General features: G+C 39.7%; 1 long non-coding RNA gene across 3 annotated transcripts; it reads left to right on the top strand.

Annotated features, from left to right (window-relative positions):
* Positions 1–39,744: 39,744 nt before the first annotated feature.
* Positions 39,745–60,009, top strand: LOC103102874 (uncharacterized). Of its 3 annotated transcripts, none has more exons than XR_008917939.1 (4): positions 39,745–40,224; positions 45,844–46,104; positions 58,601–59,262; positions 59,659–60,009. It is a non-coding gene; the product is annotated as an uncharacterized LOC103102874 (long non-coding RNA). The 3 variants fall into 3 exon arrangements; XR_008917937.1 differs by lacking the exon at positions 45,844–46,104 and adding an exon at positions 57,765–57,881 and having other exon boundaries at positions 39,748–40,224; XR_008917938.1 differs by lacking the exon at positions 45,844–46,104 and having other exon boundaries at positions 39,752–40,224.
* The last annotated feature ends 12,080 nt before the right edge of the window (positions 60,010–72,089 follow it).

Raw genomic sequence — 72,089 nt, 5'->3', positions numbered from 1 at the left:
GGTGGCTTTGAAAAGTTCAGAGGTAAAATGGAAAAGAAGTGATGATATTTCCTATGTCAACCCTGAAAATGCTCACAAAATTTGGAAACGATTCAAATGAGGGTATGTGAATCTTGGCAGCTGAAGACTGGCAGTTTCTCAGAAATCTAAAGCTATGCAAACAAATACAAGATGTGAGCTGATCTATAGTGTTCAGTTACAGGATAGAAAATAAGAAAATCATAATACTTTCAATTGACAGATGATTTATTTCTTCTAACCAAAGCATAGGCTGCCTGATAAATATCATTTTGGGAGGTTAAATCTTGGTAAGACACAGCTGTTTCCTATATGGTCCACTGGGTCCTTCCCACCTTTAGTCTCCAACAGGGTAATATATTTAATGTCTTAAATGAGACTTGTTTTAACTGGCCCACTCTGTTTTTCTCTCCATTGAAACAGCTGAAAGCCTATTTTATCAGCAATGACAAGGGACCTATTGGGGCCCACTGACACATCAAGAAATAGCCCACCTGCTGAAATGATAACAGAGAGCTTGTCAGTAGTTCTCCATCCCCAAAGCCAAAAACATAGGCTTGTGCCATGGTCAGTAATTTAGAAGTCACCTGTCGCAGCTACTCCTTATATTCCAGACTTCATCCTTGGCAATCAACTTTAGTAGCAGCCAGAGAACATTTACTAATATTAACTTGTCAGTGAGAAAGGCAATAAATTGCCACAAGTTTGAAGCACTTGATAGACAATAGTTCACAAAGTCCTGATGGCATCCCTTAGGAACCAGTTATATTCGTGTAAATCTTACATTAAGGAACCTGAAGCTATGAGGAACTTTCATCGTATCCCACTCAATACACTCATGAGATTTGTTTAGCATGGAAGAGAGAAGGCTTACAGGATACACAATAAAAGCCTTCAAGGATCTCGCAGCCTGTCACATTTGGAGGTTTGATCCTCTTGTATCACCTCTTTCTACTTCTCCCAGACACAAGTCTAAGCATGGGGTGGAAGTCACAGAATGAATAATAAAGGCTTCTTGTCAGGAAAAGCTCCCTATCAACTACACATTGCCTTCTGAGGTAACGACCGACTCATCCCAAGAGTTCATTTTAACTAGGGATGGCCTTCTGAGGTAATGGCACCCATCTCAGGAAGTCTGAGTGACTGCTTGTCAAGGATGTTGCAGAGAAAATTCCTGCTCTGGAATGTATTTCTAGAGAGTCCTTATTTCTATAGAAAATTTATAAGATGCTTTCCTCAAAAAACTTTGATATAAGAGTAATAAAAGTGATTTATTAGTAATAAAAGAATGCACGAATAATAGAAGTATATCATATATAAGTATATCACATGTAACTATCATGTGCAATTATGTAAGTATTGTATGTTATATGTTACATTATTATATATAAATATCCTATTATATATGTGTGTAGATATAGATATTGTAAAAACTGAGGCTCAGAGAATGAGTTGCTTACCTAAGATCACACAATTAATAAGTGACAAAGTTACTACACCTGAAGTTCCTTTTGTTTTTAACCCCTTACCTTCTGCCTTAGAACTGATGTGAAGTATCAGTTCTAAGGCAGAAGAGCAGCAATTGGGAAGTGATTTTCCCAGGGTCACATAGCTAGGAAGTGTCTGAGACCAGATGTGAACCCAGATCCTCCTGACTTGAGACCCAAAGCTCAGTGCACTGATCCATCTAGTTGTCCTCAACTCTTCCAATTCTTAAGATTCATGGTGCAGTTTCCCTCTCTGCTTAAATTCATCCATGACCTGGCTACCAGAATTTGGTCACTTTCTTTTTCTTTTTCTAAAGTGGCTCCCATAACATCTGTGATCTGAATTTCAGACATGGGCCACTCTATCTGGAACCTAGAGTTGGGAAACAATTGTCTGAGGTAGGAATCATGGGATCATAGATCTAAAGCTAGAAGGTGACCTCAAAAGCCGCCTTAACCCAATTCTCTCATTTTATAGATGAGAAAAATGGAACACGGGAGATTCATCAACTCCCTGAGTCCTGTAAGACCACAAATGTCAACAGAAAGCAGTTGAACCTAGGACCTCTGACTCCAAGAGTCAGTATTCTTTCCATTTTACCAGAAGGAGAAACATATTTGCTCTTTAGAGGTTCTTCTGGTTATTGTCATTTTTCCCCATAGCTGATCATTTTCAGTGCCAGACAGAAACTCTGCCAACAGATAATGGTGTTTATGAGATCAGCGTTTATCTATTTTGGTGTCATGTAGGAGTACACCCAACAGTTCTCTGTGATCTTACACTCTGTTCCCCTTCCAACAGGCCTAAATTTAACCAATACCTGGCAGAGAAGAACTGAGCACAGTTCTGTCCAGAAGTACCTCAGAATGAGCCAGTTCTAGTTCACGTAAAGCTCCTAAATCCCTCCTTCTCCATGGTGTACATCTGGCTGCCTTTCCCCTCAGTCAGATAATCACCTTCCCCTTGGTTTCCAATAGGTCAGAAGGTTGAGCAAGTACTGAACTACTCCAGGGTACCAGCTTCAATGTACCAAGTCTTTTGCCACCACTTCCCCACACACTTGGATTCCAAGTATAATGCCAATCTCGGTCCCCCAAAATTGGCTGTCCTCTAAGATGCCTGCTTAGAGTTCCTGGAACTCCATGCAAAAGGAGAGCCTGTCAAAATCTTATCTAACCTCGGCTCTTCCTTGAGGTTTAAAGGCACTCCTCTTTTTTCTCTCTCAGATCCTGCCACGCTCTGGCCCAAATTATTTGCTCTGAGTACAGATTTTTCTTTTCCTGTCTCCTCAGTCCAGAAAATACTTTCTTTTTTGCTGCTGAGTCATCCCTTACAAGGTATAATCCCAAAAGGAAACATTTGTTCTGGAGCTGTATGGACAACATGGAGGAATGTGATACTGTATATTCCCAATGTGACATTATGTGTGTGTGTACACACACATGACATTGACACATGCATGCCGGTATCTTCAAAGAAGTACCAATGCCCTTCCAAAAAAAACCCTACATTTAAATCCATTTCCACTGAAAGAGGAAAGAAAAGGCAAGACTGACTGTCAATACCTATGGTAGACACAGGAAATAATTTTTAAAATCACAGAACTTAGAGCTAAAGGGGGTCTTAGTAGTCACCCCCTTTAACAAATGAAGAAAATGAGGCCCACAGAGGGAAGGGGACATTGCCAAGTTCTCACAGGTATGACACTGAAGGTGCTATTTATTGGTGGGCCAGGTCCTCTATAAAGCTAGTCCTCCTGTGTTAATGCTTCCTTTATCTTCTCCACTCTGCATTTTCACTCCTCATTCTCCTATGAAATCACCTCCCGACAAAAACAGTCTTTTCTGACTTGTATCTCCCTTGATGTTCTGCCATCCAGAAAGATAAGAGAGAATTCAATAGAGAGTGGGGAGAGAAAAACCTTGGACAGCCTTTATTTCTGATCATTTCCAACTTATAAGACTCAAAAGTTCATGGCAAGTAAGTAAAGCTAAGATTCATTCATTCATTTATTCCTTCAACAAATAATTTAAGTGCCTCCTATTTTGCAAGGCTCTATGCTAAGTACTAAGAAAAGGACAAAGATAAATGAGACACATCCCTTCCTTAGTGGCATTTACAGTCTAGAAAATCAGCTTAGAGAATAACAAGAAAGGCTTCTGTTCAAAGAATTCAGCCATTAGGTAAATATGACCAGTACCAGTCTGCTTAAGAGTTAGGGTAGAGGTACTTGAGGGATGAGATCAGAATGGGTGAGTATTTATTAAACATCTGCTACATGCCAGGCTCTATACTAAGCATTGGGGACACAAATGCAAAAATTATTCACCTGGAGCTTACATTTTACTATGGAGAAGACTATCTAGGGGAGTGGCAAGTAGATGGCAAAATACCCAGGATGTGTGGATGAAGATGGATGGATGGATGGATGGATGGATGGATGGATGGATGGATGGAAGGAAGGATGGAAGGATAGAAGGATGAGCAATGAAGCATGGTCTGGAGCCATCCATATATAGTGGACCAGATGAGTTCGTACTTCTTTACTAACCAAGCTAAGAATAGCTCCACCCCCAGAGAGAATTCTGAAGCGAAACAGATTAACTCTCTCAGAGAGGGGACCATGATATCTGAAGGTCCATTCTAGAAGGTAATAATGCAAATAAGAAAAGAAAGGAAATAGCCAGTCAATGACAGACAATAAGATGCCTTGGGTGGATATACAGCACGTTGCTATACAAGAAGTACCAAGAGAAACCAACTCAAATAAAAACAGAAAATCATTTAATGAGCTTCCCCAGTTGTAGTTACCTGTGTTGTATCATAATGATAGAAAGTACTTCTCACTAAATTATTCAAAAAAATTTTCAAATATCTCTACAAACTTGCTATACAGTGCCTGAAATTCCATCACTTGTTCATCCTTTGTATTGGTTTTTCTTTGTATTGGTTTTTTTCACTTCCACCTCTTCACCAGCTCTCTCTAGCTGATAATAATTCAGGGGAATAAGATGTCCCTTTCAGGATAAATTCATCACTTCTAAACTCACCAGCAGACTATCTTCAGGTAGGTAGATGTCTTTTAAATCTTGAGGCAGAATAGTAGTAGGTAAAATGAATGAGTTGGAATCAAGAAGACCTAACTTCAGGTCCTGAGCAAGTCACTTAGTCTAACTAGACTTCAATTTCTTTATCTGAGAAATAAGAGAGATAGACTTGATAACCTTTAAAATGTCCTTCAGCTCCAAATCTATAATTTTTTAGATGCCTAACTGTATGACGCTGGGCAAGTCAACTTAACCCCTTTCCCACTCTTCTGCCTTGAAACCAGCACACCCCTTGATAGTTTTGGGTTTTCAATATCACAGGATGAATTTATTTACCAGATACCTTTTTATTCAGGAACAGCTACTTAAAATCAGGGTGCTGAAAATCATTGAAATTTTGGTGAAGAGGTGGGTATAATTTTGGACCATGAGGTACTGCAGGCCCTTCACACTTGTAAATGAATGAGTATCATGTAATCACATTCATTCTCTACAATTTGTATAATTCAGCCAGAAGATTGCATCGAAGATTAAAAAATACAAAAAAAACAAACAAACAAATACCTACTTCATAATCCATTATGGACCTAGTCCTGTCACCAGAAATAGCTTGGTTTCTCTTCTGTCCCTCTTCATACAATATTTGTTCTTGAAGGGAATCCCTTCTCTCATACCCTTGAAGCAGCAATATGTCTCTTGGAAATTTATCTTTTAAAAGATAAATGATGAATGAAAAGAACTCAACAGAAAAGTTTATGTGACCTGATGGAAAGTGAAGTAAGTGGAAGAAAAAAAAATATTATTGATTGAAATGGGGGGAAACCCTCTACCATTGAACACCATATAAGTGGAATGACTAAATGTGGCTCTTGGAGAAAAGAGAAAGCATGCCTTCCTTCCTTTGTTGCAAAGGTGCAGGGCTAAGGGTGGGGAACACTGTGCATACAGTCAGACTTCACTGGTGTGTTCATTTTGCTGAACTGCTTTTCCCCCCTCATTTTATAAAATATTTATTAAAAGGGATGGGAAAGAAAGAAGAAATATTTAGAAATGAAGGTCCTTTCCTTCAAAACCCCCCCAAAAAATCTGATTTTTTAAATTTCCCTCAAAGAAAATAAAGAAAACAAATCCAAATCATCAAACATAGGAAATAAAATAATTGTCAATCACAACAAAAAAGTGTGAAAGTTTGGGTCTTAATTTTCATACTTTTCTTTTCCTATCCTAACTTTTACCATCTTCTTGGGTTTCACCTTCTGATACCTGGGATGTTGTCTTAAGATGGAAGACCTCAATTCTCAGTAGAGTATAAAGAATATTGGGTTTTTGATCAGAGAAGTTTGCTATACAAATCCTAGATGTGCAAGTTTAGGCAAACCACAATCACCCTGAGCCTCATTTTCTTCATCTGTAAAATTGGGGAAAGGGAGAGAGAATCAAAATAGATGATTTGTAAGATCCATTTCACTCTATAATGCTATGAATGTTAGGTCCTTAAATTCTAGCAATGAATGTATGGTAGTCACTACCCAATGTGTTTCTGGTGGAGAGGAGAATCTGTCTCATGCTTTGAGTGTCCACTGGATGCAGAGCCCTGTGATCATCTTTCTCTCTTCTCTGGGAGTTATTAAAAGATGTTACTTTGTATGCTTGGATTCCCTTAGCATAAACTCTGGGGTGGGAGAGAAGATATAAGTCCAACAGAGGGAACAGGATCAAAGCCATTTTTTATTTTAGTCTAATGGCTTTTTAAAAAATGATTAGCAAGTCTGGGTCATCCTTGAGAATGTTTAGCAAAATCTTCTTGGGCTCTTCAAAGTCCGGAAGGAGAAAGTGCTTTCTTAATTGATTCATCATTTCCCCTGTTTCATATCCACATTAAGATATTCTTTCCAAAAAAAAAAGGTGAAGTTAGGAGGCAGCTGAGAGGCTAACTTGATTGAGAGCCAGGTCTAGAGAAAGGAGGTCCCAGGTTCAAATCTGACCTCAGATACTTCCCAGCTAGGCGACCCTGGGCAAGTCATTTAACCCTCATTGCCTAGTTCTTACTGCTCTTATGCCTTGGAACCAGTATGTAGTATTATTGATTCTAAGCTGGAAGGCAAGGGTTTATTTTTTTTAACTGAAGCTAAAATGAACCTGACCCTAGTGGCACTAAAAGCGCATTGTCCTTATTGGAATGGATTTGGAATCAGGAAGACTTGAGCTGTAATTCTGATTCAGATTCTTGCTAACTATGTGACCCTGGAAAATCATTTAAAGGTTCTGTGCCTCAGTTTGCTCATCTCTAAAAAGAGAGAGTCACTTCCAGTTTTAAGTCTATGATTATATGACTTGCATTAGAATCACTAGTTTGCTCAAGGATGAAATAGATAGAAAAACTATACTAGTGGGAGACCTGAACCTTCCTCCATCCAAACTAGATAAATCAAACCAAAAAATAAATGAGAAAGAGATAAAAGAAGTGAATTAAATCTTGGAAAAATTAGAATTAGTAGATATATGGAGAAAAATAAATATGGAAAAAAGGAATACACCTTCTTTTCAACCACACATGGTACATTCACAAAAACTGACCATGTATTATGGCATAAAAACATTGAAAAGTGCAAAAGAGCAGAAATAATAAATTTAACCTTCTCAGATCACAATGCAATGAAAATAATAATTACTAAGGGTACATGGAGAGGTAAATAAAAAATTAATTGGAAATTAAAGAATAAGATTCTCCAAAACCAGTTAGTTAAAAAACAAATCATAGAAACAATTAATAACTTCATTGAAGAAAATTACAACAATGAGACATCCTTTCAAAACCTATGGGATGCAGCCAAAGCAGGACTCAGGGGGAAATTTATATCCTTTAGTTCATATATTAACAAATTAGGGAGGGCAGAGGTCAATGAATTGGGCATGCAAATTAAAAAACTAGAAAGTGAACAAATTAAAAATGCTCAGATGAAGACTAAATTAGAGATCCTAGAACTCAAAGGAGAAATTAAATAAAATTGAAAGTCAAAGAACTATTGATTTAATAAATAAGACTAGAAACTGGTACTTTGAAAAAACAAATAAAATAGACAATGTACTGATCAGTCTAATTAAAAAAGGAAAAAAGAAAACCAAATTGACAGTATCCAAGATGAAAAGGGAGACCTCACCTCCAATGAAGAGGAAATTAAAGCACTCATTAAAAACTATTTTGCCCAATTATATGGATGAATACTTACAAAAATATAAATTACCTAGACGAACAGAGGAAGAAATAGATTACCTAAACAACCCCATATCAGAAAAAGAAATTGAACAAGTCATCAAACAACTCCCTAAGAAAAAAATCCCCAGGTCCAGATGGATTCACAAATGAATTCTATCAAACATTCAAAGAACAACTAATCCCAATATTATACAAACTATTTGACAGAATAAGCAAAGAAGGAGTTCTACCAAATTCATTTTACGACATAAATATGGTACTGATCCCAAAGCCAGGCAGGTCAAAAACAGAGAAAGAAAACTATAGACCAATCTCTTTAATGAATATAGATGCAAAAAATCGTAAATAGGATACTAGCAAAAAGACTCCAGCAAGTCATCACAAGGGTTATTCACTATAACCAGGTAGGACTCATACCAGGAATGCAAGGATGGTTCAATATTAGAAGAACCATTCTCATAATTGACCATATTAACAAGCAAAGTGACAAAAATCACATGGTTATCTCAATAGATGCAGAAAAAGCCTTTGATAAAATACAACACCCATTCCTACTGAAAACACTAGAAAGTACAGGAATAGAATGGCCTTTCCTAAAAATAATAAACAGCATATATCTAAAACCATCAACAAATATCATCTGCAATGGGGATAAACTAGAAGCCTTCTCAATAAGATTAGGAGTGAAACAAGAATGCCCATTTCCACCTCTATTATTTAACATTGTACTAGAAACACTAGTAGTAGCAATTAGAGAAGAAAAAGAAATTGAAGGAATTAAAATTGGCAATGAGGAGACCAAGCTATCACTCTTTGCAGATGATATGATGGTCTACTTAAAGAATCCTAGAGAATCCACCAAAAAGCTAGTCAAAATAATCAACAACTTTAGCAAAGTTGCAGGATACAAAATAAACCCGCATAAGTCATCAGCATTTCTATATATCTCCAACCCATTTCAGCAGCAAGAATTAGAAAGAGAAATTCCATTTAAAATCACCCTAGACAATATAAAATGCTTAGGAGTCTATCTGCTGAGACAAACACAAGACGTATGTGAGCACAACTACAAAACACTCTCCACACAATTAAAACTAGATCTAAACAACTGGAAAAACATTGATTGCTCATGGGTAGAATGAGCTAACATAATAATAATGACAATCCTGCCCAAATTAATTTACTTATTTAGTGCCATACCATTGAACTACCAAAAAACTTTTTTACTGAATTAGAAAAAAATAACGAAGTTCATTTGGAAGAACAAAAGATCAAGGATATCCAGGGAAATCATGAAAAAAAAATGCAAAGGAAGGAGGACTTGCAGTCCCAGATCTCAAACTATACTATAAAGCAGTGGTCATCAAAACAATTTGGCACTGGCCAAGAGACAGAAAGGAAGATCAATGGGATAGACTTAGGGTAAGTGACCTCAGCAAGACAGTCTATGATAAGCCCAAAGATCCCAGTTTTGGGGACCAAAACCCACTTTTTGATAAAAACTACTGGGAAAATTGGAAGACAGGATGGGAGAGATTAGGTTGGGATCAACACCTCACACATTACACCAAGATAAACTTGAGTGAATGACCTGAATATAAAGAAGGAAACTATAAGCAAATTAGGTGAACACAGAATAGTATACTTGTCAGATCTTTGGTAAAGGAAAGATTTTAAAACCAAGCAAGAGGTAGAAAAAATCACAAAATGTAAAATTGATCATTTTGATTACATCAAATTAAAAAGGTTTTGTACAAACAAAACTAATGCATCCAAAATTAGAAGGGAAGCAACAAATTGGGAAACAATCTTCATTTAAGAAAAACCTCTGACAAAGGTTTAATTACTCAAACTTATAAAGAACTAAATCAATTGTACAAAAAATCAAGCCATTCTCCAATTGATAAATGGTCAAGGGACATGAATAGGCAATTTTAGTTAAAGAAATCAAAACTATTAATAAGCACATGAAAAAGTGTTCTAAATCTCTTATAACCAGAGAAATGCAAATCAAAACAACTCTGAGGCATTATCTCACAACTAGCAGATTGACTAATATGACAGTAAAGGAAAGTAATGAATGCTGGAGGGGATGTGGCAAAGTCAGGACATTAGTGCATTGCTGGTGGAGTTGTGAATTGATCCAACCATTCTAGAGGACAATTTGGAACTAAAAGACTGTCTGCCCTTCGATCCAGCCATAGCACTGTTGGTTTTGTACCCCAAAGAGATAATAAGGAAAAAGACATGTACAAAAATATTCATAGCTGCGCTCTTAGTTGTGGCAAAAAAATGGAAAATGAGGGGATGCCCATCAATTGGGGAATGGCTGAACAAATTGTGGTATATGTTGGTGATGGAATACTATTGTGCTAAAAGGAATAATAAAGTGGAAGAATTCAATAGGGACTGGCACAACCTTCACGAATTGATGCAGAATGAGAGGAGCAGAACCAGGAGAACATTGTACACAGAGACTGATACACTGTGGTACAATCGAATGCAATGGACTTCTCCCTTAGTGGCAATGCAGTGACCCCTAACAACTTAGAGGAATCTATGAGAAAAATCACTATTCCACATTCAGAGGAAACACTGTGGGAGTAAAAACACGGAAGGAAAACAACTGCTTTAATACATGGATTGAAAGGATATGTTTGGGGATGTAGACTCTAAATGAACATCCTAGTGCAAACAACAACATGGAAATTGGTTCTGATCAAGGACACAAGTAATACCCAAAGAAATTGCACATCGGCTACGGGAATGGTGGATGGAGGGGAGGGAGGGAAATAATATGATTATTGTAACCAAAAAATAATGTTCTAAATTGACTAAATAAACGAATTCAAATGGGAAAAAAATCACTAGTTGGAGCTATGATCAGGGCTTAAATGAGTACTTGCTATTACCACTCTAGCTCCCAAGGCCAGGTTAACAACCCAACCCTGGTAATCTGGAGAGAAGTTCTTATTTCTTGAATTCATGGATTCCAGATTAAGAACTCTCTCTTAGAGGTCACAAAGAGGGGAAAGGTTACTGGACTTGAAGTCAAGAAAATCTAGATTGGAATCCATCCTCAGGCATTTGCTAGCTTTATGACCCAGAATAAATCAGTTAGCATCTGTCTTCCTCAGTATCCTCCACTACAAAATGGAAATAATGGATGTAAACAATATAAATGTGAGTCAAGATTGTTTTCTAATGCATTTTTTCTTTGGGCAGTTTGGGTAAACCAACTCCAAAATAACTGTCTGCCAAATTCCACATCAAGAAAAAGATCCCAGTTGAAATTCCCTTTTTAGTCAAACTTTCTTTCTCTTCTCTCTCTCTGAGAACTTTTTTTAAACCCTTATCCTATACCTTAGAATCAATATTGCCTATTGATTTCAAGGCAGAAGAGTGGTAAGGGCTAGCAATGGGTGTTAAGTCATTTCTCCAGCATCACACAGCTAGGAAGGGTCTGAGGTGAGGAAGTATCATCCCTAGCAGACAAATCTGTTGGAATTTAGAACCTCCCATCCCTAGCTGCTCCCTCTCTAGGAATCTTCAAAAGGTGTTACCTTGCTATGTGGCCCTGGGCAAGTCATTTAACCTCTATTGCCTAGATCACTCTTCTGTCTTGGAGCCAATACTTAATATGGTAAGGGTTTAAACAAAATGTTACTTTGGATTGTGAGTTCCCTAGCATAAACTCTGGGACGAGAAAGGAAAAATAAATCAAAACATTCCCAAGATAACTAGCTACTTTAAAATACTATATTATATCATACTACATATATTAGGTCTATATTACTATACAATAGTAATTAATAGTCTATGTTACTATATACTATACTATATGTCTACTTATTACAACTGTTTAGCTTCAGCAGAGTGCTAGGAAGAGTTTCGAGACCTTGAAACCTTGGAGTCTTCTCAATGGTAATCAACACTTCTCATTTTCTCAGAAACTGCAGTGGGGAAAAACAAAAACAGAAAAGAACTGGTAACATGGCCTATGTCCTGAATGACATTGCCTGTGTTCAAAGAGTGGTAGAACAAGACATTTCCCACCAAAGCACTGAAATATTCTTATGGTAGAGGATAAACCCCATCACATATCCTTTCCACGGACACCCCTCAGCTTGGCATCCATGCCCTTGATTTCCTTACATGTACAGGATCCAAAAAGTGCTGATAATAACTTTTATTAAGACGTAGCAGGCAAAGTATTTTCTTTCCTGTAGCAGGCAAGCATGGAGGAGTTTCCATTATCCATTATGCACACTGACAGTTTTTCCTGATCCAAAACATCTGAAGTTCTGAAAAGACCAAGGACTGTGTTTTGATCCTGTTTTGCTGCCAACTAAGAGACTACTAGCCTTTGTGATGCCAATGTTGGCACCTTCTTCCATGTCCCACATTGGCACCTTCTCTTGTGTCCTTTTTCTGTTTATTTATGTATATCCTCCTGACAACAGAAGAGGCCTGAAGGCGGAAAATTAATTCAAATGGTCTTGGGAACCGAACACTAGCTTAGCAGCTCAGCAACCCCTGGCTTTAGTTAATGTACTATTCCATTAGGGTCTTCAGAACTAACTCTCTCTCTCCTCTCTCTCTCTCTCTCAGTCTCTCTCTCCCCGTCTCTCTTCTCTCTTCTCTCTTCTCTCTCTCTCTCTCTCTCTCTCTCTCTCTCTCTCTCTCTCTCTCTCTCTCTCTCTCTCTCTCTCTCTCTCTTCTCTCTCTCTCTCTCTCTCTCTCTCTCTCTCTCTCTCTATGTGTGTATGTGTGTGTGTTTCTGTCTCTTTGTCTCTCTCTCTCCCCCCACCCTCTCTTCTCCTCTCCTCTCCTCTTTTCTTCTTTTCTGTTCTCTTCTATCTCTGTCTGTCTGTCTGTCTCTCTCTCCCTCTCTCTCATTTTATCTATGTGGGACACTCCCAATGTGGAACTCCTCTTCACCATTGTAGAGCAGCAAATGATCTGTAACTTTTAGTCTAAGACAGCTTCCTGGAGCCTTATTTTCAAGATTAGTTGCCTTGCACATGGCCAGAGAGCTAGTAATAGTGAGGAGTTAGAGGTAGAACTTAATTAAAGGTCATCCTGCTTCCAAAAGTGGACTCTAATTGGTCTCCCTTAATGGATAATGATGGACTGCCTTTTGAGCACCCAGTAACTTTTAAGGTGCTCTCCAGAATACACCTGAAACATAGCCCCATTGATAATCTTTCTTAAAGACCCTTGTAACATTAACATACAATGAATCTGTGAAAGGCAACAACAGAATCAGGAGGACATAAGAGAAAGGACCAGAAGATACCTGTCATCAAATCTCAGCTCAAACTACATGCCCTTAGACAATTTAACCTTTCTAGGCCTCCGTTCCTTCATCTATAAAATGGGGACCAGATGACCTCTAAGGACCCTTTCCTATGATCTTATCTTTTTTTTCAAATATTATCTCATTTTGCCCTCACAATAGTCCTGAGAGATAGAAGCTATTGTTATCCCCATTTTACAGGAGAGAAAACTGAAGCAGACAACATTTAAGGGACTTGCTCAGGGATACAGAATTATTAAGTGTCTGAGGATGGATTTGAACTCAGGTCAGCTAGGTAGTGCAGTGGATAGAATGCCAGGATAGAAGACCCATCATCCTGAATTAAAATCCAACAGTAGACAATAGCTATATCACCCTGGGCAAGTCACTTAATCCCATTTAACTCATCTATAAAATGAGCTGGAGAAGGAAATGGCAAACTATTCTAGTAGCTTTGCCAAGAAAACCCCCCAAAAGGAGTCAGACACACAACAGAAAATACTCAACAACAACTTCATGAGTCTAGATTCTCTATCTGCTGTGCCACCTAGCTGCTTCCCCATCTTATAATCTTAGGACAGGCTTATATAGCATAAACATACTATAGAGAGGGAGAACAGGATTGGGAGACAAGGAAAGAACCAGTGCTTTGGGAAGGAGGGAAGTTGAATAAAAGTAGTACCTATCATACCACACTGCAAACAGGGCACACTCAATCAAAGTCATCCGATAAATAAGCAAAGGGGATGAAGTCTCAGTGGCCAGGTTCCTAAATACTTTTTTAAACTCTTACCTTCCATCTTAGAATCAATACTGCATATTGGCTCCAAAGCAGAAGAGTGGTAAGGGCTAGGCAATGGGAGTCAAGTGAATTGCCCAGGGTCACACAGCTGGGAAGTGTTTGAGAACATTTGAACCCAGGACTTCCAATCTCTGGGTCTGGCTCTCAGTTCACTGAGCCACCTAACTACCCCCAATGTTTCTAAATACTTGTGGAATGAATTCATGAAGGGAGAAACCCAAATGATAATGGGTAAACCCATTATTCCCCCCAACATACTCTTCGGTGTCTGGGTTATAGTAGACACTTAATAAATGTTGGTTAAATGATTGGTTGATTCTCTACCTCAAAGGAGCACCATGGGTTTCAAAAGATGGTCTAGGAGTTCTCCAATGTCTTCCTTCAACAGCATTGCTCCCAAGGTTGAGCCCTAAGAAAATCACCCCAGGACAAATAGAGTAAAATGTTGATGGAAACAGCTATGAGGAGCAAAGTCACTCTCTTGGTGTAGCATCTTGATGATGACAAAGTCCAGTTTCTAAGCCTGTTTATTTGCATCTGTCCTTCGTGGCACTCTTTTCATTTTTACAAATCCTAATTCCTCTGCATTAATCTCCCTCTGGTCTCTGCTACAGAATGGCATTTGGCACCAGAAGACAGAAGAAGAGATATTGTCTTCCCCACTTTTCCTAATCAGCACCCTGAGCAAGTACACTCGGCAGCCTCTCTGCCAAGAGATGCAGGTAGAGAATGTTTCAACAATGAGCACTGTTCATCTGCAGACGTCTTGGAGCTTTCTAAATGACAAGACTGTCCTCTCTCCGTGTAAATCCTTCGCTTTAATTAAGTAGTGAGGCTGCATTCATAATTTATCCCAAAGCCCCAAGACTTGCTTTTTGGCTAACATTGCCAGCACTCTAGCATCTGTATTCCAAAGCACCTCGTGTACTAAACAGCATGTCTCTAATAAAGACCCGGCTTAGAATAGCACAGCTACAATTATAAGAGAGAAGCAAGGACGTTAAGGTAAATACCTGGGTTTGAAAGATTGAAGCCAACTGATCGCCACTCTGGTATGGATTTATACTTGGGCTTTCAACACCCATTACCAACACTGATGCATTTGTCCTCTGCATACCCCCGTAAAGGAGGATGATCAAATGATGGTTTCCAGCAGGCGCCAAGAAAACCAAATTCCACTATGAGACCAATACTGAAGTGATCAAATGAAAACAGCCAGGTTAAACAAGCCCCAGCTTTGTGTTTTTCAAGATCTATTTATCCACTCTTATTTGGAAAAGGGATGGATTCCAAGTCAAGGAAATTCCAGAAGGCCCTGTTGGAGGAGCCAAGCCTTTGATATGACTTTCTGTCGTTCCTTGCTTCCCCCATGCAAGTCTTTCATCCCCTCCATCCAAATAACCTTTCAAACCACAACTTCCTCTATGTCTTGCAATATGGAAAGTGGTGCACTTGTGCTAGGATAAATAAAACATTAAGTACCTGCATTTGTTCCCCACCTCTAGTTGGAAGGAAAGAGAGTTGCCCCCTCCCGTAGCCTGCTTCAGGGTCTTTCTTGAACTGGAGGGGAGAGAAGGATCAAAGCATCAGCACTATTCATCTATAAAAGGGGAGAGTAAAAAAAATTTAATACATAGGACTTGGCCAACTGGCATTTGAAGAGGCATATAAATACTCATGAGCATGTGAAGGGTGGAACTAAATTCCACAAAGAAGGATTTTTTTTTAGGGTGGCTCTATAAGAAGTGGTAACTAGGAGGGATTGGATGAAAGTAAAGGAAAATCCAGGCCAACGATTAGGAAAATTTTACCAAGAGCCAGAGAGGGGTTTTTTTTGTTTGTTTTAAACCAAAGAACTGATCTCCTGGGGAGGGAGGGGGTAGCAATGTCACTTGTCAAGTAGAACTAAGCTAAATAACCCAAATCTCTAGTATGTCCTTGATGTTCTGAGGCCTAGCCAAAGATTTGCTTAGATGCATTGGTTGGGTGTTGGAGAAGCAGGTTTGATTCCTACCTCTTGGGTCCATAGTTCCTATGCTTTTGTTTGCATTCAGTCTCATGGGGCTAATTTTGTTATAGCCCCATTATGGTGATTTAATCAACTACAACATGTACAGATTTTAATTTTTTAACCCTTCCCTTCCATCTTAGAATCAATACTGTATATTGGTTCCAAGACAGAAGAGCGGTAAGGGCTAGGCAATGGGGGTTAAGTGCCTTGCCCCAGGGTCACACAGCTAGGAAGTGTCTGAGGAGAGATTTGAACACAGAACCTCCCGTCTCTAGGCCTGGCTCTCAATCCACTAAACCACCCAGCTGTCCCCCATGTATAGGTTTTATTAGCATTCAGCTAATAAACTTCTTTCTAATATAACTCTAAATTCAGAACACCCTCCATCCTAAAGGCTCAAACCTTTAAAAGAATCCAAAAGTCAGCCCCAAGAAAGAACTTGATGTTTCTCCATCTTTCCCAAACTGTCTAGAGGGAAAAGGAAAATGGAGTTACATGATGAGCTGGGAAGTCACATATCAATAGTTGTCTCTTGAGATATAGCATACAGACAAGCCTTCTGGAGTTTGTAATTAGTTAAGGAGTATGCATAGGGAAAAGAGGTTTTTTCTGAGAACTGAGCCACACATTTATTCCCAGCAGGATTCAGTGTAAAACTGAAAATGATATTCTTATGAAACTAAGCAAACTATCCAAAAGTTTGAGTTGAATTTAGGCTTGAGTTGGAAGCTCTTTTCATATCATACTGGGATTTGAACCCCTAAACAGCTGCTTTCTTCCCACTTGCAAAAGACCTCAGAGGTCAGTTAGCCCAAGTTGTACCTATTTGGGGTTTCTCTTTTAAGATATCTCCAGCAAGTGGTCATTCAGACTTCTCAAGATCTCTTTTAAAAAGGAACCTAGTATTTACCAAAGGGAGGCGACCCATTTTTGAATGACTCATTGCATGGAGGTCTTTTTTTCTTACATCAAGCCAAAATCTGCCTCTTGAAAAGTTCTGTCCATTACTTTGATTCTGCTCTTTAGGATCAAACATAATCATTCGAATGTCCCTACAAATAACCCAAGGCAGCTATCATATTCTACCTAAGCAAAGATTAGATGACAACTTGTTGGCCAAATTATAGTATGAAGTACGATCTCTATGGACTAGATGACCCCTGACATCTCCTAAAACTAAATTCTCTGAATCTGTGATTCTTCTCTTCCCTAGACTATTCATCCCCAATTCTTGCAATCATTCCTCTCATGTTTTGGACATTATGCATCTATCTCAAGGGAGCACAGGACTGCATTAGCTTTTTTGATTGCAATGTCACACCATTGACTCTTAATGAGTATACATTTCACTAAACCCCCTAGGTTTTTTTTCCTGATAAACTGTGTTCTAGCTTGGGCTATTCTAACATATAATTGAGGAGATAATTTTGGAATCTAATAGAAAACTTTCCATTTGTCCCCATTCAAAAGAAAAGTTCAGTGCCATACCTAACAAAGTACCAAGAAACTTTTTGCCCTTTCTTTTTAAAATTAAAACCCTCACCTTCTTTCTTAGAATTAATTCTAAGTATTAGTTTCAAGGTAGAAGAGCAGTAATGGTTCGGCAATTTGGGATTAAGTGCCTTTCCCAAGGTCATACAGCTAGGAAGTGTCTGAGGTCAAATTTGGACCCAGGACCTCCCATCTCTAAGCCTGACTCTCTAACCATTGAGCAACCTAGCTGCCCCTCTCATTCGCCCTTTATATCATCTGCCAATTTTGCAAAGATACTATTTATTCTTTCATCCAAGCCCATTTAAAATCCCCACACTTAGCTTATCACTATACTTGCTACATCATTGCAAAGGAAGGAAGAGAGCCTGGGAGACTCTACTGCCAGATCACCAATTGTGATCTCACCAACATGGAGACTCAGGAGAGATTATAGGGAATTCTGGGAAATACCAAGGACTTCTGGGAATTGAAGTCTAGGGTTCAAAATCTCCATTTATACAGTACATGTTGCTTTCCAACTCTCCCACCAGCAGATCATTTACTTGAGGGCGAGTTGTTTTCATTTTTTCCTTTGTATATCAAGCACTTTAGCCCAGAGTTTGATACAAATTAGTTGCTTAATAAAAACCTCTTGCTTTGAATTAATGACTTCACTCCAAGAGATCAGCAAGTAAAGCAATCAATTGTAGTAAAAAGTTATAATGACAGACTCTTCATCTTCATCATTCACCTGGTAAAATTACCCAGGAAATCAGTTGGTCCCACTTTTCTCTCAAATTTTTCCTTGTAAAGTAAATCTATCCAAAAAGAAACATGGAAAGCAAAAACAAGGAAAGTCAGGATAACTCCCTTCTGCTTCAAAGAAAAGCAAAACAAATCAATATAAGTGGACTACGAGAAAGAGAACCGTCCATCATCTGAGGGAGGGTCAATTAAGCCATGAGAAGAACAGATGCAAAGGTAAAATCTGCCTCTCCATTAGTCATTGTCAAGTTCTAGGAAGAAAAGTTCTAGTAAGAAAAAAATCAGTCACTTTGTTCCATTTTAATCAAACTAGATTTTCAGCAGTGAGATTGGCTGTATAGGCTAGTAAGGTATTTTATAGCAAACCTATTTGCCAGTTGGTAGAAGGACCCAGAATTATAGCTTAAGGGGATGTTTTCACCTGAGGCAAAAAAAAAAAGTTAGAGAATGGAAGGTCTGGTGACTTTGGACTGTTCGCCAGGAGATAAAGTGAAGAGGGGAATGAGAGTGATGATGTTAATAGTGGTGGTAGTAGTAATGGAAGTACTAGCAGTAGTAATCATAGTGGTAGAAGTAGTACTAGTAGTAGTAGTGATAGTAGTAGCAGCAGCTGCAACAGTAGTTAGGTAGTTAGTATTATATGCTATTTTATAGAACATAGTGTTTATACTATTATGTAGTGCTTTAAGACTTGCAAAGAATTTTACAAATATTATTTCATTTGTATACACATAACAACCCTGGAATATAAGTGCTATTATTATCCCATCTTACAAATGAGGAAACTGAGACACAGAAATTGTGACTTGCCCATGGTCATGCAGTGAATGTCTAAGGCCAGATTTGAATTCAGAATTTCTTAACTTCAAGTCCAGCACTCTAGCCACTGTGTCACCTAGCTGCCTCAAAGAAAAGAGGACAATCTGGTAGGAAAAGTGATGGTGGCGAGTCACTACCTGACACTGGAGTAGTGGTGACAACACAGAACAATATGATGTGCAGAAGAGTATAAAGAAGGTACAGAGGTCAGTGAAATATTGCCTAGAAAAGTGATGGTCCACCTACCAATCCTCACCCCTGTGTGGATAATTGTAAGAGGAGGCTGGTCTGAGAAAGAAGCACAATACTAATTTGCCCCTGGGAAACGAGAGTTAAGCTTGTGATCCCAGGAAGGATAGGTACTCCCCACCATGTCAGTGCCCTAGTACAACTCCCCATTTCCCATGATAGTCATGAGTCTGGAAATAACACTGGATGAAACATCACAAAGACCAGGGCTGTAGTTCTAGCTCTGCCCTTTATTCTCTAGGGTAAAGCACAGTCCTTCTAAGTCTCAGTTATCCCTCTGCTAAAATGAAGAGAAAGGCAGAAGACAATCCATAAGGTCCTTCCTCATTCCAACTCTCTAGAGCACTGATTTTCCCTTCCTGTTTGGTGCTACAAAGTGATCACCTGGCACATAGTAGGTTCTTAATAAATGCTTGTTGATTAATTGGTAGGTTGATTATACCAAACTGAGTACATGTACAAAACTACATATATACTTAATCCTCCTTTTGCGAATGTTACCTAAAAAATTCTAGAATCTGACAATTCATTAATTCCTCTATAACACATTCACACATCATGTCCCCCTCCAGGAAACCCTTGGAAGAGTTTTCCAGTAGGCAGAAGACCAATCTCAAGCCATAAGGCAAAAGACCCAATGTTTTCTTTAATCTTGAAACAGCATAGTTCAATTCAATGGAAGAAGCATTTATTAAATGCCTACTGTGTGCAAGCCCCTGGGTTTGGTGAAAGGTTTCAGAAGCAAAAAGGAAATTGTCTTGGCCCCCAAAGATTCTACTCTCTGTTAGGGAACCATAATGCAAGTGGAAATAAATGAGACACCAAATGGTAGTGGACAAAAGGAGAAGCCACAAGAAGCCCTACAGGAGTATTTGAGGAAAAAAGAAAATGCCATTAGGTAGGAAGGAATCACAGATGGCTAAACAGAGGAGGTTGCAACTGAGCTAATCCATAAAGAAAAAGAGTCTTCATGCCTGTAAAGGATCGTTGGATTTGGAGTTTGAGGACCTGAATTCAAGTCCCAATTCTGCCATCCTATAAACTAAGTCGAGATTTCTCTGGACCTCATTTTCTTCATCTGTCAAGTGTGGGGGTCAAAATAAAGAGTCTCTCAGTTCCCTGAAAGGAGGGAAATACTCTCAGCCTTCCTCTGTGAGCTAGGTGGCACAGTGGATAGAGTGCCAGGTCTGGAGTCAGAAAGACCTGAATTTAAATTTGACTTTAGACACTTGTTAGCTGGGTAATCCTGAACAAGTCACTTAAGCACAGTCTGCTTCAGTTTCCTCAGTTGTAAAATGGAGATGATAAAAGTAATTTCTTCCCAAGGTTATTATGAGAAGCCAATGAGACAATGTTTATAAAGCACTTAGTACAGTGCCTGGCATACATTAGGCAATTAAAACCTGTTTATTCCAGCCAGTTATGATGGAATAGTGGCAAAGTACCAGTTGTCCTGTGCATCTCCTCCATGAGTGGTAGGAAATGGTTAAATGAAAGACTTCCCATGCATTTGAGAAGGAAACTGGGTCCATTGGGAAAATGTATAAATCTAAGCACCTGATTAATTGCTCACTGTGCTGCCATTCTTGAGGTTGTGTAAAGTTTATGCCCATTACTTACATCACATCAGTCGTGTTTTTGTTGTTGAGTTATTTGGTATTTGTAAAGTTACTGACCACAAATGGCCCATAAGAAATACAAGCCGGAGTGAATAATTTCTTTGTTTTAGATATGGGCACCAGGGTTGATGAGGAGGGAAGTCTTTTTAGATTGAGAACTCGGAAGACAGAAAGTTGTAAACATACTCTTATTGGCTAGCCGCATCATTCCAAGCCAGTATTGGGTGACACTGCTCTCAGGGGAACAAAATACAGCATAAGCCAGCACCTATTATTGATTAACTAATCACATGTCCCAGGGAAGGAGGTTTGGGGGCCTGTGCTTATAAACATTAAGCTAGAAATAGGCTCAGCCTTTTACTCTACACAATAGATTGGCCAAGGAACCCAAACAGCAGGTGGGTCACCTGTAAACACACAGAGCTGGCTTCTACCAAGGAAGAGGCCACTCCTTTGGACCAGGGCTGTATCTTATCAAAACAGCCAAAGAAGCCAGTCACTTCAGTCACAACTCAAGTCATTTCAGTCTCTAAAAGAACCGAACAAGTCATTCATATCTTGTAGAGACAAAACAACACATTGGAAAAGTCCATTTTTCACATTTCAGTCCGTTTTGACATCATGTCAACATAGGCTAAGGCTGGGTCTATGCCAGTGGAGCCAAACTCAAATAGAAAAAGGGCCACAAAACCATACATAAGGATCCCTGTGGGCTGCATGCTGATTTAGGAAACCACATATTGTCATTATTTATGTTCTATTGTATTTTTATTTATTGGGCATTTCCCAATTACATTTTAATCTGGTTCAGGCCTCAATTAGAAGTGCTATGGTGTAATATGCTTAACACTTCTGGTCTACACATATAAATCTTCCAACTAATTCAGATTAAAAACCACACATGTGCTACCCAGAGGCTAAAAATGTCCTGGGCCTCAAGAGGGGGGAAAAAAGAGAGAAAAGGTGTCCTTCATGGTAATATCAAATAAGGGCAAGAAAGAAATTAGCCCCAGGTCAAGAATTTCTTTGTCATATAAAAGATCATGGACACTGTATGGGTATGTTATTCAACTAAGCCCTAAAAGTAAATATCCACAGCAGCAATACAGCCTATATATATGGGAGGGGGGATATATACTTATACATATGTATTTATTGATGTGCATGTATATGTATATATGTGTGTGTTTTGTATATATGAAATAGAGATATAGACTGGTAGATGGATATACAGATGGATAAATAGAAAGATAAATAGACAGACAGGCAGATAGATAAATAGATAGACACACATGCAGACAGATGGACAGACAGACAGAGACATCCAGTCTTTTAATGAAGACTTCAGATAGGGGGAATGGGAACATGAGAGCACACACACACACACACACACACACACACACACACACACACACACACACATCTTCTAAAACAGACCATTCCACTATTGGGTAGTTCTATTTCCTAGGTTCTTTGTAGTGTAAAAATAAATTCGGTGAGTTACATAAATATAGATAGAAAAACTATAAAAATAAATTGGCAAGTCATAAAAATAAAATATCTAGGTGGAAAAACTGTTCAATATAGATTCAAAACTTTTCAAAACTGTCCCAAAAACTGTTTAACTCACCAATCAGGTTCAAACTGTTCAGACAGATACTTTTGATACAGGTAATCAAAAGTATCCTCAGTGATGAAATGAAGCTCAAATGTGAACTTCCCTACAGGGCCAGGTGCAAGGATGCTAAAGAGACTCTTATTATAAACATAAAATATTTATTGAAATATGTAAGGATAAATAAAGGATTTCTAATTCTAAGGGATTCTAAATCCACCCAAATAAATTCCCAGGTTCTGCAAGGAATTGCTCTCCTGTGTTTCACAAGCTACACTACTCCTCCCTGATCTGACTAACCCAAATTTATACTATCTAAATAAAAACTACCACTATTATCCTTATAAATCTTAAGTTTCCCTTCAAATTATAAAATAGCAAAGGCTAGCTGGTTGAGTCTCAACAAAAATCCAGTTAGGAGTTTGAGTCTTAACAGACTCAGAGTCCAAACCAAAGACCAGGTTTTTCTTTCATCTTCTCAGAGTTAAACAATCAATAAAGACCACAATAGATACTCAACGGTGTTTCCCAAGTTTGGAAAGGAAAACACTGAGCTCCTTCAGATCTTTCCCTCAGACAGAGAGAAAGGCAAAGATGTTAGCTCCTCCAGCCCTGAGAGTCTCTGAGAGTGTCTCTGCCAACTGCCAGAGAGTGTAATTGACATAGAAAAATGGTTATAACTGTCAACATCTGAAATTAACATGCTCTCAGCTCTGCTTCAAACTCCAGTTCTTTTCTCAAGCAACCACTTTACTTCTTATCCCTAAACTAATAAAGCAATGCTTATTTTCTAATATCAGCCTTACAGTAGCTTCCCCTCATCACACACTCAGTTCTGCCATCTAAGATAAAAAAGAAGAAGACTGATCTCTATTCCACATAACATCCTTTTGAATGCTTAAAGTAGCTCCCAGGTCTCCCTTGGACCCTCTCTTCTAAATGTTCCCAATTCCTTCAACCATTCCTCATGCATCATAATGGCCTGACCCTTACACCTTCTTGCTGTTTTCTTTTGGATTCTCTCTAGTTTCTGTGTCCTTCCTAAACTTTGGTATCCATAACTGATCTTTCTTCAAATTTTTATTATTGAAGAAACTAAGAACCAGAAGAAGGGTTGGAGGGAAAGGGGGAAACTTGCCCAGTATTGCATAGTTACAGAGTCTGAGCTAAAATTCATTGCTCCTCCTTCAATGTTGTCTTTAGCCCAATACCCTTTATACAGTGAAGAAAAGGAGAAGGTGATGAAGATATTGTGACTGGGATAGCTAAGTGACTCAGTGGATTAAGAGCCAGGCCTGGAGTTGGGAAGACCTGGGTTCAAATATGGTCTCATACACTTCCTAGCTATGAGACCCCAATTGCCTAGCCCCTTATCATTCTTCTTCCTTGGAACCAATACCTAGTATCAATTTTAAGACAGAAATTAAGGGGGTTTATACATACACATGCATGTGCACACACACATAATGGCTTCTTTCAGTCAGTGTCCCTAGCTTTTTCTAACTTTGCCCATGATACAAGAAGAGAGGTCCTGCATTTGAAGGGGAAAAAAATCAGAGTTTGTTTGGGGTTTCCAGACGGAGCTAAGAGGAGAGACAGACAGGCAATCAAACAGATAGAAATAAGGGATGGATGCAGGAAATAGACACAAACAGATGGAAAGATGGAGAGAGGGAGGAAGGGAAATAAAGAGAGAGAGGGAAGGAGGAGGGAAGAAAAGAAAGAGGAAGGAAGGGAGACAAGGAGAAAGAGGGAGATAGAAGAGGGATTAGGGAAGCCTAACAAAGAATACACGACCTTGGTGGTAAAACCCATTGTCAAGAGAAAGGCTAAAATCCCACAGCTCCAGGAAAACCCAGCACAGAACGTACTGTGACCAGAACACAAAGCTAGACAACATCCCGAATGAGAACAAGGTTGGGATGCTCTTGGTAAGGAGGAATTATATGTGGCCAACTTCGAAATCCTCCTTTTTCCTCTCCCCACCTCCTGGCCATGGTACAGTACAAATTGTCATTTTATAGTAGTCTTTGAAGTATAGACTGTTTTCTGCTACTTGAATTTCAAGAGTTGCATAAGACAGCAGTTTCCAGAAGGGTTTTTGCAGCAGTAAAGTCTATTAAACTCTTTCCTGCTTACCAGCATTCAACACTCATTGAGTTTCAAATGATAGTATTCCTTTAAAGCTGAATAGTAATAACAAGAGAACTCCCAGTGCCAAAGCTCCTTCTACCAGTGCTGATTTATCTCACTGAGAAATTCAGTGAGACTTGCCCATGGTCACACAACCTATATGTCTTAGAGGAAAGATTTGAATCTTGGTCTTCTTGACTCCAAGTCCAGTGCCCTATCCACCAGGCCACACCACTTACATGGAAAAACTCCCTTCCCGTCCTTCTGAAGGAAACACAGGATGGAAAAGTGATCACAAATAGCAATAGGGACACGCTTAGGGGCTTCAGTAGAATGATGCAAATGTGTGTAGGATAGGGGGACTCATAGGGCCATATATAACTGGGAATTTCACCACCTGGGACAAGTTCAGTAAATCAGGAGTGGTGGGGTGAGGATGGTAAAGTATCAACACTCTACTACATGGTGGGGATGAATAGAGAGACAGAGGTCAAGGGAGTTGAGGAGACTTAAGAGCTGGAAAGCCAGGGTAATACCTGAGGGCAGGGGCTGGAAAGAAAACTGAGCTAGATACTGAATGTACTAGGGCAGCTAGGTGGCATAGTCAGTAAGAGCACCAGACCTGGACACAGTAAGATTCATCTTCCTGCGTTCACATCTGGCCCCAGATACTTATTTCCTCTGTGACCCCGGGCAAGCCACTTAACCCTTTTAACCTCAGTTTCCTCATCTGCAAAATGAGCTGGAGAAGGAAATGGCAAAAACCTCTCTAGCATCTCTGCCAAAATGTCTTAGAGGAAAGATGTGAAACCTGGTCTTCTTGACTCCAAGCCCAGTGCCCTATCCATCAGGCCATGCCACTTACATGGGGAAACTCCCTTCCCATCTTTCTGTAGGAAACAAAGGAAAAATGGACCAAATGGAGTCACAAAGAGTCAGATAGACTCAAAAACAACTAAAAACAACTGAATTTACTGGGGCGGGAGAGGGGGGACAAAGTGACTGCTGGCCACACAGCAACAAGGATTCAGTCAGAGAGGAATGAACTTTAAAGATAAAGTACTTGTTGAGTAAAGGTGGCAGAGGCAAGATCAGATGGTGTCATTAAAGACCAAGGAGGAGGCCATATCTGCCTTTTGGTCTTGTATATATATCCTGTGTATGAAGGAATAAACAGAGAGGCTGCTGGGAGGTATGGTGTCTCAGAAGGAAAGTAGATCCCCAACAAGCACCCAAAGATGAAAGGAATCTGAGCAGAAAAAGTCTAGGTTCTTATATTTGGAGCCAGAAAAAACTTGGGAGGTCATCTACTCTAACCAAGATAAAGTTACTTGCCAAGAGTCACAATGGCAGAACCAGGGGTTCTGACTTGGGATCTTATGATTATAAATCCAAAGATCATTCCATTAAACCACATTAGAGAAAGATTTCAGAGGGAACAGAGGAAAGGAGGTCATAGTAGAAAGTAGACACTAGAAGGGCTAAGTCTGAGTTTACTGTGTGCTAAGGGAGAAGGAGGTAGGCAGACCCTGAAACCAAACATCAAGGGCAATATGGCACAATGTAATGAGCACTGGCTCTGGAGTCAGAAGACCTGGGTTCAAATCTCATCTCTATCACATACTACTACATGACGTTATACATTGGACTTCAATTTAGTCATCTGTAAAATGAAGGAGTTTGACTACATGGTTTCTAGGGTCCCTTCTAGCTCTAAATCTATAAACATATGCCATGGGAACCGTGGTGTGATAGGTTGGAATCAGGTAGCCTGCCATGCTCTAGTGGAAGATTGATCCCAGAAGAGGAGCCTTACAGCCACTTGTCAGTAGCTAGTTCTTAATCTTTCCCCTGTCGTGGACCCCTTCTACACCCACACATAGCTCATACGCTTCTCTCCACTCAGGACCACTACCCACCTTCAAGCCCTCATCCCCTCTACCCTGGCTGTTATTGCAGCAGCTTCCTAACAGGATACCTGCCTTCTCCCTTCCAATCCATTCTCTATACATATGCCAATAGATTCTTCCTAATCTTCCATAGGGTGTAACCTTGAAATAATGTTTTTAAATGAATAAAAGAAAATACCAAAATAAAAAGGAATGATATTGAAATACAGCTATCAAAAAAAAAAAACTTTAGGGGAAAAAAAAGGTTTAGACCTTTAACTTCCCAGGTTAAGAACTTCTAAGCTAGCCAGGCCTAGAGACAGAAGGTCCTGGGTTCAAATATGGCCTTAAACACTTCTTAACTGTGTAACTCTAGGCAAGACACTTAACCCTGGTTGCCTAGCCCTTGCCCTTCTGTCTTGGAAAGTAAGGGTTATAAAAAATAAATAAAGGGACTTATGGGTTCCCAGAATTATAGACAGAGTTGGATACTCAATATTTGATCTCCCACCTTGGTGCCTTTGACCCTGGCTCTTCCTCTTGTCTGAAATTTACTCCTTCCTTCTTGGAACCCCAAACATCTTCCAAACTACTACCACCTCCTATGGAAAGTCTTTCCCAGTCCCACAAATTCTCCAGGACCTCTCCTTCCTCAAATTGTCACCTACATACTTATTTGTTTAATCTTTCTAGTAAAATATAAGTCCCTTCAGTACAGAGATTGTTTTCATTTTATCGTTGCAATCCTAGTACTTCACCCAGTGGCTTACACTTATTAGATGCCCAACAAATGCTTGTTGAATTAGATTAGATATACAAATTTGAGCTCTTCTCATCATTAAAACTTACTGCACCACATATGTATGTGTTACTATTACCAAGTCACTGATGCTATGTCCTTACTAGTCAGAAATATACCTTTAATCCTAAAGGAGGAAACCAAAGAAAACCTTGATTATGGAATAAAATAACCAGTTAGACTTCCATGCCCTCAGCAGAAGTAGCTGTTTGATGGCTGCCTCTGGACACTAGATCTGCCAAAGCACCTCATCCTTGCTACATAGGAAGTCTTCACAAAGCCTCGCCTTACTCTTAGGACTGCTATGATTGATGGAGCCCCCAGGGGTATCTAACTGGTTATGGCATGTGCTATGTGCCAATCTGGCAGCTGTTACAGCCATCTCTCCTCAAGTCTGTTCTTCTGCTTTCACTTGGAGGATGTTTTAGGGTATTTTCTTTTTTTTGCTAGGGAGTGAGGGGTGGAAAGCCACCAGGCAGAGCCAAGGGGCAGAAGCACAATACTATACAGTAACATTAACATAAGATTTTTTGGGGGGAATGTGGATTTCTTTTAAAATTCTTTGTGTAAAATCAAATTTGCAAAGAGTGCATTTATATGAGATGAGAACTGTCTCTATGTAAATATGTGTACATGGGCAACAGCACATAGACTATTTTGGCCACAGTCTAGGATATGTAATGGGTAATGATAAGAAATTAGTCTGGGGACAGCTAGATGGCTCAATGGGTTGAGATCCAGGTCTGGAGTTGGGAGGTCCTGGGTTCAAATGTGGCCTCAGACAGGTCCTAGCTGTGTGACTCTGGGCAAGTCGCTCAACACCCCCTTGCCTAGTCCTTACCACTTTTCTGCCTTGGGACCAATATACAGTATTGATTCTAAAACAAAAGGTAAGAATTGTTTTTAAAAAAGAAAAATTGAGGAAGGAGAAACCATTAGCAACTGAGAAAGGAAGGTGATAGAAGACTTTCTGAAGGAAGTACCAACTAAGGCAATCCTTGAAGGAAGACCAAGTCTCTAGGAGGCAGAGGTGAGGCAGACATGAGGAAAGCATTCACCAAAATGGAGACACTTTCTGGAATGGCAAGGGTTTACCGGTTTTTGCTTTGGGTATAGCCATGACACTTCACCTTATGTCCTTAGAACTGCCCTGCATTCTGAAAAGCCAGGCAGCACAGAGTAGCCTTGCTACTAACGTAATGCCCAGTTACAGAAGGGAGCTAACCATGAAGGTACAAAGAATGGCATGCTGTCAAGTAATTCTACCATCACTTTTATAGCTAAGCCTAGTACTCATCACCAGCCTCTTAAGGGATTGTTCAAAGAATAATTGTTGTTTTCACTGATGTTCGATTCTTCATGATTCCATCTGGGGTTTTCTTGGCAAAGATAATAGAGTGGTTTGCCATTTACTCATGCAGCTCATTTTACAGAATGAGAAACTGAGGCATCCTCCACCCTTAATTCTGTAACCATGTGTACAATAGAATAGGGAAACTAGGTGGCACAGTGGATAGAGGGGTCAGATGTGGAATCAAGAAGATCAAATCTGGCCTCAAATACTTCCTAACTGTGTGACCTTGGGCAAGTCACTTAACTGTGTTTGCCTTTGTTACTCATTTATATAATGAGCTGGAGAAGGAAATGGCAAACCATTTCAGTATTTTTGCTAAGAAAACCCCAAATAGGGTCACAGTCAGACACAACTGAAAAATGACTAAACAACAACAGTTGTATAGAGAGAGGTATGTTTAATGATTATGCCATTATATGAATACCTGCCTGCTCACAAAAACTAGATCAAATGCCAACACCCTAAGTAATCTCCTCCCTTAGGCACCACATTATATTGTGACATCTCCACTGGAATTTAAACAGTTCTATGACTTCCCTGACCCACATCCTCAAATTAATCATATCACACAATTGATTGTGGGCATTCTTAGACTGCATCTATTGAATTAAGTAAAGAAAGCAATAATGGTGGAAAATACTGAGAAATTTAAACCATCTATTAGTTGCCTACTTGAGTCATTGGTCCATAAAGGGTCACATATAGAGAACTTTCTTTATTATTCTCAAAGACTATAGTCATATTATCGTAGTTACTCCGCACATCATACTCAGGAACTGTTCACATCAAAAGCATTGAGTATTTTGATACATGAGTATTTTCTCCTAGGTTAGAACTAAATTGATATCTGAAAAATAATCTGCCAAAAGAATCCACTTTCCAATAGGAAATGGCCAAGAAACCTGAATCAAAAGTCCAGACTTATTTTGGAGGAAGATTCTGAGTTCAAATCCAACTTCAAATACTTACAGGGTGATCCTGGGTGAGTCACAGCCTCTGTCTGCCTCAGTTCCCTGACAGGATTGTGAAGATCAAAGGAAACAATAATCGTAAATCATTTAGCACAGTGCCCGGTACTTAAATATTGTTATGATAGCATTTTGGTGAGGAATGAACAAGAGGGAAACATATAAAAATTCAGATTTATTGGTTGGGAAGGGGAGAAAGGAAGAGGGATTAGGAGAATTTCTACAAGTTATCTTACACTCTAATTTCTATAAATCCATCTAAAACTACCTTATTAAGCTAAGCAATAATTTCCCCCAATAACCAAGTCTCACAAATGGAGACCAATCAAATGGGCCAGGATCTTCAGTTGATTACTGTCCAAACAGGTCCAGAGGTGAAGTGTGACTTCAATCTTCTTCACTCAAGCTGACAGTAGCCAGGTCAAAAGATTTCTCTCTTCAGTTGTTATCAGGAGAAGCAGAAACCAACCTGTTTTTCCAAGCCTTTCCAATCAAGATCCTTCCAGGAGAAAAGTGCCCAGACAGTTGGGACTTCAAAATCTTTCCCCAGATCTCCAGCCTTAGGCTCCCATGTGACTCTCAGTCACATGATCCTGTCAATCACTCTAACTTATGCACCACTCAGTTTGTTGCAAAGCCTTCTTTCTCTATCACATTTCCCCCCTTTTGCATGAAACAAAAATTGTTTTGGAAACATAATTTTTGTATTTGTGCACAATCTAAAATACTTATCAATTACCTAAACTAAGAAATTTACCCAAAATACCAAACAACCTACACTCAACTGTCTTACTCTAACTAATACTAACCTATTCTAGGGAATTTTAACAAGGAAAAAGGAAAAGGAAAAGGAATTAAATAATGAACAAGAACAAATGTCCCACAGATGTGGACATAAAATCTCTAAAGCAAAACTTCAGTGGGTTTTGCCTCGTGTTGAATATCTTGGCTTTGTGTTCTCAGAGGGTTTCAGAAGTACCACTAAGAAAAGAATAGCTGATATCCAGAAACTGAATGCACCTAAGACCAAGAAGCAACTCAGAGCTGTTCTTGGAACAACTGGTTTCTTTGGCAGATGGAGATGTTAGGTGGATATCATCTTCAAAATGCACTATTTTACTTTCCTTGAATATTATTGTTTTAAGGTCTCTTCAACATTTGAGAGAATTGACTCGAGCTATCACAGAAACCTTGTGGAAGACAAGTCCACATCCTCTAGGTACTATCCCATGTGAAAGAAAAGATCTTTTGAGAATCCTCATGAATTGGTATCGAGAAAAACACTGAACATAAATCTGCCATGGTGAAATATCTTGCTTGACTTGGAATGGATGAGATTACAGCAGCTGGACTTTGTTCTATAGGATGTGTCTTTATGACATGATTATTTACAGCTCTCAAATCCTGTATGAATCGATAGACAATTCTGCCATCTTGATCTAACTTTTGCTTTTTTATTGGAAGTATAGGTGTATTGTAGTCTGAGAAGCACAGTATTATGATCCCTTGTTATATTAGGGTCTCAATAATCGGTCTTATCCTGTCTATAGCTTCTTTACTCAAAGGGTATTGAGGAACATAAGGAACTGGTTCTTCCTTGGTTCTCATTGTTCCTAGAATAGCTGATTTCAATAGGCCTACATCTGTGGAAGACTTTGACCATAAGTCTTCTGGTATGTCCTCAGGAATAGGAGAGATGGAATCCCACGCATTCTCTGCACTGACTGAATCTAAGAACAGCAATGGAAAAGCTTTCAGAGATTCTTCTGGGAGTTGTAATATATATCCCCAGTGTAAATACATTGAATCGTTGCTCATAATTTACAAAACAAGTCCCTCCCAAGAAGGTTCATTGGACATTCTGGCAAACAAAGAAATGCATGTTCCATAGATAAAGGACCTAGAGTTATTATATTAGGTTGTAATTTTGCTACTCTCTGGTTTCCAGTAAGAACCAACAGTTTTACAAACTTTAGGAAGATTTTGCAAAACTGATTTACTGGCTCCAGTATCCACCAAAAGATCATATATCTGATCCCCTATAGTTATAGAAACATAAGGTTCGGTGCTATTTGTAGGTTGGAAGTTTCAAGAATTGGTGCAAGCACAGTAACATCAGTACAAAGCTCAGTCATTTCCTGTCCATCCAAGTCTACATCTGCTTGAATTACATGACTTCCCCAGGATTTTGTATCATCAGCTTTTATATTACTCTCATTGGTCCTTAAATTCTCCATCTTAGTATCATTGTTCCCATTTACAATTTCATTATTATTATTTAGTTTATATTCTTCATTAATTTCTCTTATTCTACATTCATTAGGATTTCCTATTAAATTCATATTAAAATATTCTTTTTCTGTACAATTATTTACACTAATTATATCCTCCTTTGATTCAATTAATTCATTTGTATCACCATCTATCTTATTTTCATTAATCTCAATTTCATTTATCCTCAACTCATTTTCACTTATACCACACTCATTTCTTGATTCATTTTCATATGTCCTTAGGGGAAACAATAGAATTTATACATACAACAAATAAATAAATAACAAATAAATTTCACATTTAAAAAACAGTTTTCCCAAGATGATCTCTCCAAGATGGCTGCTGGGGGGGGGGGGGGGGTGTTGTGGTGTAGTCTTAATAACCCCCCTGGGTAAGGCAAGCCCTCAGAATTCTATTTGTCTTTCCCCCTAAGCTCCTAGTCACCTAGAGATGGATTAGAATGTTGGCTCAAACTGCCCTCTCTATGGCTACTTAAGAAATACTAACACAATAAACATACAATAAACCTGTCTGGCTCACCAAACTGTTATGATAGGATTTTGGTGAGGAATGAACAAGAGGGAAACATATAAAAATTCAGATTTATTGGTTGGGAAGGGGAGAAAGGAAGAGGGATTAGGAGAATTTCTACAAGTTATCTTACACTCTAATTTCTATAAATCTATCTAAAACTACCTTATTAAGCTAAGCAATAATTTCCCCCAATAACCAAGTCTCACAAATGGAGACCAATCAAATGGGCCAGGATCTTCAGTTGATTACTGTCCAAACAGATCCAGAGGTGAAGTGTGACTTCAATCTTCTTTACTCAAGCTGACAGTAGCCAGGTCAAAAGATTTCTCTCTTCAGTTGTTATCAGGAGAAGCAGAAACCTGTTTTTCCAAGCCTTTCCAATCAAGATCCTTCCAGGAGAAAAGTGCCCAGACAGTTGGGACTTTAGAATCTTTCCCCAGATCTCCAGCCTTAGGCTCCCATGTGACTCTTAGTCACATGATCCTGTCAATCACTCTGACTTATGCACCACTCAGTTTGTTGCAAAGTATTCCTTCTCTATCACAATATTCCCTCTTCTTCTTAATTGTGATGGAATCCTTCTCAAAATGACTCAGAATGCTCCTAAACATGTCAAATTTCTGTTGCAATAATAATAGAATCATACCAGTTATTCACAACATACAAATTGTCAGATGCTATTATTTTTGACGATGGTTCTGCCTTTACCTCAACAGAGTTAATAATTGGTGTGAAATTAGAATCTATTACCCTAAAAACTATAATTCCCACCAAAACTACGATTCCCAGGAGCCCACTCACTTCCTGTCTTTCGTGCTGATGTAGACAGGAGATAAATTGGGTGGAGTTCCATGTCTAGCCTCTTTCCTTCCTGTTGGCAGTTTTGGTGGAGTGGGGATTTTGAGCAGGTAGAAAACTTAGTCATGTGGTTCTATTTGGTCAGTAAAAATATAATACTTTAAGTATTGGATATTAATTTAACTCTTACATTGGTGAAAGGGAAACTTTTCAATATGAATTGCCATCAGCAGTCTTCATCACTCTTAAGAAAGTAGTTAAACTGAAAGAATGGTTCCAACCAGTGAGGATAGCCTAAAGCAGATGCCCGGAAGAGTTTGACACCCCAGACTAGCCAGGTTTCTTGTTGATCACCAAGTGACTTCTTCCTTGTTCCACAACAGGAATCAGCTTTGCAAAACTAATGGACCATTATTTTATTATTTTTGCTAAGCAGCTCCATCCAGACCTATGAGAATTAATGATAAATAAGAACATATTTTGGATAGTATGATAGGAATAACATCTATTAGGATCTCTGTCATGTAGGCTGGGCTAGTTTTCTTTTAAAAGGCAGGGAAAGTGTCCTGATTGACCTAGAGGACTGTTCACAGAGTTGATATGGCTTTGCAGTTGTCTGGCATATAAAATGGCCAACTCATGGAAAGTCAGTACAATGCCTATGAATTAGTATTAGTATTAGATTTGTTTTAAAATGGAAATGAATGGGGCTGATTCTATCCTAAACCAACCACTGAATTCTTGCTGAATATCCCTTTCCACATTATGGTTTTCCCAATAAAGAAAAAGATTACTTTTGGACATAGTTACAGTTGACCTTTTCCAGCCTTTCTTTATCCCTTCCCCAGCACAGAGTTAATCATGCCTTTGTTTCCTTGGCCCATCAGAGGACTCCATACATGATGAAAAAGCAGTTCAGGTTTGATTCAAATGCAAGCCATCCTTTCTGCCACTATGATTCAGACAATTCCATTGAATTGGCCTGTCTGTCCCTTTTCTTCATACTCATCATTACCACTACAAAGAATTAATGTTTGGTTGCAATTTTGGAGGTGAATCAAAGTGGACCCCTGAATTATAATGGTAGTGGTAAGATACATGCCATACAGGATCCAGAGAGTTCCTAGACTGGTGTAGCTCAGACACATTGATTGAACAAAAAAGCATTTTTCTACAAAATAGTTTGGTATTAGCAGAATCACAAAGCATCTCAGAGCTCAGTAAGTGCTGACTGTTGATCAGAAATATCTCCTGTAAAGTAGGTGTTCTTTGCCTTTTTTTCTGTCCTGGACCCCTTGAGCAGTCTGGTGAATATGTGGACCCCAATGTTTTTAAATGCATACATAAAATATAGAGAATTACAAAAGGAAATTAATTATGTGGAAATAGAGTTAACACTATGCATGCATATATACATAGACACATAGATCATGATACATATGTCTATATAGTGATTATACATATATTTATATCATATATTCATATAATTTTTTAACCATTTTAATGGATCACGGGTTAGGAACACCTGCTCTAGAGCTACCTAGTGTTGATCTTTCAGCCATACTTCATAAGAGCTCAGTAGGACTGAGAAGGAACGAACGAACGAACGAATGAACGAATGAACAAACTAACGATATCAACATAATCTCATTTAATCCTCACAACAATTCTGGGAACTAGGTGCTATTATTATCCTCATTTGCAGGCAGTCAGTGATTTTCCCAGGATCTTAAACCTAGTGTCTTAAGTTAGAGTTAAACTCATTTCTTCCCAACTCTAGGCCCAGTACTCTATTCAATTCACCATCTAGCTACCATATAGGAAATCCCCTTTCCTCTAATCACTTCTACATTTCTATACTAACTTGTGTAAGACAGAGAAGTCTAATAAAAGAGCAGTCCTTTGTGGTAAGAAGGATAGAAAGCCATGTATCTATGCCGGGGAATGCTATGGTGCAATGTGGTAGTTTCATTCTCTTAGATTTCTTTAGTACTCTAATTATCTATATTAAGGATGCTTGCCTCGCCTTTGCCTTTCTACTGATTCTCAACAAAATTCTACCCAGTGTCAAATGCTCCCAGTTTAGAGCAAGAAGAAGATGGTAGAGTAATAGATTCGTCTTCTTTATTCCTTTCTGGACTTTTCCACCATAGAACATCACTCTACCGTGTTGGTCCCCTTCTTCTATTGATAATTTGCTTCCTGGGCCTCCATTTTAGGGGCTAATCCATAAATCCAATGGCCATGCTTCATTACCCTCTTCATTGTACTTCTGACTCTGGATTTTTCCCTCTCTCACTGACTCTCCATCAGCTCCCTTTTTGTGTTGTCTTCCCACCATTAAAATGGAAGTTCCTTGAAGGCAGGGACTATCTTTTTTTCTTTTACTTGTAAGGCAGTGCTTAGCACAATAATATGTCTTTAATAAATGTTTGCTGCCTGCCTGCCCAATTTGCTGGCAGGGAGAAGGGAAAGATAATAAAACCAGACTGTGAATGATCAAAGCCCAGAACTAGGAGGAGAACTTAGATAAGGTAGGAGCAGCAAGAGTCAAAGGAAGTCTTTGCTTTCATACCATGAGAGAAATTTTTGTGTGGAATAATCAAAGAAGTTTTTACATACATAAATGCTCCTTCTTCATTGCCACAGATATAGTAGTAGTAGTAGTAGTAGTAGTAGTACTAGTAGTAGTAGTACTAGTAGTAGTAGTAGTAGTAGTAGTCTCTCGGTAACCAAGGATGATGATTGTCTTTGTGCGTTTTCATCTATGGTGTCTAGATGAGTGTGCACAAAGACACTTGTGCGTGAAGGAGATTTAAGTGGAAAAGCCGATGCACAGAGACAGTCCCACTCTCTTGGCTTTGGAAGCCTGGGTCCATTGGCACGAAAAGTCGTTACACCTGGAGACTTCCTCAGCTGCATTGGATGGCCATGTTGTCTTTTGCACTCCAACACGCCCTAAGCACTCCACAGTGCTTTGCTGCGTCGCCATCTCAGCCGTTGAACCTTCTTGTTGGTTTCTTCCGTCTGTTCAGCCGAAGCAGTCTTCACATGCTGGGTGAGCAAAGCCCTGGTTCACCAGGGGTCGACCCAATGGCTACCCTCACAAGGTTTAGCCGGCCTGTCGAAGCCCGGGGTGTGGCCGCTGCTGCATGCTAGCAGCTACTGGGAGCCACAAATATAGATACAGGCAAATAACCATATATACATATTACAAAAAAGAAATACATAATGGAAGGTATAATGGAAATAAAGTATACTAGGGAAAAAAACTCTAGAATTAGAGAATCTGTGTTTAAATCCCACTTCTGATACACTCCTGTGTGACCTTGAGCCAGTCACTTAATCTGCCTCGGTCTCAGTTTCTGCAATCTGTAAAATGAAAGGGTCAGATTAGATGGCCTCTGAGATTCCCTTTCACCTGTAGATTCACAATCCTATCAATACATAAAGGCCTACATGGCTAGAAGTTGGAGGGCAGGGACAGATTTGTCCACTGGGACACCATAGGGAGGCTATTGGCAATTCGGAATTTCCAGTTCATGTGAAGAGGTTATTATTTCCAATCACTAAAAGAGAAGTGCAGGGCTGATCTCTTCTAAGATTGGTCCCCCCTACACAGGGTGGGAAACCATATTTCTTAAACTCACAAAGAACAAACAGCCAGTGTGAGTTGAGGTACCTAATGTAGAAACAGGCTGGATGGTAACAGGTAAACCTTCTTTTTCTCATCACTAAAAAGACAGATATTTGGCAAACCATCTGTTTTGAGCTTAGGATTTCCATTTTTATTGCTTTAAACAGAAAATGAAGGTCATGATACTGGATACAAACTAGTCTTAGCTAGTAAAGGAAAGGCAAGTAGCCAATATAAATATTATAGCAAAGGATTGAACCAGAGAGGGAGGGAAAAAATGAGAAAAAGATTAGCAACCCCCCCCCAAAAAAAAACTTTCTAAAAATGAAATACTTTGCCAAGGAAAGCTACATATGCAATACCTCAAGCCTGAGGATAGCTTTAATCAGGTTGAACTTGGCCCCTGGCTTGTATGTATACCCAACTCCCAGCACACCTCACTGCAAACCACTCTTTGAAAGGTAGGAGGGGGAAATTTTGCAAAGCTAGTTGAAAGAAAGCACAAAACTTCTTAAAAAGGCAACATTCATGGATTTTACCTTTCCAGGTGGTAGCATAAGTAATAATCACCTACTACCTGGAAATCCTCTTTCTCCACCTGTAGAGGCGGAGAACTCTACACCTAAAAACTTGAGTTCTTAGTAGGCATAACTCAGCTCCTCAGAGACCCAGATCTTTGGTGCTGAGAAGCCAAAGTACAAATGTTCCACTTCTGTCATATTATCAAATGCAAACATGTCATTCTGCAGCTGCCTTATTTGAGACCAACTTTTGACTTTTCCTAACCCCTCCCCACACATAACGTGGAGCTGGCAGAATTTGGGGGTGTCTTCTCCCCACATGGGAAAGTTCAGCCCAAGTAAAAGAAAAATTTTCTAATCTTCTAAATTATCAAAATTTGGAATGGGACACCTCGTGAGACAGAGAGAGCATCCCACCACTGAAAAGGAAGCTGGCCACTTTTTACAATTATTGTAGAGGGTGATCAAACATTAGACTGGGGATTGGACTAGGTAACCTCGAAAGCCTCTTTCAACTTCAAGACTTGAGGATTCAATTTGGGGGAGTGGGGGGGAAACCTAATGGAATTACAAAACTTTAGAGCTAAAAGAGGGACCTTCCATACTGGTTAGCCCAGGAACTGGCAAACTGCAGTCAAGGGCCAAATCTGGCTGTCCCTACTTTTGTACAATCCAATCAGCTATGGATGGGTTTTTTTTTTTCCATTTTTACTATATTTTAAAATGTGAAAGCCAGTCATTGCTGGCCATACAAAAATAAGCAGTGGGCTGGATTTGGCCTGAAAGCCATATTTTGTGGACCTCAATATAGTTTAATACCTTCGTTTCATAAATGAGAAAACTAGAAAAATAGAGACAAAAATAAAAACAATTATTTGGATGCAAAATTTACTTTTGTATGGAACTGATGCTTTTTAATCAAATATAAAAAATTATTACCATTTAGCTTTCAAGTAGATTACTCCCCCTTAATAATTCTGAAAATGATGCTTTGAAATCTTCATTCAAATCCTATGGATCCTTATGTATTTTCATAAAAACTTTTTTTTACTTTTCACTTTTTTCTTTCTTCTTTCCTATTTTCTTCTATATCTTTCTTCAATTTCAGTTCTTCCTTTTCTTTCTAAATAATAAATCAGAAAAGGCCCTGCCTGGCTCTAGGGTCCAAAGACTGAGGTCTCCCTGCTCCACCATGAATTGTCTTTGTTGGGCTTCTGTTTCTTCATCTAAAAAATGAGGGCATTGTGCTGTATCACCTTTGGGACCCTTCTGAACTTAACCCTATAGTCCTATGGTCTAGGGTCCTTTCCATCTCAATATCCTGGAGTTTTTATCTATCTCCTTTCATCTATCCTGTCTCATCCTTTCAGACCAGGCTAAATGTCCATCTCTGCTGTAGTCCAGAGATTTTTACATTACTTTCTTGGCTTATTTCTTATACTCAACCATCTGTTCATGTTTCTCCCATTCTACAGATACTGTCCCATTGTTCTGCTTTTCTTCTAGGTCCTTTATCCATATCCATGCCCTTTATTTGGCTTCCATCTCACATCTAGCTTTCTTTAAAATGGTAGGTCGTATTCATTGTGAAAGATTCCTTTTCAGGAAGACAGTTGCTCAGGGGAGAAATGAATGGGCTGTTAAAGGGGTAAAAGATTAATAATGTGCTAACTGGCCCCCTAGTGGCTGAATGCCCCTCTTTTTAGCCCAGCACTTGGAGGAGGAAAAATGAACTATAAGACATCTATAGTTCTGATGCAGTACACAGACGGACAGATAACATTTATTAAAGATGGAGGAACAGGCAGTTATTTTTATTATTATTTATTTATTAAATTTATCATTTTTGGTTATTTAATTAATTAATTTATTTATTTGTTAAATGCCTGCTGTGTATTGGCCACTACGCTAAGCACTTTTTCAAAAATTGCCATTTGATCTTCACAATAATCCTGTGAGTTAAGTGCTATTTATTATCTCCACTTTACAGTTGAGGAAACTGAGGCAGACAAGAGTTAAGTGATTTTCCCAGGGTCATACACCTAGTAGGTATCTGGATTTGGATTCAAGGCTTCTTGACTCCATTTGGTTGAGCTTTTATTTTTTGTCTGTGTATTACCAGAATTATCTGCTAAGTATGGAGGATTCAAAGCCAGGCAAACAAGAAAGTCCTTGCCCTTCTAATGGAAGAAGACAAAACATGAAGGCGAGCTGGAGAAGGAAATGAGATTCATCCACTCTGCCGGTAGAGTGTGGAGACGTCCTGGAAGCAGTCTGGGAGCCTGGGGACCCCCAGGGCAGGGAGAGCCCTCAGTTGGGCTGGGGGAGATGGTGGGACAAACGGGAAAGAGAATGCTGAGGAGCAGAGTGGAGGCAGCTGGGAAGGGGCGGCAGAGATCCTGGGCCAAGTGGATGCACCATTCAGACCCGCGTGCTTTGTGATGGGGTAGATTTGTTTAGCTATGTCAGTTGTGCTACTGGAGAGATAGAAGACAGGCTGCAGAGCCATCCCCCCAGCGAACAGTCTAAGAGGTTGGTTAGACACAGCTACAGCCAACAGGACCCTCTTGAGTAAGCCGAGTGATCGGGAAAGAAGATCGTTCCAGCATGGCGGCTGCTGCCAAAAGAAGGGGCAAATCTAACCAGAGGTCAGGCCAATGAAATTGAAGAAAGACATTTAAGATAGCGGCTCCTCCCCCGAGTGGCAAAGGACTTCTGTCTGATATTTAAGCTCCAGGATCTGACTTCTTAGCCACAAAGAATGAACTGATTGAAACGTGGCTAAAACAGTAAGACGGTCTGAAGACATTTATAGACGAAAATGGCCCGCTAAGATGGGGCCACAACCCAGGAGGAGCCCGTCTGTCATTTGCTCCTAAACAAGGTCATTGCAAGGTAACCTTTTTTAAATGTTATAACCAAACTCTAACATACAATTAGGTAAGGTCAAGAACCTAAAACTATGGCCACTCCAACATAGTTGCCTTCCATTTTCTGACTGGTAGCCACAGGCTAGAATGAATAATAAGAACAGAAATGGGGAGCATTTATATGGTGCCTCCTGTGGACCAAGCACTGTGCTAAGCAGCTTACAGATATTGTACCAGATCGTGACCGCCCTGGGAGATGAACACTAGTATTATCTTCGTTTTGCATTTGAGAAAGCCGAGACCAATGGAGGTTAAGTGACTTGGCCAACGCCAAACAGCTATGAAATGTCTGAGGTCAGATCTGAACTCGGGTCTTCCTGAGCTTGGGCCCAGTGCTCTGCCCATCATGCCACCAGCTGCCTCAGAGAGAGAATAAGGGTAGGAAGAAGAATTAGACACACACACCTCATTGAATATAACAAATGTATACGTTTTATATTTGACTTTGACCTTCTATTCCATTTAGCTGCTTTGTTTTTCTTTCCCCCTCTTTCTATCTTGCTTGTCCCCCTTTTGCTGACTATGCTAATCTCCTCTAAAGAGATGGCTCAACCCAGGTCTTTCACTTCTCCTCTGGATTTGTTCATTTGATGATTAACCTGATATTCCTGGCCTTCCACCTCTGGTTTCTTGAACTCAAACCATGTTGCCAAAGATTTCTTTGTCCCACTTGAAACCGGGCCCAATGAGGGACTTCTCATTGACTCACGCAGCTGGTCTCTCCTCCGGTCAGAGGGAAGGAGGGGAAGGGGAGAGAGACAGACAGACAGAGACAGACAAAGAGACAAAGAGAGAGAGGGAGACAAAGGAGAGAGAGACAGTGACAGAGATAGAAGGGAGAGAGAGAGAATGGGGGAGGGAGAGAGACAAAGACAGAGAGACAGAGAGGGAGACAGAGAGAGAGAAGGAGAGAGGGGGGAGAGAGAGAAGGAGAGACAGAGAGACAGAGAGGGAGGGAGGGAGGGAGGGAAGGAAGGAGGGAGGGAGGGAGGGAGGGAGGGAGGGAGAAAGAAGAGAGAAAACAACTTTACTCAGGCCTCAATCTAGCCCTTCTACTATTCCCTCAGGCCTTGGAAGTAGAACTCTCAGCTCTGTAATACTGTCCCTGGGAACATTCATTCATTCATTCATTCATTCATTCATTCTTTCTTTCTTTCTTTCTTTCTTTCTTCCTTTCTTCCTTCCTTCCTTGCTTCCTTCCTTCTTTCCTTCTCCTTATCTTCTATCTAAGTATCAACTCTATGGCAAAATTGTGGCAAGGGCTAGACAATCAGGGTTAAGTGATTTGCCCAGGTTCATAAAGCTAGGAATTTCTTTTGCCTAACATTAAACCAATACATGACATTAAGTCAAGTATGCCTTTTCAATTAGCTCTCTCTCTCTCTCCTTCTCTCTCTCTCTCTCTCTGTCTCTTTGTCTGTCTGTCTGTCTCTCTCTGTCTCTCTCTTACTTTTTGCCATGAATTTATTTAATTCTTTATTATAGACATATTTCTTTTCACCGAAGCATAAAGTAAAGTGAAATATCCTTAGTTTACTTATTTTTTCAACATTTTTATCACTATGCCCCTGTGTCTTCTATGCTTTCTCATAGTAGAGAAGAGATTAAGGCCAGAGCTGAACTTCCTATTCAGGAGAGACCTTAGTATTTCAAACTCTAAAGGGAACTAGAGATACTGAGATACTCATTACACATGTACCAGGGACTTATTTCCTAATGTGCCCATCTCAGACGTCTTAGTGCAATTTCAAGCATTGAAGCTTAAAAACTCCATTAAGACTTTGTGGACGTCACTGCCTATGTAGTAAAGAGTTAGATTCCATGACGAGAAAAGGCATATATCATATGCCTATTATTTAATGACCATATTGCTCCAAAGGCACAGATAAATTTGGTGGTATAAGGTTGAGGGTTTTTTTTCCCATTGGGAATTTTAAATATAGGAAAAATATTCTGGCTTTATAAAGTCAAGGGGTTAGCTAATTCTTCTATTATAAAGATATTTTGAAAAGTATAGAAACAATTTAAACTTGTCTTACTTTCTCCAAGTCCTCAAATTCTATGATTTCATAAAATACTCTCAGTGGGAGCTGAGGGACAGAACTATCAGGCTACTAATTTATTTCTGAGCCTTTAATGTCCAATGACTGACCTTGTGACATAGATATCTAAAGCAGATTCTTCATTGTCAAGTACAGAAAACAACTATTTTGTGTTTAAACTATTCACTTGAGTAAGAATTAACCCACCAGTAAGAATCATACACCTAGTACTTATGACCTATCCATGTTTTCTTGGGAGAGTATAGAACAATCTAGGGCTCCTTTGAACCTCATAGAATCTGGGACTTTTCTCACTAAAAGTCTTTCAAGTAGTTTATTATTTTTTTAAATAATTATTTTATTTAAGTTTTAAAAGTCTCTCAAGTAATGCTGGGAAGATTCTCAAGCACTCTGGCAAATATCTGATCTATTGTCAATGGGGTAACCAAAGCAAAAGGTCTTTGTATAGCTTCAGCTTTCACCAAGTAGCAAAGGCCACTGGCATGATTGATTGCCCCCAAGAGGTTAGATCTCTGAGAATTAGGAAGAGGAAATATCTGATACTCTCAGATCTTGAGTCAAGCTTGGGAAATTGAAATCCTGTTCCTAAAGAACAGAGTCTGCCTTGCCTACCAAGCTATCATAACATTCCCCTTCAGGAGATATGGTGGTATAGTTGATAGAAAGCAATCCCAAAGTCAAGGAGAATTGAATTCAACTCCTACCTCTAACACACTGGCTGGGTGACCTTGAGCAAGCAAATCAATCTTTCCGTGCCCCTGGCAACTCTCTAAAACTGTAAATTGCAGAGAAGTTGCCAAATCTGAATTGTATGAGGGAGTTTTCTTGCTGAGAGTTCCCTAAGTCAATAAAATTAGAGGATCTGTTCCCCCACACCCCTAAAATGTTTTTCTCCATATACCCCAATTAGATTACTCCTCATCCTCCCACATAGACCCTATGCTTTGACCCTGTGCTCCATTTCTTCTGGGAAAAATCAATCTTTTGGGATGGATAGGTGGCACATTGGAGAGTGCTAGGCAATGGGGGGGGGGAGGAAAATCACCAGGCCAGGCATGTGGAGCCACTAGCCCTATTCTTAGACCTACCTGCCTTGAGCCCCACCTACCAGCAGCTCTTTACTGTCCTCTGCTCAACCTCCGGGACAGAGCCATTCTTTCCCTTCCCTTCCCTACCAATGAGCGCGCCACTGTGTGCACCCAGGCATGGGCCCTTTTGGAACTGCTTCCCAATTCTCCTCATCCTCCCCCTCAATGCCATGCTGTGCTGCCTCCTACCAAACCAATATCTTCCCTTCGAATTTGCAGATGCATTCCCAAAAGAAAATTCACTGGTTGAGTTTCAGTCTAGGTATTGAAACAGAAAATGTACAGGATTGTAGAGCAGAGAAGGAAGGGAGACCGAAAGGCCCAAGAAAAGCACAAGATCACTCTGAGCTAGCTCTGGATAGTAAAATATGTGTTCTTCCACCCCAATGGGTCTTGGGGGACTCTGAATGCTTGGTACAGTGATAAGAGGAATCCAAGGGAAACAAGAGGACCCTGTTTACTATATGCAACATGTTTGATCTTGGGCACGTTTAGCAGGCTTTCTGGACCTTGGTTTTCCCATCTATAATAAGAGAATTGGCAATTAGGTGGTACAGTTGACAGAGCTCAGGACCTGGAATCAGGAAGACCTGAGTTCAAGTCCAGATTCAGTCTTATTAGTCCTGTTTGCCTCAACCACTCCAGTATCTTTATCAAGAAAACCCCAAATGGGGTCATGAAGAGCTGGACACAACTAAAAAAAAGAAAGACAGACAGAGACAAGGAAAGAGGGAAAGAGAGGGGAAAAGAAGGGGGGAGAGAAAGAGGGAGAAACAAGGAGAGAGAGAGACGAGAGAGAGAAGAAGAAGAGAGAGAGAGAGGAAAGGGAAAGAGGGAGAGAGAGAGAGAGAGAGAGAGAGAGAGAGAGAGAGAGAGAGAGAGATGGACTAGATTACCTCTAACATCCCTTCTAGCTATAAATCTTTGATCCTGGTCTTCCTTATTTACCCACTGCTTCCTTTGGTATCCTCACCCCACAAACCCCTTAAGACAGTACCTTCAAATTCCTTCCTTACTCATATTAATAATAATTGACACTTATGTAGCATCTCCTACATGCTGCGTACCTGATAAGTTTTTTGTTGGTTTTTTTTTAAACAACTATCTCATTTTATCCTCACAACAACCCTGGAAGGTAGGTGCTATTCTATTTATAATTTATCAATTTTACAATTGAGGAAACTGAGACAGACAGAAGTTAAATAACTTGTTCCCAATTAGTACCCAACTAGTCAGTATCTGAGGCTGGATTTGAATTCAGGTCTTCCTGACTCAACACCTATCATTCTGATCACTGGGTTACCAGCAGCCTATATTGAGTGACCTCTGAGGAGGTCATTTTATATACATATGTATATATATATAATATGTATATATATATATTTATGTAAAGAATATATTTCTTTACAATAGAGTATAAAATGATGGTTAAGGGCTCAATGTTTTATTCTCCCAAGAGGATTTGCATTGGAACAAAGAAAGAAGTATTAAACCAAAGACATGAATCACAAATGACATAATTTTAGGGATCAGCCAGTAGATCTCGGAAATAATCTGTTGGTCAGAAAAACCTTGAGGTAATCCCAAAACCCCATCCCACAGGCAACCACTTACTTTTTTTTTAAGTTATACAGGCATTTCATATGTTACTGAGTAAGGGAATGGGCAACGCTGGGGTCAAAAGTCCAGGGCGGCCAGAAGGCAGGGAGGAGGAAGCCTAGATGGGTCTTCTGGGTCCGTTCCAGGCAGGATGATCCCAATTGCTGAACCTTGTGCAGGGAACACAATCATGCAGGAAAGGAAGAAGATGGGGGGGGGGGCTGGGGCCAAGCTCCAGGGGCACAGTTTAGAAAAGCAACCCAGGGTGGCCAGACACCAAGCCAAGCCAACCCAAGCTGGGGCTGGAACTGCCTTTGGGATATCGGCACAAGGGGGCTGAAGTGCAGGAGCTTGAGAAGTTCATTCAAGTATGCAGCTCTTAGGGGACAGTCTTTGGACTAAATCATTTTCACTTTTCTAATTTCTTGTACTTTGCTTCTTGTTTCTTTGACTATGTGTCCAACTTGTAGGCTATTTGCTCATGAGCAGCTACTTGCTCCTCAGTTAAAGTGATCTGATCCAAATGAGGCTGAAGTGCTGCATGTTTCTGGTTTAAGCCCTTCAGGTTTCTACTCATTGAGCTTGAATCTATTTTATATTTATAAAACTATATTGTATGTGCTTGTATTCCATGAATTTATCAATATTAATTGATATATGAATATATTACATTCAATATGTAACATTCAATATATACATTTTATATATTATAATTGACATGGTTTATAATTATATCCAGCTATCATTTTATCAGTAATCAATTATAGTAGTAGTAGTAGCAGTCTCTCGGTAACCAAGGATGACTATTGTCTTTGTGTGTTTTTGTGCACAAAGACACTTGTGCATGAAGATTTAAGTGGAAAAGTCGATGCACAGAGACAGTCCCACTCTCTCGGCTTTGGAAGCCTGGGTCCATTGGCATGAAAAATCATTACACCTGGAGACTTCCTCAGCTGCATTGGATGGCCGTGTTGTCTTTTGTGCTCCAACTCGCCCTAAGCACTCCACAGTGCCTTGCTGCGTCGCCATCTCAGCCGTTGAACCTTCTTGTTGGTTTCTTCTGCCTGTTCCGCCAAAACAGTCTTCACATGCTGGGTGAGCAAAGCCCTGGTTCACCAGGTGTCAACGACCCAATGGCTACCCTCACAAGGTTTAGTCGGCCTGTCAAAGCCGTTGCCCGGGGTATGGCTGCTGCCGCATGCTAGCAGCTCCTGGGAGCCACAAGTGAGAGCTGGGTGTCAGGTGAGGGTCAGAGGCTGGAGAGCTGCCCTTGGAGGGCACAACAAGCCCTCCATACCAGAGATATTATTAATATTATTATTATATTATATTATTATATAATCAATAATTAAACACATAATCTATTCTGTATCTATTATAATTAATACTATTTATCAAAAACCAATTGAAAAATTAATAGAAATGCATTATATTACATCAAATTGTATTACTTCAGTGTGAAATAATAATAGCGGAGGCTGTATTTTTTGATAAGAATCTTTACATGTTTAAATTAGCTCAGGATCAGAATGCATTGTCTTCAGAATTTAAAAAGGGAAAACCTGGAGACACAATTCATGAGCTAAATAACCAACAAAAACAAACAGAACTCTTAGGTTTTGGGTCAGCACCCAAATAAAATATCCTTTGTATTCTGGAGTACCCTATTTTTCCCCAGGGGCCGGGATCAATGTCCCAAAAGCCTTGTAGCTTCAGGTTTCAGAGAAGAAGCCAAATTGCCAAAGGAGGACAGGAACAAATTCCTCTCCATTTATCATGAGAAGATAATCACAGGAGTCAATGACTACCTCTGGAACACTAGATATCAGTTAGGCTGCCTGGTGTTTCACAGGAGTCAACGACTACTTCTGGAACACTAGGCATCAGTTAGGCTGCCTGGCGTTTCACAGGAGTCAACGACTACCTCTGGAACACTAGGCATCAGTTAGGCTGCCTGGCGTTTCACAGGAGTCAACGACTACCTCTGGAACACTAGGCATCAGTTAGGCTGCCTGGCTTTTCACAGGAGTCAACGACTACCTCTGGAACACTGGGCATCAGTTAGGCTGCCTAGTGTTAGTAGGCTGCCTCAGTTAGGCAGCCAGGTTCAATGGGCCATTGGTCTGTTTCCAAATAGTGATTCTCCTCCATCTGTTTCTACATCCACATTGTCTCCTATCCTGTTCTCCTCACAAGGGACTAAAGTATAAGGTCTGGCCCCTGGCCTTAGCCTACTTTAGATGGACATGGCTAGGTGAGCAGTGCCCAACGAATTGCTCCTCTGTTAACTTATAATCACTTTTTTCCTTCATAGATGAAATGTCATTTTTAAAAGCTTTGTGGTCACAGAACCTCTATCTAAGAGACACACCACAGGAAGCTAATGGATCTGCAGCAAAGGGAGAGTCTAAAAGACCCCCGTCCTTAATTAAGCCCCAGGACTTCAATGCCGGAGGTCGGTCCCATCTGGGGCAACTGATAGTCCATGGACCCATGCGGCTGAGGAGCTGGTCCTGTTTCCCACCGATACTCTTCTGGGTTCAAATATCTGCAGGATTAATTGTCTCTAGGTCTCATACCCACTCCTACTACAAACATAATTTTTTTTAACATACTCAATACAAACACAGATCTTGTTTCCAGCGGTTGCCTAAACATTGTTTTTCCTGTTCAAAGATGAATCACTATCTAGTAAGAGATTTGGTTTGAATTGTTTTCCAGTCACGATGATAGATTTGCACGAATCCATTCACGTCTAACTATAGGGTTTGGGTAGTTTTTTTTCTTTCTTTTTTATTGAGGGTGGGAAGAGAAGGAGGAAGATGAAACAAAATGAAGCTAACTGACTCACTCCAATCTGATTGAGTGGGCAGAGCTCAGGGCAGGAGCTCTTAAGGCCTAGGCCTAAGCCCAACTCTGCTGCAAATGAACTGTGGAACTTGCTAAAGGCAATTAGCTTCCATTTTCTGGTCTTCCGGTTCTCTGGATGATACAAACTGTTCCATCCAGCTCTGAAATTCTAGGTAAAACATGTAAAACCCAGTGGAATTGCTCGTTGGCTAGGGGAGGGGAGTGGGAGGAGGGCAGGGAAAGAATATGATTTGTGTAACCATGGAAAAATATTCTAAATTAAATAAATAAATGTTAAAAAAAGAAATTCTAGGTAAAATTTGTCCCTAGATCCTCACACTATATAGCAATCCATCAGCCCTAATTTATAAAGCACCTACTATGTGCCAGGCACTTTGCAAAACACGAAGGGTACAACTATAAAGAATTAAGCCATCCCACTCACCAACTGACTTGCTAGATGACCCAATTTCGTGTCCCTTTCCCCTCAAAAAGAATCTTTTGATGTTGCTCTCCTGACAAAAGACTGCAGTGTGTGAAATGCGAACGTTTTCTGTATGTTACCGAGCCGTGGCGTTGAGGGCCCCATTCACAAAGTTTCCCTGTGGGTGTCCGACAGCCCTGAAGAAGGAAATCTTACGTCGAGGATCCCCAGGAAAAAGGGTGGCAAGAATACAAGTGAAACCTTGATGGGACCAGAGAGAGCTGCCCAGGCCTCCCAGCCCAGCTAATTGCCTCAGCTGGCTGATGATTTTACAACCCCAAAAGAGGTTCTCTAATTGCAAGAATGAAAAGTGCCAAAGCGATTTTAAACCTCAGGGCAGACGGGCTCAGTGCCGCCAGGAGGGTATTTGGGGAAAGAGCTATTTTAAAAGAGAGCTCCTGTGGGCCTGAGGATACTTTTCTGTCTAGACTCCTCGAAGCACCTGTTGTTCCCTCGTCCTAGCCCAGGCCCCAGCCCAGCCCACCCCCGCCCTGGTCCAGTTTGGCCGAGGCAACTCTGAGCTGCCCGAGTATTCCCGAGTGAACATGTGGCGGGCATATGGCAGGAAAGGAGGGGGAGGTGGTGATGGGGCACCACAAGGAAGACCTGGTGTCCTCCAGTTTTCATTCTCTAACTTTGACTCAGCTTTCCAGTCCTCACAACTTGCCTAAGAGCCAGAGGAAAGGAGCGATGGAGCAATAAGCAAGCCACCCTGGGGTGCAAAGAGCAAATACTTCAAGCAACTCACATTGGGCAGTCGACAGAACTCCAGGGTGCAGGACCTGGAGTCAGGACGACCTGAAATCAAGCCTGGCCTCAGACATTTATTAGCTGTGTGATGCTGGGCAAGTGATTTAACCCTGTTTGCCTCAGTTTCCTCATCTGTAAAATGAGCTGGAGAAAGAAGTAGCAAACCACTGTAGTATCTCTACCAAGAAAACCCCAAATGGGATCATGAAGAAACAGATGCGACTGAACAACAAATTACTTTTTTTGACTCCTGGAAGCAATTACTCTCCATATAATCTAATGATATTTTATTTGGCCACCATATCATGCTGTTGATTCACACTGAGATTTGTAAAAATTAAAATTAATATACAATAATTTAAAATATTGTATTTTAAGAGATTTAATAATGATCATGAGAAGTAACAAAATATAAAGGTCACAAAATAAAACCATGTGCCCATGGCTAATCTACTTGTTCAAAACCCCAGATTAGCACCACAGTCACAACCCAGGAAGCAAAGAGGCTGAGACCAGGAACCCCACTCAATCTATCTCTCTATCCACGTCACCACATAACTACAGGAAGTCAGTGGGCTCCTGGGAAATGCAGTTTCTAGGGTAACAGATTTACAATTATACAGATTTCAGTCTCCTAAAACCTTAATTTTTTTAAAACCCTTACCTTCCATCTTAGAATCAATACTGTGTGTCGGTTCCAAGACAGAAGAATAGTAAAGGTTAGGCAATGAGGGGTAAGTAACTTGCCCAAAGTCACACAACTAGGAAGTGTTTGAGGTCAGATTTGAACTCAGGACATCCTGTCTCTAGACCTGGCTCTCAGTCCACTAAAAACTCAGCTGCCCCCTCAAAATATTTTTCAAAGAAACTACTATCTAACCATTTCATTTTCTATCTGGTATTAGGGAAGTTGATGTCTTAAAATGTTGAGTCTAATCTTTTTAGATTTCACCCAGTTTTCTAAAGTGTCAAGATTGTTTCAGATCCCAATGATGTCATTTGCTGTTTTAGTCATCCCTACCTAATTTGTGTCATCTGAAAATTTTATAAGGAAGCCATCTAATGCCCAAATCCAAGTCAATGATAAAAAATTTTAAACAGCACAGATTCCTTTAGAATATACCTTTCAAAGAACTGTGGGAGTAGAAACACAGAAGAAAAACAACTGCTCAATCACCAGGGGTGATGGGGATATGATTAGGGATGTAGACTCTAAAAGATCACCCTAGTGCAAACATCAATAATATGGAAATAGGTCTTGATCAATGACACATGTCAGCTACAGAGGAGGGTGGGAGGGGGGGAGAGAGAAAGAAAGTGAATCATGTAAACATGGAAAAAATATTCTAAATTAATTAATTAAATAAAAACATGGAACCAATAATGACTATTCTGAGAGATCAGAAGGTTGGAAATATTCTTAAAAGAAAAAAAATGTTCAGAAGGGGAATAAATGAGGTGGGTGGGGGAGGGAATAATGCATTTTATTTGGGATATGCTGAATTTGACATGCCTACAGAATTCAAGTTTGAAATATTTAATAGGTAATTGACAACACTGTCCTGGTGCTCGAGAGAGACAGGGCTTAATATAGAGATATGGGAATCCTCTATATAGAGATGGTCATGGAACTGTTGGGAGCTGGTGAAATCATCAAATGAAAGAATGTAAAGAGAAGAAGGCTCAGGACAGGGTTTGGATTATATCTCCTATGCTGTGTCAGAACATCAGTTGGTGAATGGCTAAACAAATTGTGGTATATGATTGTTATAATTAAAATTAATCTTGGAAACATATTAGATTTATAAGTAATAAGAAAGAAAGAAAGAAAGAAAGAAAGAAAGAAAGAAAGAAAGAAAGAAAGAAAGAAAGAAAGAAAGAAAGAAAGAAAGAAAGAAAGAAAGAAAGAAAGAAAGAAAGAAAGAAAGAAAGAAAGAAAGAAAGAAAGAAGAAAGAAAGGAGGGAGGGAGGGAGGGAGGGAGGGAGGGAGGGAGGGAGGGAGGGAGGGAGGAAGGAAGGAAGGAAGGAAGGAAGGAAGGAAGGAAGGAAGGAAGGAAGGAAGGAAGGAAGGAAGGAAGGAAGGAAGGAAGGAAGGAAGGAAGGAAGGAAGGAAGGAAGGAAGATAAACTGGAGAACACTAAGAAGGATCAATCAAGACAGGTAGGAGAACCAAGAAAAGAACTACATCAGAAAAACCCAGGAAAGACAATATTCAGGAAGACAGAGCAGTCAACAGGGCCAAATGATGCAGACAAGTCAAAAATATGTCTCGGGAAATGGCATCCAGTTTTGAACATTACAAAAGCATTTGTTTCTTTGAATTGAACAGTTGAGTGAAGAATTTTGAAATTTAGAAGTCAAATAAATAGACATAAGAATAGTTGTATTTTTTTTCAAGGAGTTTGGTTGTGAAAGGGAAGAGATATACAGGATAATACCTTAAGAGACATGTTGAGGCCAAGTGACGGTCTTAGGTTTTTTGTTTTTGTTTTTAAAATAGAGATAGGATTCTAGGATGCAGAGGAGATAGTTAATAAAAGTTAAAGATAAGAGAAAATGAGGGGTGATGAGGTGACTCAGAGATTGAGAACCAGGCCTAGAGAAGGGAGATCCTGGGTTAAAATCTGGCTTCAGACACTTCCTAGCAGTGTGACCCTGGGCAAGTCACTTAACCCCAACTGCCTATCCCTTACCACTCTTCCATATTGGAATCAATTGATTCTAAGACAGAATGGAAAGTATTTTTAAAAAATAAGAAATTATTATATGGGGATAATCTATTGGAAGAAAAGTGGAAAGAATTGGTATTACTACTAGGTCTGTATCCCAAAGAGATTTTTAAAAAGAAAGGAAAAGAACCTATAATGTACAAAAATATCAATAGTAACTTTTTGGTGGTGAAGAATTGGAAATGGTGAGGTTGTCCATCATTCGGGGAATGGCTGAACAAGTTGTGGCATATGATTGTGATGGAATACTATTATACTATAAGAAAAGACAGGCAGGATGCTCTCAGATTTTTATATAAACTGATGCAAAGTGAAGTGAGCAGAACCAGAAGAACACTGTACACAGTAACAGCAATATTATACAATGATCAAATGTGAATGACTTAGCTATTCTCAGCAATACAATGATCTAAGACAATTCTTGAGGATTTATGATGAAAATTGTTGTCCAGCTCCAGAGAAAGAACTGATGAAGTCTGAATGCAGATCAAAGCATACCTTGTTTTCTACTTTCTTTATTTTTCTTGGGGGCTTTTTTGTTCATGTTTTCTTTCACATAACTAATATGGAAATAAAAGGAGAAGATTGGAAGAAATGTGATTAAGGATACATTGACAAGAAAGAAAATCTCCCCATTAAAGACCAATAAAAAAGTAAATAGCAATTATTTTAAGGGATTTTAAGATGAAGTTATCATTAAAAATAAGTTAAGAGGTCATTAGCTGCTTAACCTTTAGCAGAGATTCAATAGATGTCTGCATAAATGAAATACTCTGTCACTGCTATGTCATACCACTATGTCCAGTTGTTGATCTATTTCCTGAATTCTTTATCTATTCCTTCTTTTTGTCCAGGTATTCTATGTTATACTCTAACAAAAAAATCATTTGTCCTCCTCACTAATCTTCACTCAAATATTCTCCACTATGATCTCACTTTAGGTTCCTGAATGTTATCATATGATAACTTCCCCAGGTGAGGCTTCAGGGTCTTGCTGCTAAGATTAAAAATGGCTGTGTTGCATTTATTTTTAAGGGGGAAAAGAAAAAAAATGAACTTACCTTTCACAGCTATGAAATGTAAATTCAAGACAAGCTAATAAGAGCTAACAGAGATAGTAACAAAAGTAAAGGAAAAGTCAAGAAGATTTAAGAAGATTGAGTATATTCTTCACAACCTCGTGGTCACCACATGTAATTGAGGAGTTTTTATAAGGGGTTGGACTGGATTATTTAAGAATAGGGTCACTAGGAATTTAATTAATTCCAAAGAGATTTGTTTGAATAATTTATTTATAAAATATAGAAAAAATGAAAGTAAAAAAAAATCAGAGAGAGAAAATATGATAAGATATTGAACCTACACTAAGTATTTTGCTCCAGCCCCAGGCTCAACCCAGGAAGGGCTAATTAGTCCTTAGCTGGAGGGGCCTTAGCCTTAAGCCAAGGACCTGGGGATGCAGGGAGCCTATCTCAAAAGGGTAGGTCTCTCCTGAGGCTAGTCCCTTCAGAAAGTCCAGGAAAAGAGGCAGCCTTTTTCACTCACCCTACATGGTAGTTTAAATTCAAGAGCAGTTCAATGTCTCAAGCTGGAGCTCCTCCAAAATCAAGTTGAATATGAACAACTGAAGAGAGCTTCACAGGAAGTTCTTGGCATTTTTAAAGATCATTCCTTTTTGTCACTTCCTGTGACTTTCCTCCACTGTACCAATTACAGCTAAAGCCTTGCATAGGACTGCCCAGGGGGGCATCTGATTCATCACTCATTATTGCACACATGGGTCATAGACTTCCCCCACTCAAGTGTGAGTGGGGTGTATATGCTTTTGGTGATTAAATCTAAAAATGGGCAGGGGAGAGTTAATTTAATCTTCACAGGCAGGGGAGAGTTAATTTAATCTTCACAATCAGGGGAGAGTTAATTTTATTTTCACAATCAGAGGAGTGTTAATTTAATCTTCACAGTAAGCATATCTTTTTAATTTCTAATGCTATTCCACCACCTGCTTCTTATAAATAAGATATAACTTCCAAAGATACATTCTAGTCAAAGATCTCATCTATCAAGTCTTAATGGTATCTAGAAAGTCAAATTTTCATTCTTGAGTTAAAAGTTTTACTTTATATTTCTTATTGCCAAATCTTTGTGTATTTGTAAATAGGTACATGTGTTTTATTACTACCACTTTTCTTTTATTTTTTTCCTATGAGGCCCCCCAACATTAGCTATGTTTCTCAAGAGCTAATTCATCTACCCACACATTATAACTTCTCTCTATGGTACATAGATGGGTATATATGTATGCACACAAACATGTATCTCTTTATAAACATATGTGTATATAGAAAGTAATATACATATATATGCATATGTATGTGTGTGTGAGAGAGAGAAAGAATGGCCTTCTATCTCCCTTTTTAGCTTAAATTTCCTTTGATAAGATTTGCAAGATACTGACCTTTGTTAAATGCACTCCATCCCTGGCCAGGATTCTGTCATTCCTATATTTAAAACTATTTTTTTAGAGATCCAATGCCTATTTTCAGACACCACCTTCTTAGCCAGTTGTTCATTCTTCAAATGAAATTTTTCTCTTCTATATCCCTTGCCTTCAGTAGGCAAGAGTGAGGAAAACAGCCTATGCCCTTATGGTCTCCACTTTCTTATCCAAGACTTTTGTTGTCTTTGGCAATAGTTTTTAAAGTCTTTCTGGCAGCATCATTTGGGCACACATGAATAATCAGAAGCAAGCAGTAGTCATCTGTTTTGATAAATTGGGGGAGGGGGGTTGTTATGTCCTAAATACATATTCCAGGAAGATAATCACCCTTTCCATTTTAGGTGGCAAGTCAAAAAATAGCCTCCTCAGTTCCCTTCAGCCAAGAGTCATCAGCCACCAGTATTCTTCTTCTCCCTCTAGCTCTTACTGGATGATCTCCCACCTGATAACACCTGTTCATCTACATTACCATTCCTTGTAGGACAAGCAGCTGCTTTCTCCTCAAAGCATTCAGTTCCCTCCTCTTCAGAAACATTTGTTTCTTGGCTTCCAGTGTGCAAAGAGTTTTTTCTGCCCTCTCTTCTTTATGTATCTTTCTTTTACCTCCAACCTCCTGACACAGATCAGGATTCTTCTCTCACTCTACAGATACTTTTCCTCCTTGATATTCCCAATGAAGGCTTCGTTCTGGAGCATTTTGTTTTTAGAAATACTTCAAACCTTCAGACTTGGTGAGATCCTCCTGGTCTCTCTTCACTTTCTCTCCTTAGCACACATGCACCTGGGACATAAGTAGCAAGCCTTCTGGTTTTATGAATGAGGAAACCAAGGCTAGCAAATGGTTTTGCCCAAGCTGACACAGCTGCTTGGAAAACAAAAATCTGAAACCCAGATTTCCTAAATCCCAGCCACAGGATTCAGTCCACTACATCAAATAGCCAATAGAGTCCCAATATATTGGAGTTTTATGCAACAGAAAAGGTAAGAGGTGCACAGTCAATAGGAAAAGTACTGACTAAGAGGTACTTTCCAAGAATTTCATCAAAAAATAGAAGAGAAGTAGGTGGTATTTGTTAACTGAGCATGGTACAGTGGAAAGATCAAGGGAGTTAGAGATCAGAAAGCCAGGGTTCAAGTATGGCCTTTTGACATCCACCAAAAGTGTAATCCTGGGCAAGTCCTTTGGCATTTCCAGGTCTCTTGTTTTCTCATTTATAAAATAAAGAAGCTATAATTGAGGTGCTGTGAAACTCAAAGGAGATAATGCAAACCTTAGCCCTTAATAAATACCATTAATAATAATAATAATAATGGAATTATGGTGACTGTAAGATAATAATAGTAGTAGTAGTAGTAGTAGTAGTAGTAGTAGTAGTAGTAGTAGTAGTAGTAGTAGTAGTAGTAGTAGTAGTAATGATAATAATAATTAAGTCATAACCCAGATTAGAGGTATGGTGACTGTAAGGGAAAAATAATTTAATGATTATTATATGCTCATAATAATCATTATATTATTAATAATATTATAAAATTTAATTGTTATTTAAATAATAAATGACATTATAATATTCTAGAAGGGGAGGGATCATTATTATTACTTTACAATCATCACACCTTCATTCTGGTGATGACTTCACTCCTTGAGCCTTGTACTGCACTCCTGCAAAAGCAATGTTTATAGAATAATGCAAGGGTGTGATGGTAAAATGTTTAATTACCAGGCTCTGGAGGAAAAACATATATACAACACACATTTTTAAGTTTAATCTGAAATTTTTCCTGAATCTAGAAATCAACAAAACAATAAAGCAAGGTCTGATCTGGAGCTTATACTGATTTCTAAGGTGTGAATGCTCACACTGAAAATTTAACAATAGGCTCTACCAAGCATTTTAGCGCTGGCTCCATTGCACCCTAGCTGTGAGCCCTAAGGTCCCCTCCAATTTCAGATCTTTGACAATTCCCAAGGCTTAGAACCAAAGCATATGATCAAACATTTATTAAGCATCTACTCTGTGCAAAGTACTATGTTGGGCAGAGGGGATACAAAAATGCAAAAATAATAATCCCTGCCTTTAGGCAGGTCACAACATAATTGACTAGATCCCAGCCAAAGGAAATAGGGGAAGTCAAACTTTATGTAAGAATAAAGCCAGCCTTCACAACTAGCTGGAGAATTATTTCAGGAAAACAAGCAGGACTGGGGAGTGGATACAACAGGATTTCCAAGGGGGTAGAGCCTCTGGAAGGTCTGAAACTTGAAGGGATTGGGAAGAGTACTGGACTTGGAGTCAGGAAGACCTGAGTTCAAGTCCCTCAGAAGACATAGTTACATGACCCTGGGCAAGCCATGTAAAATGGGAATAACTGTATCTACTTCACACACAGCTGTTGTGGGAATCAATGAAATAATACATTTAGAGTGCTTTGCAAATCTTAAAATGTTACATAGATGCTAACTTTCATGAAGGCAGGAGAGAAATAACAAAGGAACTCCAGTGGTGTATCCTGTAGCAGGATAGTAGGTGCTACAGCTACTCCTAGATAGATTACATCTTCATGAGGTTTCAGGAGGATCAAATCTGGCATCAGATACTTCCTAGCTCTGTGACCCTGGGCAAGTCACTTAATCCCAGTTACCTAGCCCTTACCTCTCTTCTGCCTTGGAACTGATATTAATTCTAAGACATAAAGTTATGGGTTTAAAAAATATTTCATGAGATCAATGATTTTGTCTTAATCTAAACTGTCTCTTTCTCTTTCACTGTCTAGCACAGGGTTCTATATACAGTAGGCATCTAATAAATGTTTATTAATTTAAATTCTAGGGACACATTTCCACAAACCTAGAAGCCCTGATCCAGAAATAAGTTGGGGGGAAAGAGGTTCTAGACAGGCTGAGAAATTTTTCAGCTCTTGCTTAATGCAGAAGTCTGAATATTGGAGAGTTAAAGTGCTATAAAGAAAAGGACACAAAATCTAGAGTCAGTCTTTTTATTCCAATGCCAGCTATGTTACTTCTGAGCAGTAGGACAAGCCATTTAATCTCTCACGGTTTTAGTTTCCTCATTTATAAAATGATGGGTCTAGACTAGATGATCTCCAAGATCCCTTCCAGTGCGAAATCTGTGATTTTATGACTAGAATCTCTTTGTAAAGAATATTGAGGAGAGGGTTCATTAAAAAGGGGGAAACCAGAAAAGTTCAGGCCTGGTTTCCATTAAGTTATGGAGTCATCATGTAACTTGACCTTTAGTTTGTGATTCAATCCCTAGAAGCTTCCTTGTAGCAGACCCTGTGATTTTCTTGGTCCTGGACTTCCTTTCTATAAGCAGGGTGCTAGTTTCAACCTGTCTATAACTTACAGTCTTAGAGAGTTACCAGAGCTTCAAAACTGTGTGTTGTTAAGTCCTAGACAAATGGGAACTTCTGTCTTCTACAGGAAACTAGGAGAAAGAACTAAAGGCAAAAAATTAGGGTGAGAAGCGGACATGAACCAAGAGCTGGCCCAAGTCAAAAAGGAACACCTTCTCCCTTCAGGACCAACATACAACAGTAGGTTGTTTTGTGGTTTTGTTTTGTTTTGTTTTTTAACCAAGGATCAATTAGTAAATATTTTCTTCTCTACTTTCCAGTTGCAGTGTCTTTTTATCATATATCCCAAATTTTTATTTGGGATGATTATATTCTATATCCCAATTATATCATATTTGGGGGATGTATTATGTCATATATTCCAAATTTATCCTATATCCCAAATAATGGTGTACCTATAATCTACCTCTAATGAAATGTAAATTCCTTGAAGAAAGAACCTATACTTTTGTTTATATATATTGTGGGATTTAAAGTGTTGTGGCTGGGAGAATTGCATCCCCAGTGTGCCCCAAGAGTCCCTCTGCCTTACTTCCTGACATGGGATTGGTCTTGAATGGACCAATCTTGTGCTAGGGAGGGGCCATGCCCCCCCTTCCAGGCACAGGATTGGTCTACATAAGGACCAATCTCATGGGGGAGGTAAAGGGGGGGATTTTGAATCTAACTAGATTAAAAGTTTAGCTGAGTTAGTTAATTTCAGCCAGGGGAAACTCTGGTTTTTCTTCTTTCATTAAAGTTAATCACATAAAATATATTTATGTATATATGTATACATGTAAATATATTTATGTGTGTGTATATATATATATATCATATATATTTTATTTATGCCTGGGTCCTTGCACAATGCCCTCTTGAATGTTTGTCAATTGATTGAAATTCTCTTTGTGTCTTAACCAGCCCTGAACACACAATCCTATCACTGGAGCAGTCTTTTCAAGGGGTGAGGACCCAGGAAGAGAAATGGGACTTCACAAATGTCATAGATGGAAAACACAGAAGCCAAGTTGGGATTTGAATTGAGACTTTCGACTATACCACTGCCACTTTTTTTTCCTTTGGTTGTGCACTAGTATATATCATGTGACTCTTGGGTACATTATTTTTCCCATTTGCAAAATAGAAATGATAATCTGGACCTACTCTTGGGCAAACTAATTACGATCAAGCAATCTGAATAACAATATCCATGGAAATGTTTACTGTTGATTTATTATACTGCTAATAATTTATTGTGGCAATTATTAAAATATAGATTGATATTAACATTTAGTGTACCATCTAAGCCACCCAAGTGATTATCATAGATTAATTATTTGAGCAATAACAGCGATTCATCTTCGTCATTATCATCATACTTAAATGATAATGATTTCTAATGCATAATCATCTGTATTCTCCAAATAATAAGAGTATCACTAGCCTATTATGGTGAAGATAATAACTAATAATGGAATCATAATTATTCCTAATTGTGGCTCATTATTGGTATCAGGATCTCCCACTCACCCCAAGTCATCAAAACGTAGGCTAAAGAAAACCTTCTGGAAGTAGATGGAGAGGTAAATGGCCTGCAATCAACCATTCCATAAAACTAGCATCCTCTGCATTTGATTTTATGTCTCTGAATAAAGTCAAATTTGCCCTTTGGGGGTGATTCAGAACCCACTTGTCCAGCCTCTGTCAATCACCCCTCGCTGCTGTTTGCAGCCGAGGATTCCGATGTTCATTTCAGTTGTCAGAGAATTTTCTTCATGGAAAAGAAGCACATTAAAAAACCAAATTACAGTATTTACATATTTTGTGCTTCTACCAACCATGTTCCCATAGCAACAAGATCCATTTGCTCCCTACCTTATCCTGAGTTATTTTCCTTCGTGAACCATGTTTTATCAGTGAAACAAACATTTTGCCCTCCTAAGTGACTATTTTGCTGTTTGTTATTTCTTTTCCACCAGATTCATTCCTGTGGCATCTTCTCTGTTAACTGCTTTGCCCCTGTAAGGGAGGGTCACGGCTGGACTTCTCCTAGGCTGGAGCCAAGAGCCCTCTGGATTTATCAGTTTGTTCCTGTGCTTCTCCCCTTCCCTCTCATTTGCATGGGAGAGCAAGAGTTTTGCGACTGAAAAAAGGGAGGTGAAAGTGGACTCAAACCCTGAGAACTCTGGGCTGTTTGCTGGAAGGCAACCCTCAAAGCAGAGTAATTGGAAATTGGAAATCTAGCAAACGATTGTTTGTACTTTCTCACTCTAAGTCAGACAAGGACTCCTGACAGAGGCTCATTTTAATGAATAAAAAATAAAATTGGCTCTTCTTGGTGTTCCAAAGAACTTAGCCCCTGGCATGGAGAATCTACTTTTTAGAGAGGAAGCATCCCTTCACACCAAGGCTTGGAATCTCATTTGCTGATTTGTTGTGTTAGGATGTTGGCTTTCCTTAAATCAATGGTAGTAAAACAGCTCCTCTGCTTTCACCAGCAGAGCCTACACCCCCTGGGAAGACTACGTCCATTCCTCTGTGGGAGACTCCAGCTGGGGCCTCAGGCTTCAGAGGTCTCCACAATCAAGGACCACTGGAGCAGTATTGAGCTGTGGTCATGGGAGACCAGCAGGGAGCAATGAGCAAATGTCCAGCTGAGACCACAGACAGAGATTGCACATCATTAAAGATCAGTGGGAAGCAAAGCTGGTATGATGGCTTCAGCTGAAGACAGTAGCCCTGGCATGAATCTTCACCATGTTTGTTTGTTTCCCATTGGTATGTACCTCCTCTCATGTTTATTTATATATAAATATAAGACAAAATTCTGCATTTAAATTTTTTTCATTAAAAAACAGGATATCAAACTGTGGATAGCACAGGACATGCTGGGCTTGGAGTCAGGAAGACCTGAATTTAAATCCAGCCTCAGATAATTGCTAGATGTGTGACCCTGGGAAAGTCACCTAATCCTGTATGCCTCAGTTTCCTCATCTATAGAACGAGCTGGAGAAGGAAATGGCAAACCACTTTAGTGTCATTGCCAAGAAAATCTTATATGGGGTCGTGAAGAGACAAACATGACCGACTAACAAGAATTTCAAACCATATGATCACAAAAAGGTGTTTGCATCTGCACAAGCTCTCAGCTTAATGAAAGAAATATTTTAGTTCTTTTCTTATGCCATTTCAAAAAATATGCCTTTGTTTGGAACTGTATCCTCTGGCTTAGGCCAGAGAAATAAAGAAAACTGTTAGAAGTCATCAATAGAAGGACAGCTAGGTAGCTCAGTGGGTTGAATCAGGTCCTTGGGTCAAATCTGGCCTTAGACATTTCCTAGATGTGTGACCCTGGGCAAGTCACTTAACCCCCATTGCCTAGCCCTGATTGCTCTTCTGCCTTGGAATCAAAACATAGTGTTTGTTCTAAGAGTTAAAAAAAAAAAATCTTCAAGAGATTGCTATGGCCATGTTGCTTCGGCCTTTCTGTAGGAATCAGGTGGGAAGTTGAAAGAAGATTATGAAAAGTGAGAGTCTCTGCAAGGATGATTGTGTCCCCCAAAGAGACCCACAGGGTATTCACAGGGCACAAAGATGGGTTTCTGGAGAACTTTACTGGGGCTGCTTGGCATGCTTGAGGGTTTGTGTGTTTGAACCAATGATATGCCACTTGCTAAGAGGATTCCACTTCCTCAGTGTAAGGGAACTGTCCAGACAAAAAGACTACTGGACAGAAACGCTGGACCACAGCTTCAGGGCAGCCCTCCTCACTCACACCAAGACGAACCTAGTAATCAGCCTCTGAAGGATGGACCAGAGATACCAGGGAGCCTGGAAGTCAGCTGTTCTCAATAGCTAACTCAGCATCCTCCCTTTCTGCCAGTAAGAGTACCAGAGAAGAATCAGCTCCTCCTTTCTCCCAAGACCCAAATAAATGCTGGATCTCTAAGCAAGCAGGGAAGCCGCCTTAGATTTCTTCTCAGAAGAAAGGCTCTTGGAAAAGGAGCTTAAAGAGGCGAGATTTCCCACACATTTCATTGTAGTGGGCTGGAAATTTTTAGGGAATGTCGAAGAGTCCAGAAGTACCCAGGTATGAAGTTAGACTGGGTTCGGTTCTGAGTAGCCTGCCTTTCTTTTCTTTAGGCTCTTTTGTTCCTAGCCTCTCCCCCCTCACCCACCAGTGTCCAAGGCACCATGCTAACTAGAGCTCACAAGTGAAGGACTCCCCCCAAAGGGGGAACACAGCAAAGGTACCCAATGAATCAAGCAGGGAGCAGATAATTTATTCCTACTCACCAAAAGGGATGTTTAGCATAAAGGATCTCTGTGTATATTAAAAGAATGCTTAGAACAAAATTATGTTTTAAAGAGTTGATGAGGGCAGCTAGGTGGTTCAGTGGATAGAGAGCCAGGGCTAGAGACAGGAGGTCCTGGGTCCAAATTTGACCTCAGCTGCTTCCTAGCTGTGTGACCCTGGGCAAGGCATTTAACTCCCATTGCCTAGTCCTTACCACCCTTCTGCTTTGGAATCAATACACTGTATTGATTCTAAGAACTTTTTTTTAGAGTTAATAGTCTCATATTTAAATCTTACCAAACCACAATTTCAGTGAGGTGCCAGGCAATGCTCACTTTCCTCTGGTTTCATTCCCTGCTTTCCAAGTGGATCTACCTCCCCAGTAGCAGCCTTGTCCCCCACAAAGGTCTACCCCTCCCAATCTCATTTTCCTTTGTTCTCCTTTAAGTATCGCTCAGAACATGAATTCCTTAAGGATAGGGACTATTTAATTTGCTTGTATTTATATCCCCGAACATTTAACATAGTTCTTGACATGTAATAAACACTTAATATGTTTGATCCATCTATCTATATATCTATCCATCTATCCATCATTCTGTCTCTCCATCTATCTATCTATTCATCTGTCTATTCATCTATCCATCCCTCTATCCATCTATCCATCTATCTGTCTGTCTATCCATCTATCCATCTTTCTGTCTGTCTGTCCATCTATCCATCTATCTATGTCTTCTTGACCACCTGTTTAAAACAGTTTTGCATTACTGCTAATCAGGCAATTTACATTTCACCTCAGCTCCTTTCCTGGCAGCTCCATCTGAAGAAGCTGCTGTTGCTACCAGCCTTCTCCTGGCAGCCACAGTGGAAACCACCCACACCAGGGGACAGTGCCCCTGCTGTCTTCACTGACCTCTGGACGTCCTGAACACACAAAATCACCTCAACAAAGAAAAGAAAATACAAAAGGACCTGATTCAGGCGCAGACTTGTTGAGGCAGGATCAGTGCTCAGGACTAGCAGAGAGGCTGGGGAGGAGGAAGGGGCAATCATTTTTATCACTTCTCACCTGACTTTAATGGCATGGTTCCAAACAGTTCATAAGCTTCATAGCCAGAAAGGAAGAGAGATTCAAAAGCGTTGGTCACCCCTTATATCCTAATTCATCAGTTTGTTCAGCAAAGCCACCAATGTAGAGACTCTGCTGATAGTATGATACTCATCCCTGAGACACTCATGGATGGAAGCAAACCCCCAAAGCTTCTAGATGGATGATCAGAAGCAATCAAAAATATCTGTGAATGCCCTGAACAACCCACATGACCTAAGGATAAGATCTGGAGTTTCTAAGGACTTCAGAGACTGTAATGTAATGTCTTCATTTTACAAATAAGGAACCTGGTACCCATTAAGGAGAAATGACTCACCCAAGGTCAAACAGGTTGTGTCAGAGGAAATACAGACCCACTTGCTCTGACTCCAGGGCTAGCTTTTGGACATATCTACAGCGATGTTGCCCACTTCTTGATTCCATGACAGCTCTAGGGGAGTTTGTCTAGATCTAATAACATATCCTCTGTCCCTTAACCTCATTCTCAGCACCCAAACAAATGCCAGTAAAATGCCTGCCATTAGCACAGGGCGCTACATTCCTATCATTTAATAGAAAGAAGAGAAGAGAAGAGAAGAGAAGAGAAGAGAAGAGAAGAGAAGAGAAGAGAAGAGAAGAGAAGAGAAGAGAAGAGAAGAGAAGAGAAGAGAAGAGAAGAGAAGAGAAGAGAAGAGAAGAGAAGAGAAGAGAAGAGAAGAGAAGAGAAGAGAAGAGAAGAGAAGAGAAGAGAAGAGAAGAGAAGAGAAGAGAAGAGAAGAGAAGAGAAGAGAAGAGAAGAGGATGTATGAAAAATCCAAGGGAAACATCATGGTACAATGGAAAGCAAATTGGTTCTAGCGTCAGAAGCCCTGAGTTCAAATCTTCATTCTGACACTTAGTACCTTGGGAAACTAAACATCCCTGAACCTCAGTTTCCTAATCTGTAAAATGAAGGAATTAGACTACAGGGCCACTAAGGTAGACCCTTACAGCTCTAGATCAGCATTGATGCTGGGAATTAAAACCTAGGCAATAGAATGCTGATTTGCTGTTCTAGCTTAGCTATAGAGAACATTACTGCCCACATATTCTGAGCAAGAGAAGAGAAAGCAGGCATCCTACAAAGCTAGAATTGTTACATAGGGCTCTTCATTTTCAGAATATAAGACCAGCCCTGCTGCTCTGTGGAATTTAAGACTTCATTCCCTCTGGCAATGGTCTGCATGAGAAGTAGCCACACCTAAAAGACATGACAAGATGACAACTTGGTTAGTTACAGTCCAGCGTAGAGGAAAGCTGCTGAAGAAAGATTAATCACTCCCAACCAGAAGGCTGGTGAAAGAAATCCCTTTGAAGCTTTGAAGGATCAGAGATGAGGCACCAAGGGAAAACAGGGTTAATAGAAAGATGGCCTTCCACTGCCTTTGGCCGGGGCAAGGGAGAGAAGGGTAATTTACTAGTGATTTATAATCATTTGTCCATTTGGTTCAGGCGACTTTTGTGAGAAACCTCTTGTCACATACGCTATATTAGAGTCTCTTTTTCGCAGGTGTAAATAAAGAAAATTGACTAGACCGGATTTCCCCAGATTATAGAGATTGATGGGAAGTAACTCAACATCTTCATTGAAAACATATCAAATCATGATGGCAACCTTGGTTTCCTTCTTTAAAAAAAAAATCCAAGATTTTTTTCATGGGTTTTATTTTTATAACAATCCAAAAGGATGGACCACTTCTTTCCATCATAATGGTTAAACATTTCCATTTCAAAATTACTCTAAAACAAGAGGGGGAAATAATTTAACTGCCACAAAAAAAAAGAAAAAGAAAATTGGAGGAAGAGAAGGTTTCCATTTTTTTTTATTTCCCCACTTTATAACATGTGTATATGTCAGGTGTTATGGTGTATGCCTGTAATCTCTCCTGCAGAGGAGGCTAAGGCTTGTGGGTCTCTGCCTGGGGAGGTCTGAGTTTTAGTGATTGGTTGTCCATACTAAGTTTTATGCCAGTATGGTAAGACCCTGGGAGTATGAGGTCACTAGTCTGACCCTCAGAAGGGGCAAATTAGCCCAGATTAGACATGGAACATGTCAAAGATTCTCTGCCCATCAATAATGAGGTCAAGGTCCCCCTCCCCCACACTCCCACCCCAGCTGCTGTGCTTCCAGTCTGGATGATACAAGGAGAGCTAGTCTCAAAAACAAACAACAAATAGAAATATGCATGACATCATTTTGCGTACACCTATATCATCTTTGTCAAGAGATGTCTTCTCTAGTGCGGGGATGGGAGGGAGAAAGAGAGAGAGAGATACTTGGAAATTTTCATCTAATGAACTAATTAATTTTTTAAAATATGATGTATATGCAAGGCCCTAAAGTTGACTAATTAGTTGGGGATTTTGGTGGGGGAGGAGAGGGTGTTTTTAGTCAGACATCTTAACCTCTATTTAGGAAGTAGTTGTTTTATTTCGTCATCTGTACAACAATAGGAAGTCCTGTCCTTATTCAGTGCCACTAGCATCCATGGCCAAAATGTATCTCCAATGCCTCTTTGTTTTTGGAAATTGATTCCTGGGACAAAGAAGGTATTAGTTAGCAACGCAATAAGAGTGGACATTTGGACACAGTGATTGGGACAGATAGCAAGGAAAAGAATATTATTGCTTTTGCAAAGTTTCATTTAAAGTGCTTTCTTTTCTTGTAGTCACCATGTCCTGGTTGCCAGGTGCACAGCATCCATTATTTGTTCCCTGGCACTCTTACCCTTCCAATCAATCAATTCAACATGGACTTAGAAATAGCATATCAATGAGTGTCCCTATTCTATAGCACAATCAGGCTTCAAACCAGCAGAATCTCCCTATAGCAGCCCTTAAATGCATGCAATGACTATACTTTACAGCACAGTCATAGATCATGGCAAAGAAACCCTGTCCCAGAGAACTGAGATCACAATTGTTCACAAAATCCCTTCTGATTTAAATCCTTCATTGACTGTCAACTATGATTCATATCTGTGTCTTGAGAGCTACAGTCACCTTCTGAGAACCAAGAAAGTGACAGCAGAGGAAAAAAGACTCCTTTCCCCTAGAGAATGATGTGTGGGCATCATGCAAGGAGAAAAGGCTAAGCTGACTAATAAAACAAATATTATACGTGATGAAAACATAAGTAGCTATCAAAAAGTTTGTAGGGGTAAGGAGCATCTAGCAGTCTGGGGTGTCTTCTCTCATCCGCCTTGGCAGGAGCAGGCTGTGCTGAAGAGTGCCCTTTTCCAGAGGGCATTTTAGCAATCACAAATAGAACAGGAACATCCACCCACCGCTGCATCACTGCAGACTCTCCCCTCCCCCCATGGGCATAGGTTTTGGCCACCCCTCTTTTCAGGACTATGTAATCAGCTCAGATCTCCCTGCAGGGCAGCCGCAAGGGTACCTTTGCATTTGGTCATGCCAGCTGATTCCTCCCTCACAGGACAGAGAAGAAGAGAGGACACCATGTACTCTTTCTTGCTTCCATCCCTTTGATACAAGCTCAGGATTCAGGAAAGCATCACTAAGTATACTGAGTATGACTATAAAGTAATGAGAGCTGTTCCCCAAGCCCCCAGTGAACACTAGATCCTTAATTTTGTGACTCTGTAGTCACATCAAATCTGCATCCCTTCAGAGAAATATAGTACAAAAATAGGAACTCTTGTATTCCATCATGGATGTGAAAATTACTACCAGAAGACAGCTCAGTGGATGGAGAGCCAGGTCTAGAGATGGGAGGTCCTGGGTTCAAATCTGGCCTCGGGTACTTCCTAGCAAGTCACTTAACCCCCATTGCCTAGCCCTTACCATTCTGCCTTGGATAATGCCCAGTAGTGATTCTTGGATGGAAGGAAAGGGGTTTAAAAAAAAGGCTAAAGCAAGAGCAGGTGAGGGAAGCCTCAGTGGTGGGGGATGGCTTAGCTAGCACTCTGTTTCCCATGAGAGGAGGCAGAGAAAGCAGAGACACTTAAGCGTGAAGCATTGTAGTTAGACAGGCAATACAGAATCCAAAAGCACTTGCTGGATAAGCCTGTGAGTCTGGATAAACTTTATCTTTGTCAAAGACAGATATTTTCCCATTTGATGAAACTAGAAACATTTCCATAAAGCCCTTTGTTTGGCTGGGGCTATTTCAGTTAAATGAAATTAAAGGGAGTAAGTCAAACTTTTGAGCAAGTTGATAAAGCCCTCTAGAAAAAAAAAAAGCTGCCTGGAGAGTACTCTAGTTGGTTTTGTTTTGTTTTTTTAACCCTTACCTTTTGTCTTAGAATCAATACTGTGCTGGTTCCAAGGCAGAAGAGTGGTAAGGGCTAGGCAATAAGGGTTAAGTGACTTGCCCAGGGTCACACAGCTAAGAAATGTCTGAGACCAGATTTGAACCCAGGACCTCCCATCCCCAGGCCTAGGGCTAGGGCTCTATCTACTGTGCTACCTAGCTGCCCTCTCCTTTAGTCTTTTAGCTGTCCAACTCTTGTTGCTTCCTGAAGTCCATCAGAGAATTATGTCCTACTCCAACTGACTTAATACCTAAATGCCATCCAGAACATTATTTCTTTTGGCCTTTTGGCATCCCTTACTGAATACCGATGTCCCTGAATGGGTAACATCTCTATCCCTTTCAGTTTCCCATCTTTTCCATTTCCGATGATTTCTTAGATTTCTATTCTCTGGCCAAGCTTCCCTGCAGCTACATGTGTTTTAAAATCTTCCATTTATTTTTAAATTATCCTGGTATTTTTAGCCTTTGGGCTTTCAGAACTTTTCTCAAACTCTCATCTTCCCTCTGCTTCCCTTCCAGCTACGACTGGGTCTCATTTTTCATAGCCCATTTCCAAACTCAATTGACTTTCTCAACAATAGAAGGCTCTAATTAGATAGTCAATGTCTGTAATCTCTCTATGAATCCTCTGCCCCAAGTGACAGAATCAAGAACATTGGAGATCTAGAAGGGACTTCAATCCATTTCCATCTATTGTACAAATAAAGCAACTGAGATCCAGAGATAGGAAACAATTTGCCAGAAGTCAAACTGCAATTCCCCATAATTAGCTAGTTCCCTAAATCATGCATGCTTGTGGGGTACCAGTTGTTTTTCTTGTACAAAAGTCAAAAAATGCAAAGGAACAATTTTATTGACGTTGTCATTTCCATGGTGCCCAGATCTTGGTATGCCCATTTGGGGATTTCTTGGCAAAGATACTGGAGTGGTTCGCCATTTCCTTCTCCAGCTCATTTTACAGATGAGGAAACTGAGCCAAATAAGATAAAGTGACTTGGCCAGAATCACATAGCTAGCAAGTGTCTGAGGCCAGATTTGAACCCAGGAAGATGAATCTTCCCGATTCGAGGTCAGATGTTCTATCCACTATGCCACATAGTTGCCCTAAATCAAGCAAAGTTGCCAATTTAATAGTTCTCATTCTCTTCCTTGGAAGACTATCAAAAATGCAAAGGAATGATGATTACCTTGCTTTTGGAAATTATCCATTATTGTAAGCTCAAAGTCATCTTGTACTGAGAGGGAGAAATGCACAGTGTATAGAGCACGGGACTTGGAATAAAAAAGACCTGAGTCTGAACCTCACTACAGACAACCTGTGACTACAAGCAAGTCTCTTTACCTCTGCTGGAAAATATAATAATAGTACCTACCTCACAGTGGGGCTGTAAAGATCAAATGACACTAAGTAAAGTGAGGGGTTTTGTCATTTGTTTGTTCAGTTGTGTTGACTCTTCCTAACCCCACTTGGGGTTTTCTTAGCAAAGATACTGGAGTGGTTTGCTATTTCCTTCCCCAATTTTACAGTTGAGGAAACTGAGGCAAACAAAATGAAATGCCTTGACCAGGGTCACACAGTTAGGAAGTGTCTGAGGTTAGCTTTGAACTCAGGAAGCTGAGTCTTGCTGACTCTGGACTCAGTACTCTCTACACTTTGCCACTAAGCTGCCTCGATAAAGTATTTTACAAACCTTAAAGCATTATATATAGTTAGCCATTATTCTTTCTTTGTGAATTATGGTGATAACAAAATGCAAAATAGTCTCCTGGCACCTGAGTAAGTTATCAATGAAAACCTGGTGGAGTGGGAAAAGAAGTGATCATCCAATCTTGCTCCCCTTCATTTAACTCGGGCATGATTCGATAGTCCTCTCTGCTCTGCCAATAAACTAAGTGCTAAGGACATTCCTCAAGAAGAAAATAGGAACCTAGAGGGGAGTTCATCAGGAGATATGAGCTTTGAATCAGAAAAGAAGGCAATCTTATGCAGGCTGTTCCAGACCTCCCCAGGTGATAGAGACAGGATCCAAGGAGACTAGTGTTTGCCATGGAAGCTGCCTGACTGGGTCAGAATCAAAATATGAGCTTAGAACCATAGATAGGAATTGTGAGAAGCAGAAGGGACCCCAGAGATCATCTAGTTTAACCCCCTCATTTTATAGCTCATAAGATTACAGACAGAGCTAGGATCAGAGGATATCAAACACTTTACTTTATAGATGAGGAAACTGAGGACTAAAAAAATTAATTTATTTGCCTAAGATTACCTAAAGTCAAGGAAGTGACTTCAACCCAGATCCTCTGACTCCAGAGCCAGCATTCTTCCCAAGGAAGCTTGAAACCCAGAGGTGAAATGGGTAATAAGGGAGATCTGGAATTGAAGCCAAGATGATGCAGTGCATTTACCACTCTGCCACACTGTCTCAAGAAGCCAAGATTTAACAATGCATAAAAAGCAGCCTTAAAAACAGAAAGAACAAAAAAGAAAATAGAAGCAAAAGTAGTGCTTCTAGGGTCCTGAGGTCATATAGAACCAAAAGTGACTTATAGAATCACTGTAGGATGTGCTGATGTTCCAAAAAAGAATCTGGAGAGGTCAAGGATATGCTGGAACCAGCTCAGCCTGACTTGCAAGAACTAATTGTTAAATTTTCATTGTAAACATTTCACCTCAAAAATTGGCAAAAGCTACAAATTAGGGTTTGGTTTGTTTTTTTTTTTTTCATTCATTGTTTGGAGTTAAGAAAGTGATGGAGAAAATGATAATAATGCAGATTAACTCAAGAGTGTGCGGTAGGTACATGTTTTGTTTTGAGAGCTAGTTGTTAAACATTTACCAGCACATCCTTGGGTCAAATATAATGAAATCCAAGAGGTTGGAGATAATGATAGAGCTTCCAGGGATCCGAAAGTAGAGAGCTCCAGGAGGAGCAAAGAAATTATTCCATGGCTATTCTAAGGCAAGTTGAAATTAAAAGTTTCTAAACTATGCATACACTTTGATCCAGCTACTTGAGCAATGTCACAAAAAGGAGGAAGGAGGAGGAGAAGGAAATTTGCAAAGCTCTTTTCAAAGTGGCCCCAAACTAGAAACTAACAATTGAGGAATGGCTAGTTTATGATATGTGAACATAATCGGATATTGCTATATCATTTTTAAATGATAAAATGAACAGTTTCAGAGAAAACTGGGAAGATTTCTATGAACTGACACAATGAAGCTGAATAAAACTAGGAAAACAATTCATAGAGGGAGAACAATATTACGGGGGGGGGGGGGGTGATTATGAAATTTGCCAAAGACTTTAAAACTCTGTGACAAACCAGGAGTCCAGAGAAATGAAGATGAAACACACTTGCCACTTCCTGCATGAGAGGAGATGGTCTTAAAATGAAGACTGAGACATATTTTTGAATAAAGTCAATGTGGATATTTATTTTCCTGGATTGTGCATATATATTTTGAGGGGTTCATTTATTTATTTGATTGGGGGGAATAGTATGAGGGAAAGATAATAAAAGTTTATACAATTAATTATTTATTCATATATTCAAACAGTTATTATCTCCTTCTCTTTCCCTCCCAATTCACCCTACCCCACCCAATAGAACAAATTTTTTTAAAGAAACTGAAACCCAGAGAAGGAGTCTTTAAAGGTTCACATAAAAACATGCCACTTTAATCAGGGGAATTTTCTTTGGAAATAAAACAAGAAAGCTGGTTTTGAAGGGCCTGATACTCCCCTCATTCCCTAGCCTACCACCATAACAGCCAATACCACTTGACCTCAGAAGAAGATAAGGCCCAGAAAATAGGAATGGGAGCTTGGTGTCCCCAAAACTGTACCAGCCCAGCCAGTCTATGGCAAAGTTTTCCTTATTTTAGGACCAAAAGATGTGAGCTCAGCAAAACTCGTCCTGTTTTCCCATTTTTTTTCCTCCCAAGAGGACTAACTCAATTTAATTTAGTCAATATTGCTTGCCCAGGACAAAAACAAGGGCCAAAAGATATCCATGAAAGAGGGGAAAGGCTATTAGCTTGCAGGATTGTTCCCCACTTATGTTTCATTGACCAGCCAAGACTATGCACAACAAAGACTTTTACAATATCTTCTAAGTTTGAATGTTTCTATTTTAATTTATTTAAATTATTTCAAATCTATTTCCTTATGGCTACCAACAATAATCATAACATTAAAACTAATATTTACCTAGTAAGAAGTAACCTGACATAGTGGAGAACTAATCAGAAAGACCTAGTTTGGCAAACGAAAGGTTTATCACTGTCATACTTTGGATATCTGACCCGATGAGTTACTTAGGAGCTAATCTGCATTGGGGAAGGGAGCTTCCTCACTGGAAGTTCCCTAAACCAATAAAATTACAGATCCATACCCCAACTTCTACACCCCCAAAAAAAGCACATGTAGTACTTCAAGTTAAACAGAGAACTTATCTTATACCCATACTGAGATAAATTATACAAATATAATTTCCATTTTTCAGAAAACATCTGGTGTAATATTTATTGGGAAGGTAAATAGGATTGGAAAAATGGGGGATAATGGGAGGTTTGTATGGGGGTATGGAGGAGTTAAGGGGAGAGAGGGTATATTGCTTGGTGATGCAAGGGAGGAAGATGACCCCTGCTGAGAGGAAGCAGCAGGGGTCCGATAAGGCCTCTTTGTCCTGGACTGACTGAACT

Source organism: Monodelphis domestica, chromosome 3 (assembly GCF_027887165.1).
Source record: "Monodelphis domestica isolate mMonDom1 chromosome 3, mMonDom1.pri, whole genome shotgun sequence".
NCBI lineage: Eukaryota > Metazoa > Chordata > Mammalia > Didelphimorphia > Didelphidae > Monodelphis > Monodelphis domestica.
Note: the sequence above shows the minus strand (reverse complement) of the source record. Positions and strands in the feature narration are given on the sequence as shown.